General features: G+C 39.6%; 2 protein-coding genes across 2 annotated transcripts; one reads left to right on the top strand and one right to left on the bottom strand.

Moving 5' to 3' along the window:
• Positions 1-9,615: 9,615 nt before the first annotated feature.
• On the bottom strand, positions 9,616-26,626 carry LOC134540249 (E3 ubiquitin-protein ligase RNF185-like). Its single transcript, XM_063382870.1, has 6 exons — positions 26,481-26,626; positions 21,711-21,890; positions 17,911-18,042; positions 16,267-16,321; positions 15,456-15,564; positions 9,616-11,699 (listed from the first exon to the last, which is right to left on the bottom strand). The coding sequence occupies exons 2-6, from the start codon at positions 21,857-21,859 to the stop codon at positions 11,602-11,604; spliced, it is 543 nt and encodes a 180-aa protein (XP_063238940.1). The 5' UTR covers positions 21,860-21,890; positions 26,481-26,626; the 3' UTR covers positions 9,616-11,601.
• Positions 26,627-34,237: 7,611 nt separating this feature from the next.
• On the top strand, positions 34,238-51,817 carry LOC134540318 (dynein axonemal intermediate chain 4). The gene is made up of 9 exons (XM_063382980.1): positions 34,238-34,322; positions 39,209-39,421; positions 40,469-40,537; positions 42,719-43,005; positions 44,805-45,001; positions 45,696-45,917; positions 48,257-48,317; positions 48,483-48,557; positions 51,470-51,817. The coding sequence occupies exons 1-9, from the start codon at positions 34,238-34,240 to the stop codon at positions 51,815-51,817; spliced, it is 1,557 nt and encodes a 518-aa protein (XP_063239050.1).
• The last annotated feature ends 13,448 nt before the right edge of the window (positions 51,818-65,265 follow it).

Below are 65,265 nucleotides of genomic sequence, written 5' to 3'. Positions count from 1 at the left end.
TGTTTTCAACTACATTTCTTGACTCGAATTAGGCTACACGCAATTTCCGCATCCGCCAGTAGAATTCGCTGCCGATATAACTACGCCGACTATAATAACTCGTTTTGCAGAGCGAAATTTGAAACCATCTAATGAAACGGCTCCGATAAAAGCGAAAACGATTTGTTCAAATACTAAACCCCGGCTTTGAACCTGATTTTTGACAACAAATTTTATAAAGAAAAAATACCCATCTTGTTAAAATTCACTAAACAGTTATTACTGTAAAGTTTTCCCTTTGGCTTTGTGAACTTTGTTTCGCACCATTCGCCACAGATGGCAGCACCGTGGTGAAGCATTTCCGTTACACAAGACTTCCGTCGCATTCACATAATTTCTCTTGCCAATAGCCGTATACCGAAAGCTAAGATGTTACACATCAAAATTGAACCGACTTCATAGGTCAGGTTTGAAGTCCGCAAATTTACGAAGATAGCCGTTAATTTACGAAGATTCCAGAATAATATGTAACCAGCATTCTTCGTAAATATTGAAGGTGAAAAATTTTAACAGTGTATGGCACTGCATGTCGTTAAGAAACCACAAAAAATATGAATACACAAGTGAGAAAAACAAGCCAATAATAAGCTGATGTCAAATGTTGAATGAATAGACAATACAGCGAATTTAGTGGAAATTATTTAATATTTTTTATTCGCACATTAAAACCAAATTTACCCCAACTTCATTTTCATATGGGTATTTCGTAATTATATATATATAATATTTTACATACATAGCCTAAGTGTTAATTCAGTAACAAACCGTGCCGAATACCATTGGCGTAGCTGTGTTCATAAAATTGGGGGGGGGGGGGGGAGGGGGGACAAATAATGATTTTGATGTCATGTAAACCCATTCCCCTTTTACTAAGACGGGGGGTCCGGGGGTCCTCCACCGGAAAATTTTGATTTTAAAAGTGCAAAATAGCGCTTTTGAAGCAATTTTTGTATCTAACCATTGGATTATTATTGTTTCCTTAAGATAAAATTTGATGAGTGAAGAAATTACAAATAAAGTTGGGCAGAATAAAATTATAAAGTAAAAATATCACGATCTAGAAAGTTGGGGGGGACAGCCCCTCCACCCAAAAAGTTCAGGTGGACACGTCCCCCCTGTCCCCCCTGGTTCCTTGCCGAATACATATGTTGCGAAGCTACGTCTATCTTTAAACTAAATTGATCCCCGCCCCTTAGCAGCAGGCAACCAACTTCACTTGCCGAGCCGCTCACGAGCGCGCGGAGTCGTTTTGTATCCGGCGCTCATAACGTGGCGGGAGGTGTCGGGACAGGTTAAACCTCCTTCAAGCTTATGGTATCCTGATACTTTCGCTGTGGTCGAACGAAAACCTTGCCCGACCGAGCTGAGCGCCGGCCGCCACGCCTATAAAGAAAGTTTTTTTATTATTTATTATTATTTATTTATTGTAAAAAAAAACATTGTTTTTCATACATCTACTACACAAAACAAATCGTGACATACACCCGTATAAAACAAGAACTTACTTACACTCGACCTCAGAATACCATCTCACTCCACCAGCCAATATGTCAAAAACTGCAATTATGTGGGCATCTATCTGCTTGTATAATAAATAGTCTACCTCAGCATGTTAAAAATATCAATAATAAAAAAAATTGCAATAGAGTTTTAAAAAAAGCAGAAAAACTGTTTTTTTCTATTCCTGCAAAGATTTTGAAGACTTCATAAAAATTAAAAATAATAGTAAAGATTTTATAGGATAATTTCAAACCCACTTGTAATTTATGCTATTACTATCTTTATTGCATACTAATTATGTGGTATATGTTCTGTTTCACTTTTAATTATACTTTCAGTAGTTTCATATGCTGTAAATTAATAACTTATAAGTAAAATGTATTTGTATGTTTTTTTTTGTGAAATTGTATATTTTGTGTTTTTGTTTTTTGTGAAATTGTATATTTTGTGTTTTGTTTTTGTGAAACTATATATATATATATATATATATATATATATATATATATATATATATATATATATATGTACTTGACATGTATCAAACCCCAGAAATGGGGGTCAAGGATATATGAAATAAATAAATAAATTTCCGCAATGTTTTGGAGCTATGGCGAGGTAAAAAAAAAAGTGACTTCCACTACGTCGCAGTATTCCGTTTCATTGGCAATTAATTCCACATTACGACTTCCTTCCTCCGATGACCGGGTGGACTTTCACCAGCCAATCAAAAAACACTAGAATCGGATTTCCTTATCTATGAACAACATGCCGGAAAACGCCCGTTTCTAGCCAGTAACACACTCGGGACATGCCAACTTTCGGCAGACCAAAGAAACTGACCCACATGCTGGCTGATTACGTGTAACATTTTCTTAGGCCGTGACCGAATTCAAGCAGCATACAGTTGCGCACTCGCGACCTCGCATATTTACTTAACTTGCCCCCCCCCCCCCCCCCCCCTAATCACACAAGCACAAATTTCAAACTCTTGACAATAAAAACAAACATGCTAGCGAGTCTTTCAGTACTAGCCAGAGACGTGTAACATCTAACCTCGGTAACAAGCAAATACCTGTGTTCTCATTTAGCAAATACACTTATAATTAGAGACCGGAAAAATTCGCAGAATCATTCGGCGATAGGCTAGAATTCAAACACATATACCTTTTAGATAATTTTGCTATTGGCTTACTGTTCATTTGGACGAATCTCAACCAGTTATAAACCCTCAACCAAAGAAGGATCGAATCACAGACAAATCAGCTGAGACGACTTACAAGACGGCAGCCAATGAACTTGCGTTATTTTCCCGTGTACAGGAGGTATGTGTGGTCTATCCCTGAAGGCCATCGAAACCGCGAATTTTTCCGGTCCCTACTTATAATACGAGACTCGGAGACGAAATTTAACGTAGAATTCTTTAAATAATTGCCGAGCGTGATAAATATATACGCGAATTGAGTTTTAAATTACACTTCTCGACGCGAATCACACGTAGTTTCCGAACCCACCGCTAGAATGCGATGCCTGAGCAGCTGCGTCGACCATTCAATCAATCGATTTGCATAGCTAAACTTTAAACTGTATACTTTATAATAATACTGCTCCGATAAAAGCGGAAAATATTTGAATAAATACTTAACTAAACCCAGGATTGGGCCCGATTTTCGACAATGAATTTTGCAGAAAGCGCCCGTATAATATCGTTATTTGTTAAAAAGATAAATATATCTGTTTGTTATATTACTGTAAGAATAATTAACAATGTGATGCCAAATATATTATTAGCACAGAAAAGCGACTACCACATGATAACTTGTACATTTATCCACAATTATAACACAATGCCAGCAGTAGCAGTAAGTATCTAATAATTAAAGTATTTACATTTTGCAGTACACAAAAATTTTTGTGTTAATAGACAGAGGATTATTCTTCAAGAAAAATAGTTTTACTTATGGTAAACTATGAGTAAAAAAATTAATCTATTGATATTCGTGTACATCTCGAGACATTTAAATCCTTAAAGGGCCCCCCTTGAAAACTCCTTAATTTTCATTAATGTAAAAAAGTACGGACAATGCTAGCCCATGTATGCTGATTCTCATAGAGCAAGGAACTGGTTGAATGAAGGTACCTTTTTAATTTTTTTTACAATGTAAACCAAAGTCGCGTGCAAAATGTACACGAACAATAAATACCTGTGGGCGGATTGGGGGAGAGGGGTTAACGAGGCAGGAAACATAACTTCCTGTCCTGGAGGTAAAATGTCACCGATTACAATATTGGCGTGCATGACAACCCGCGTTTTTTTTCCTTTCCTTTTTTCACAGTTGCTAGAGGACGTGAAGCAAAATCCGTTGCAGTAATTCTCGCCACAAGTTACGTGCGATCTATGTTGGGCATCCCTTTTAAACAAGCGTAAGTATTCGTGTCCTACAAACTTCTACTATTGCGTCATATTTTCTAGTCCCTACGTATACATAGGAATTGGAAAAATTCACTGTGTCAATGACCTGCAGGATAGACTCCACGATCCTCTATTTACTCGGGCAAATAACGCCTGCTCATTGGCTACCGACTCGTGACACACCTGTTGACTGGGATGCCTATAATTCGATACTTCTTTTGTTGGGGGTTATCCATTGGCTCAGATTCCTTTAGGTAAACTGTGGTCCAATATCTGAAGCGGTATGAAGGTAGATGAGTTTGGATTCTAGCCGATCGCGAAATGAATCGGCGAATTTTTCCTCTGTCTGACGGTTATTATGCGGATACATTGCACTACAAGCTAGACACAACTTGCCTGTTGAAAGTCAAGCATGTTTACATTGCTCGTTGGTCGATAACGAGGTCACGTCCTTCGGGGGGTTCCCCTTGTTTACAACTGACTCAGAGCCGTCAAGAGCACTGTATGTAGTCCAATGACCAGTGTGCTTCAAGTCTACTTTGCTACCAAATGTAATAGTGGCTATACCTATACGTACGATAGTAGCTGTTCGCCGTTAGTTTTAACTGTGCTCCATTCAGAGCATCATATGTTTAGAGACCCGTGAAATTCGCGGGTTCATTTCGTGTTATGCTAAAATTCAAATAATTATACCTTAGTGCTGCTTCTGCCATTCGTCCACTGTTAATCTGGAGTAATGAGGGCCAATTAGAGACCCTCACTCATTGAAGTGTCGAATCACAGGCCACCCAGTCGAGACGACTCACAAGTCAGCAGCCAATGAACAGTTGGCATTTGCCCGAGTGTGTAGAGGATATTGGAGTCTATCCTGGAGGTCATTGAACCCGCAAATTTCACGGGTCTCTACATAAGTTATCACGTAGAGACCTGCAAAATTCGCGGATTCAATGACCTCCAGGATAGACTCTACTATACTCTACACACTCGGGCAATTGCCACCTGTTCATTGGCTGCTGACTTGTGAGTCGTCTCGACCGAGTGTCTGTGATTCGACACTTCTTTGAGCGAGGGTCTCTAATTGGCCCTCATTACTCCAGATTAACAGTGAACCAATTGCAGAAGCAGCGCTAAGGTATAATTATTTGAATTGTAGCATATCACGAAATGAATCCGCGAATTTTGCACGTCTCTAGATCAGTAATAAGGGCGAAACGAAACACATTTTTTCTCTTTTAGCTTATTACTTGGTAGTGACAACGATCCACGCTGTATAGGAATTACTGTTGATCCTGTATAGAATTTGAATTTGTGTGTCTCGGTGGTTGACCTCTGGTGATTTCTGACCTACGGGTTTATTACAACCCGTCATGCCTTCCTCAATTTATTTAATTTCTGAGATGTTTATAACTACTGATCACAAACCACCGATAGTACACGGCCTCCCCCCTCCCTCTCCACGTAAGCCACTGTTTCCTTCTGCCCCCCCCCCCCCTCCTTTTTCTGTTTTGAGTTGTACACGTCCTTGCCGGAAGCCTAAGATGTCCATCAAGTTCTGTCCCTGCCCGAACACGCCCGAATATTCACCTTCTGCCAACTTCGGGATTTGTTTTATTTTTGCGCAGGAAAAATGAATTCAAGTACTAAAAGTGGTCGGTTAGGTTAGCTACATTAAAACAATTTTAAACACTATGGACGGTTAATTAGGTTAGTATAGCTACATTAAAATAAACAGAGACAATTAAATATATGTATAAATGAACTCGAGGTTGGCCGAAGGTGAATATTCGGGCGTGTTCGGGCAGGGACAGAACTTGGACATCTTAGGCTTCCCCGTCCTTGCACCTTACCTTCGTCTCGACAGCCACTTCTTCGTCGTCGCGTCGTCGCGAGGGTTGTGCTACCACTCCGCACTGCCGCCTTCTGCTGGCTGCTGGAGCTCTCCGGGGCTAATCGCGTGTTTACGGTGACGGCACGAACGGCGTTAACTGGCGTTTCCGCGCCGAGAGCTCGTCATTGCAATTACGCAACGATTTCGTGCCCGGGAATACATATATATATTTTTTATTTTTCGAAACGAGGCGAGATAGCAGGATCGTTCTGAAAGCGTTAAGTAGGCAAGGCACTGGTCGGTTCGCACGCACCACGAAAAAAGCTGTTTCGGAACAGCCTCCTGGCGAACAGTTGCAAAGAAGACGCTCTTGCTGAGATCACAGGCGACGCGACTGCAAAATATCGCGTCGTTGCGAACATTAAAAATATTCAACCGCACGACTGACACAAACAAGTATGGGGCGCAAATCTGTAGGATTCGCAAGAGATTTTTTTTTCTTTTGTTAAAAACAAAAATACGGAAACAGAATTACTCTTCCGTTTCAGCGTTATTCTTAAATGCTTTTCGTAAATAGACAACACCCGATATCTTGAGCAGTTTTAAACTCTGGTTGCTTTTTCTGAAGCTCGTAGGCAGTTTTTTAACAGCTGATGCTGCACGATTAATTTGGGAACTTCCAATCACCATATTAATTGCACGCAGTTAACTCACCTGATCAAGCGTAAGGTAGAGACTGCGACATTCTTGCGAAGTGATTCATAATCGTGAAGCAGCTCTTAAAAGCATCACATACGAAGGAGCCATTCTGAAGGCTCAAATACATTAATTAGCTAATGAAATTACCCTTGTCCTTGGTACAAAAACAATGAAGCACACAGTTATTCTATTTGTTTATTAGTGTGTTCATTTTTTAAAGTGTAATAAAGAGCCATTAAGTATTATCATTAAAGCACTAAAGTTGGTACAAACAATAATACTCTTTGAGAGACACAGAACACCATGGGGTCAAAAATTTGAATAATTTGTTTTGTCTACTTGCTCTTTGTCCCATTTCATTCAAAGACTGTACTATTGTTACCAACTTATCATACATGATTTTTTTTAAAGTAATACTTTATTTACTGCTAACAAGCACTATCAAAGCATCTCGGTACAGCCCTGACAATAGTAAAAGAGGGCCAAAGTAAGACTTCCAAAAATAAGTATTTCTCAACTGTACAGTTATGAACAGAATTCTGCTGTGCTGGTGCGAAGTTACCAAAGAACTGACTGGTAATTAACAAGGATGAAAAATTTTTAGCTCAGGGGGATTAGACCCAGCCATCTTTGTTTTATCAAATATCAGCTACAGCTTTAGTTTTATATCTTGTGGCTCGATATGGCACAGGCCCCATCATCTGACACTTGCTTATGGTGACACTTAAGTACTGGGATAGTTATTTTGAAAGCTGTAGTTACTCCAGTGATTTTAATGAGTTATTTTCTCCATGCCGTTCCACAACATAACCAGTTAGCAAATATCAGGGTCTAGCAGGGTACAAAAGCCTGGGGAAATGTTAATTATGCAGTCAAACACAAAATTTTAATTCACACTCAAAATTGGAATAGCAAAATACTGAAAAATTCAATATGGTAGGTCTTAGAGCCATTGAACTCAATTTAAAAATCACATTCATATACTATCGCAAATATGTGATTAACATTAGAGCTGTCATCCAGACATCACAATAGCATTTTTATCATATATAAAATATCAGTAGCGGATGGCACATAAACGAATGAATTAGTGTTTAGCCTCTCGTCAGCACATGGTTGCCAGAGACCTTGAGTGGTGGTAATGAGAATGGAGCAGTAATGGAATTAATGGGACAGGAAAACAAATATGTAGTACCCAGAACAAACCCACCAACTTGCAGCAATGCCCGCAATGTTTAAGACTTTTTATAAATAAATAAATTTAAAAAAAAGTTTGATCCCACTGGAAATCTAACATGATAGCCTCGGCAGAACTGTACCAGAAATATGATTAGACAATCATTAAAGTGTTTAGGGACGGAGGGTGCATGTTTTCCACAAAAAAAGTGGGTTGTCTGTAAAGTCGGTTAAGAATGATAATTTTACACAATGTCAGAAGAAAACATTGATGAAATAATGCATTAATTTTAATTTTCAAATATTATTTACAGTTTTTGCAAATTTAATTTAAATATAATCACGAACAATTAGTTAAAAAGCCCACCTTAACCCGTTTGATATTTAGAAGATTTTCTCGCATGGTGGTTGGCCGGTTCTTGCACGCTCGGCTCAGGCGGAACGTGACAATGAGTCATGCTTTTTTGTGCGTGCAGCCGGCGTTCATTGATTTATAAGACGTTATGTCAAAAAAAAACATTAAGGTATTTTATGTTTTTAAATATTTGTAATATTTTACTTTAAATTTATTAAATACAATTACTGCTCATTCCCAAATTTGTACAAGTATTTCATTATAACCTGTACAAGGAACTAAAAAGAAAGTAAAGGAGTAATTTTTTTTAAACACAAATCTTTGTATTTAATCTTTTAAAGTATATAATTTATTAACATATGTAACCACTACATTCTTGTTGAGCCTTCTAAAAACAATACACTATAAGATATAAAATGATGTAAAATATTGTACACAGTATTAGGTATCACATCAACATCAGACACGTTAGTAATCATGAAACAGATATATTTTTAAAATATGCTTGCTCTTAATAAGTGACAGTACTTACCAATCAGACTGAATTGTTTGGAGTAGAAAAACCATTCATTATTCCCATTACAACTTACGTTACAAAAATATTTTACTAGAATCCGACGTCCCATAAAAATGCAATACATATTTGGAAACTCTTGTACAAAGAGCACTAACACAGATACCTGACTACCAACGTCTAATGTCTTAAATGTAATGACACTGACGAATCTTGTTAACTGTCAATTTTTTCCCCTTGTACCACAGAAATTTACATCCACCATGTAACTAACATTACAGTCTATACAAACACTACACAACCCGCAAAAAAAAAAATTAGAGCTTCAAAACTCATTGTCAAATTAAATATTCAAACATAGCCTTAATATTATATACAATAGAGAAAAAAAACATGAAATTTCAGTATGCGGACTACTCTACAGAACACATCAACTGGACGTAGTTATGCAAAAAGGAACCAACCCACATGAAACCTATTCTGAGTATTTTGAAGTTAAAGTTAATTATAAATTGTAATTCTCGTATTGATAACATAATGTAGGTATAATTTTAATGGTCTAGTATAAATACTGATATAATAATAGCAACGACGGTACGATCAACCTTGTACTATTTTAATTTATTTTCAAATAAAATATATCAAAATTGTGGGTTGGTTTCTTTTTGCATAACTACGTCCAACTATACTGTTGCGCAAAAAATGCACATGCAGGCCTTATTTATACATTAAAATTTTTATGAATATTTACAATTAAATCATACATTACATATTCTATCAACTTGTAACTACAAAGATAAAACATTTTCATCCTCACACTAGATCACATTGTAATCACACATCATGGCATAAACTGGAGTAGGAAAAAAAAAAAAAAAAACTTTGCAATGTCTATCACATGTGTACTTTGCTAATCTCTCAATTTCATACATATCATCAAGGTCTCTCATGTTTAGGAACAATCCACTACTTGAATATCTACTCCACCAGCTCAGCACAAATGCACTTTTGAACTTCATAACAGGTGTGTAGTATGCAAAAGGCAATGATGATGCAATACAACTTGGCATCAGGGACATTACACATAAGAAATGTTTTATTTTTTAAAATTTTTTTGTTTTAGTAGTAGGACGGGACTATCATGTGAAGAACAAAATCAGGCCAACACATTTGAGAGTTCTCATCTACTGATCACAAAAAGAAAATTACCTATTTAACATGGTTTGTTCTTCATGACACTATTAGCCAACATGCAGATACGTATCATTGCTCCTTGTTCATATTCCGACTCGTTAAGGTCCCATCTCGCACACAGAGGTCGTCAATTCATTTTGTCAGTACAATTAATTAATGTTTTCTCCTGTAAGTATATTCCAAAAGGCTCTCTTGCAATTGTTATTGAGTCACAAATTTTTCTCACATTTTCAAAGCGGCAAAAGGCCTTGCAAGTGATCATAAACATTTGCGTGAATTTTTACAGCTATTGGATCATATTATTATATTCGGTAAATATCTGTTGAGAAAATTTGACACTAAACATAAAAAAGAGAGCTGTATGAATAAATAAATTTACAGAAAAGATCTAGAAGTAAGTAATAACAACATGATTAGTTTTGCACACAATTATTGAGGACTTTGGGGAAGAAGGGCCTATGGTTCCAGTGGTCCTTTCTAACAATAATAATTATTAATCACTTTAGAGATATCACAACATGCATCATGATCAAAAGTATACTATTTATTTCTCTTTACTGTTAAATATATAAATAAAAATTTAGAACATAAATATAAAACTGTATGGTAATTACTTCATAATACATATTTTGAGAAAAAAAGGTCCAGTCTTACAAGTCAGCAGAAACTCTGAATGGAAAGGCGAACATCAGATATTTTCAAACAAAATATTAACTGTTGCATGTGATGCAAGGATTACATAATCATTTTAAATAAGCTTTTTTTCGTATTAAAGAAAATGCAAAATTTACTTAATCTAATTATCAATCAAAGAGTAGCTCAATGTTTAGAATCTGTAACTTATTTCTTAAGATATGTGTGTTTGCATTCAACTAAATGTTAGTATGAATGTGTGTGTGTGTGTGTGTGTGTATGTGTGTATATATATATTACAGTAATTCAGCCCATACTCTTGACATATATTAAATTAATTTTTTACCAAAAACATTTTTACTACCACAAACCATAATTATACTAACTAAAAACAAATTTATTAAAAAACCCTCCAAAAAACTTTGACTCAACTCATAATTTTTTAACATACATGTAATGCAAACATCATCTAACACTAAAAATTAAAAGAGTCCATTGTAATATACATATATTAATATCATTACAAAGTACATACATGTGAATAATCTTAATTGAAAAACCAACTCTAAAAGACCAACCTCTTCACACAGAGTCTATTGCACTCGCAGAATGAGAACTGTTTCATTGCAGCTGTGTTGCAATCACTTCTTAACAAACCGTTTATTTGAGCAAAACCAAAACACGGCTTGATATTCTCGGCATTCAACGCAGTCTTGTTAAAAATAAAAAGTATAACTGACCCCAAAAAATGTGTTTCACATAATTGCCACAGTAAAGTCGTCCAAATTTTGAATAACCTGCACCAATCCTTACTTCCAACACCCCAAAATCATCACAAATGTCACATTAAGTATACACGTTATCAACCATCCCAAAGCAGACCACACTCCACAGCTGTGATAGCGAGTGCAGTACACTATATAAAAAGGATTTTGTTTTACAGAAAGTTAATTGTAAAATAACTGTAATTATACACTTCATTGGCAGTCATTATGCGGTAATCAAAAAAGAACATACTAGCAGGAAAACCTACAATAGGCAGGGGAAAAAAAAAAATCAATACAAATCAATGAGCAAAAAAGTAGTACGAAACAAGTACTTACAAAAATACATAAATATATTTTAAAATTTACGGAATGGAAAACAAACTCGGATGCAAGCTGAATGATAGACGTGACGGGGGGGAAAAAGAAACAGAAGAATCTTTTATTGCCAGAGTTGAAGAGGGGGGCTAACTGCGTCGGAGAGCGTCGCTAGGCCATGAGCAGCCAGAAGATGAACAGCACCGCGACCCACAGGAACACCTTGGACAGGAACTGCTCCTCTTCGAACTGCGGGGTCCCCCGGGGCGCTGCGGCAACACACCGACCCCTCGAATACAAGCTGGTTCACTTACTTTGCAGTACAGTTGCCAGATCGATACTACCCGGCTTGTTCTTCGTTCAACGAATTTCTTCCGGAGGACCGTAAATATATCAAGAGTCTGATTTAGTGAATACAACTACGACAACGAAACGATAGCCAAATACAAATCAAACGACCCGACTGCACGCGGCCCGCCATCTTGCCAAAACCGTTTATACGACACGCCAAAAGGGGCACAAGTAACACTTCACACAAGGACACAAGTCACAAAGTCGGAACACGGCTTGTTATCAATAAAAATTCTATTCTGTATATCATCGTTAGTCATAATACGTTATTAATATTTTTTTAAATTTTACAATTTTTTGTTGATCTTTCTTAGACATTAGAATAGGATCAATATGGCAGTATTATTACAGTTGTAATTAGTCTGGCAGACAATGCTTTAACACCAATTATTCCGCAGGAGAAACTATTCGTAGCAGTCTGTCACTATAAATAACAAGGCATTCCATTAGATTATATACTACATGCTCAACCTGAACCAAGAATTTTTAATGTTAAATTATAATTTTTTTTTTTGACAAAAATGTTGAAACCAAGATGGCATCCTTCAGTTAGGTCTCCTAAGAAGTAAAAAATTGAATATTCTCTTGTTGAAATTCAAAAAGAAAATGCATTTCCAAAATTCTCAGTACAAATTTTCCATTACAAAATTTAAAGTATTAGCTATATATAAAAAAAAAAAAAATTTTTCATTACAAAATGAATTTGTGACAAACTTTTGAAATCTATGGCGAATATACGGCAACAGAGTAAAACGAAACAAGGATAGCGCTAATGGCAGAAATCATGCTTCGGAAAGATAAGAGTAAATGCATATTAAAACCAAACTGAAAACTAAGGATGAGACTGAGACATGCTAAAGAGATACAAAGTTATTTTTTAAGTTATACGTCTTTGGGCACATCGAGGCTGAAATTTCAGCCTAGATGTCTGTGCACCATGCAACGGAAATTTTAGTGATGTGCGAGTCTCGGCATCATCGAGAACGAGTCGAGACAGAAATTTTCTCGATCTCGTCTCGAGATAATTTTTTTGGCTCGGAATTTTCGAGAATTTTGTAAACAAGAAATAGGTTAGGTAATATAATATATTGAGGCAGCATTTTGCGTTGCGTGTTGAAATAATTCCATATCTTCAACGTAACGTAGATCGAATAAAATAAAATATACTTGTTACGACAGTATACACAATAAATTATTAAAAAGTTAAAAACGAACAACTTCCGTTCACAAGTCACTACATGAAACGGTAAACGTAAACAATGAATTGTACTGTGGTTATCACATTAAATTACAGAAGAAAATGATTATTTTCCGTTAATAAAACCAACATTAAAGTTAAAAATAAATCATTTTCGGTATCAATATCAAGTATCAACGTAAAACGGTACGGTAAAAAATAAAAATATAAACATGACTGCAGAATTCTTCCGCGATTGCATTTTGTTTTATGGCCTTAGGTTATACACACGGCCAGCAGTATATAACAAGCAACATGATGTTTAAATTGCGGTCCGTATCGATAGTGACATATCGATAGTGGTGAATGTTCAGACTTTCATGATCAAGAACCGTCCATGGCTCAAGGAAACTGTATAGACTATGGAGTCAATAACGTATGTTTACATACGACAGTAGGCAAATAAAGCTAGTGATGTGCGAGTCTCGGCATCATCGAGAACGAGTCGAGACAGAAATTTTCTCGATCTCGTCTCGAGATAATTTTTTTGGCTCGGAATTTTCGAGAATTTTGTAAACAAGAAATAGGTTAGGTAATATAATATATTGAGGCAGCATTTTGCGTTGCGTGTTGAAATAATTAACATATCTTCAACGTAACGTAGATCGAATAATATAAAATATACTTGTTACGATAGTATACACGATAAATTATTAAAAAGTTAAAAACGAACAACTTCCGTTCACAAGTCACTACATGAAACGGTAAACGTAAACAATGAATTGTGCTGTGGTTATCACATTAAATTACAGAAGAAAATGATTATTTTCCGTTAATAAAACCAACATTAAAGTTAAAAATAAATCATTTTCGGTATCAATATCAAGTATCAACGTAAAACGGTACGGTAAAAAATAAAAATATAAACATGACTGCAGAATTCTTCCGCGATTGCATTTTGTTTTATGGCCTTAGGTTATACATACGGCCAGCAGTATATAACAAGCAACATGATGTTTAAATCGCGGTCCGTATCGATAGTGACATATCGATAGTGGTGAATGTTCAGACTTTCATGATCAAGTACCGTCCATGGCTCAAGGAAACTGTATAGACTATGGAGTCAATAACGTATGTTTACATACGACAGTAGGCAAATAAACTGTTGAGTGTTAAGGTAAAGTTGTAATTGCAATTGCAATTGTGGATACGTGATAAAATTATTGAATAATTATGTATGTTTGTCAGATTATTGAGTTTTACTTTTTTGGATCATATTATCCTGTTAACTAAAGTACAGATTTCTCGATCTCGACTCGATTCTCGAGAATTTTTAAATTGCTTTCTCGATCTCGTCTCGAATTCAAAAAAGTCTTTCTCGCACATGCCTAAAATAAACTGTTGAGTGTAAAGGTAAAGTTGCAATTGCAATTGTGGATACTTGATAAAATTATTGAATAATTATCAGATTATTGAGTTTTACTTTTCTGGCTCATATTATCCTGTTAACTAAAGTACAGATTTCTCGATCTCGACTCGATTCTCGAGAATTTTTAAATTGCTTTCTCGATCTCGTCTCGAATTCAAAAAAGTCTTTCTCGCACATGCCTAGGAAATTTAAAAGGATGAAGTCAGATGCACATGCCCAATTTATCCACAAGGTAGCATGTGCGGTTTGTATTTGCAAGAATAAGAAAACAGTTCATGTAACAAAAAATATTAAACATAATACGCTCAAATATATCTTTAATATTGCACTAATAGCTACAACTACTGATACCTATGTTTTTTTAATGCTGAAACCAGCAAACACAGATTCTGCAATTCAATTTTCTTCAAGTTTATTACTAAGATTAATTGAGAAAATTGTGTTACAGCATATATACCATCTATGATGTAACACTTTGTTGTTTCTCTTTAATATGACAAATGCTGGACTAAATAATATTTTTTTTAAATTTAAATACTATATCCTTTCTTTAACATGTACCAAAGTAACACACATTTTGATGTTTAAACAGTGTAGCTCTCGGTATATGACATTTGGTAGGAGTGATTTCGTGAATGCGATGGAAGTCTCATGGAAAGAAAATGTGTAACGACAGTGCTGCCATCTGTGGCAGATGGTAAGAACCAAGTCCACAAAGCCAAATGGAAACTTTATAGTATTAACTTTTTAATGAATTTTAACAAGATGGGCAGTAGTTTAATGAAATCCTTGTAGAAAATCAGGTCCAAAGTCAGGTTTTAGTTTTTTTTATGACTCATTACGTGCTAACCATTTCATTTTGTTATAATATATGACCTATGTTAAAAAATTCAAATCATACATTACATTATGAAACCTGATAATATTTATAATTCCTGCCAACCCAAAAACATCTGCACCTTTCACACCACCTTCCTTTGCACATGAGCAGAACAATTTGGTTGTCTTCAAATATAAAAGAAAAGAGCAGACCACAGTACTTTATTCACGAAGGAGCAAAACTCTCACCTGCGCTCGGTCTGGGCTCTCCGAAATTAAACGTGGATGTAAAGAATCCGAACGGAAATGCACCAATGCCGAAAGACATGTGGAAACCTCCGTCGCCGAAGCCAAATCCCTGTGGAAACAACCAGTGTTATAAAAGTTAAAATGTAACAGGTAATAAATACAAAATACACAGCATAAGCTTTACTCACAAACCTAGCCTAATTTGTATTTTTAGTTTAAAGTTATGGCTTTATCCACCACATTTTTTTTTTTTAAATTCAGATTTATATGGATAATTTTTTTTTTAAAAACCTAGCCTAAATAACTGATAAATGCACTGAAATAAATTTTTCCTAACTGGACAGTTAACCAAATTAAAATGTACCCAAGCAATACAGGATACCCACAGATGCTTAAACCAATAACAGTAGAACCCCGATTTTACATTACCGCTTTTTACCTTTTTTCTGTTACTTGCACCATTTTATTTTGGTCCCATTTTAATCTACTATGAAACAATGCAATGAATTCCAGTTGATTACAACACACCTACAATTTGCTTCCCGCAATTTACGCACTGTTTATGTTATACCTACAAAAATTTGTTATTCCTGTGTTTGTCATGTACATCATACATATGAAGATAACACCGTGTGAAATACCAAAACCAAAATGCTTTTGGGAACACTAGCGCAGTAGCTCCTGGATATTTCCATGTGCTCTTCCATTAAAAAATGTATTTACGGGGCTATGGCTACCAACACTGGCATAATAGAAAACCACAATTCCATACTGCTGGGTTGAAAATTTAAGGTACATTCTGTTGACTCACCATGTTCGTTTCTGGCTCCGATCGTTGACCTGACGGCCTTGGTGGAACCTTGTTCCTGAAAATAAAAAAAATTGTAAACAACTAAAATCCAAGATCATCAAATGCAATAGAAATAGTTTGTCTCTAGTAAGGTTCCCGGGAAATCAGAACATTATTATTAACACTTAAAAACTCTACAGATAGGATTTCCCACAGCATCAATTTGAATTTGGTGGATAGGATTTAAGCTCGTCAAAATATACCTACAACCTATATGAATTACATTCCACAAACCTTTTTGGGAAAAATTTTCCTGCTAGTAAGGTTCTAAATGTGAACTAAAAGTGAAATTTTACTTCTCACCGTTTAAATTTTCAAAGTAAAAGAATTACTGACAAAATTTTTATATTAAGCATGGGTACATTATTTAAACCATAAGTTAAGAATGATGTATAATATCTGTAGCTAAAATATTCCTTACTTCAAGAGAGAAAATTGGAACTAATGCTTGTGAACACCAATGTATAATTTCCTTCACAATAAATTGTTCAAAAATTCTACATTTATTCCAGCATATTACCATAATTCATATTTCAGCTGTATTACCATCTATCTGTCACCTGGAATTTCACCTAGAAATAATTTTCCACTGAGCCCTCACCACACGCAGTGTGCTATTGGCAAAGCTGGGTAAGTTCTGTAACCAGAACTTAGTACTACTAAGCAACTACAGCATTACAAGTAAATCAAGATAGCATAATGTGAGAGTATTTCAGACAAGCAAAAAAATGTACAATACAAATTATTTTCCAACATTTTCCAACCATGAATTATAGCAGTAAACAGCATAAGGATTTATGAAATTATACATGTATCCTGTTACTAGAAAAAAATAAGATTTACTGTTGGTCCCACTGCCGATTTCATGGCCTCATCACAGGAAGAATAAAACAAAAACTTGAATTCAGGGGACCTGATCCTTCCCTTCATGTCACAGGGTTTAGGACAGGGAGAGGCTTAAGGGGCCCACCTAGTCAGTGGTAAAATAATTTATGTAATTAAGGCGGGAAGACTCGTGTGATGCTCGCTGGTGCTTCTAGTACGGAATCACCTCTGCATTTTAGCAATTTTCAATATTCTAAGAATACAGTTTCAAAACTAAATAGGGGAACAGAACCACTCATGCAATGCTAAATGATTTTCGTGAACAGACAGCACTCAGATCTCTTGAGCCGTTTTTGGTTTTTTTTTCCCGTACGTGACCAGGTAGGCAGGGGTCAGGTGACGGAACCTCAAATATTAAGTCTTAACCAATTGGTAGAGACCTGCAAAATTCGCGGATTCATTCGGTGATAGGAGGCTAGAATTCAAACACATTCATATACCTCTTAGATAATTTTGCTATTGGTATTACTGTTCATCTGGACGAATCTCCACCAGTTATAAACCCTCAACCAAAGAAGGATCGAATCACAGACAAACCAGCAGTCGGCAGCCAATGAACTTGCGTTATTTGCCCTTGTGTACAGGGGTGTGTGCAGTCTGTCCTGACGGCCGTTGAAACCGCGAATTTTGCGGATCTCTACCAAGTGGGCATTTAATCTGTCAGTAAAATTAGTCCTGCCGCCGAGATGGCGGGATGAAGCAGCACGAGCGTCAGCTTGCCTGGGATCCTCCTGGTTGGTGCTGCCTCGCCCGTACAGGGGCACCACCTTGTCCTTGCCGATGGCCGCCTTGCAGACGGGGCACACCTGGCGCAGGGGCCGTGTCTCCAGCCACTGGTGCAGGCACGGCCAGCTGCGAGCAACCCACAGCACGCTCGCCCCGTCTCGACAGAGCACGCCCTCGCGCGACGAGCGACACACGGCGGCACGCGTGGCTCTCTCGGTTCGCACCAACACTTCCAAATCGTTGCCAAGTTTTTTGATACTATTTGCTGTATGTTTAATTACTTTCCTTTTTATGTATGTCTATGCTTAGGTTTTAATTGCTTAAAATTAGTTATAGTTGAATCTTTTGTAATAGTTAATATTATAATATTTGAACTTCAAGATAAAATTTTTATTTGTTCTTTTAATATTTAGTCAACATCTTCTTATATCATGCTTAATTTTTAATATTCGACTCTTTGATGTAATTGCAGAAAAGTGGTTAAGTGCAAGAAAAGGTGTACGGCCTTAACTTCGCCACCAATAAAGACGATAAATAAATAAATAAATAAATAAATAAATAAATAAGAGCCCAGCTAGCCAGGGGTGTATCTGTGTCGGCGGAGCGGGATGATAAGTGCGACGCTCGCTGGTGCTTCTAACACGGCATCGTCTTCAAGAGCTGATATTCTATGTGTGCACAAAGACTAAAACTTTGCGTTACAAACTGACCTCTCTTGGGTGACTGGTATACCAGAATTCCTGACCATATAATCATTATATCCACGTTAACAATACTTATTACCTACAAGTGCTGCTTCTCGCTTACGACCTAATTATGACTGTTACAAACGTGACTACACCAAGACTTACTTATTTAGGTATATACACACACAACAGTCCACAAGCAGTAAATGGAAAGACATGCAAAGGCTACATGTAATATATGCATATGAACAGAACATTAATACTGAATTGGGTGCAGTCTCCTCATCAGGCATAGGGTCACAATGAAATTTGAGCAGTAACTATAACACTAGATGGCGGAGAATTTGAAGAGGCCCTAGAGTGCTTTAAAGATACTCTACCAGGCGTTTCATGTCTAAAAATTATGCTGAAAACACGCATTTTAACAATTTTCACTCTATTTAAAAGTACAATTTTAAAACAAACTACAGGAACAGGACTACACATCCACCCTCAGCACATTCTTAAACATACACGTGGACGTAAAAACATTTGGTCCTTTAACACCCAATAGCCTCAACTGAACTTGCCATAGCTGATGTTTGTAAAACAGCCGATAGCATAGTCAGACCTGCGCGTGCATCTTTTCCCTCCTCGTATAGCTAACTGTATGTCATGGCACATATGTTAGTATTTATCAAGTTGAATCAGACTTCGTAGCATCACACCAGACTTTATTTTTTGCCTGTGGCGATTTCGTGCTGACTGAAATTTACACATGTGCTATTCAAGAGTGGGGCAGTAAAATTAACATTGCTCTAAATGAATTTGCACAATTTGAAGACGTGCTACGTCAGGGATTGGTGTATCGAGACAAGATATATAATTATATTTTTAGGGCAACTTCAATTTCTAAAAACGGAAGATATAGCTATTTTTTTTATGAAATCTGTTTAATAGCATTATACTTAACAAATATGATACTTCAATATTCCATGATACTAATTTCTCCTAAACAATCATTTTGACTAATACATGATGCAATTTTTCAAAATAATTTACATTAAGTACCTATGTCAAACTTTTCAGAACGAATAAAATAAATCTGTTTAGTATTTATGCATTTGAAAAATGTTTTAGTGTATTATGTAAAAATGAATAACTAATTACAGTTGGACGATTAAAAAAAAGTTAAACTTTTTCCAATCTTTTCTTTATTAAACCATGATACAAACAACATGCTAACTAATTTATTTTCATTGAATTAAATATTTAAAACATTAGGTTTTTGTCAGTATAGTTCAGCTTTGATTGAAAATGCTCATTAGTTTCACGATTTTAATTGCATTTCGTTGCTTTGTGGTGTATTAACTGGAATTTCGGTGTTACATGGAACATGGTACTATATTGACATGTTTTTCAGTGCTATTTCGGTTTTACCACAATTCACCAAAAAACCTGTGCCTTTTTTTTTATATAATGTGAGACTATAAACTGAAGTGAAGGGTCAAAAAACATAATGTGTGTTAGCAATAGGCTGCAGGAAATTGAAGTTTCCTGACTTAAGGCCCTGTCACACCGTCAAATATTTGCCACCAATACATTTGACAATAGAGTTGGAGGAAGTATCGAATGGGAAATGTCTTTCAACTTTCTCCATCAAATATAATAATTAAACATATAACCTCTAATATGTTTTAAATCATGTCACAAAATCAAAGCTTATTTTTGGTCTGAGCTATCTCAAACTTTCCAATTTGTTTCTCAATTTTGAAATTAAATCATGTATCACAGTGCTGGATGGAATTTGTTCACTATTATGTTTGTACAATGTTAAAATTTTTGAACATGAATAAATTAAAATATTTGCTGTACAATGAAATTAATTTTCAAAGATTTTTTTTTTTTTAAGTTACAAAAACATAATTGCATTTTAGCATACAACATTGATATTCACCTTATTATAGTTATTTAAATTTTTTAACCTCTTTAATACTGTAGGTTATGTGCTTTTCACCATTTTAAAGAATCATCGAGATGGAAACCGATGTAATCCCAGTTTTCGTTACGCACAATTTTGATTTGCCGATCGCATCCCACAAACCGCTTATTTTGTTTTGGAACCTGTCGTATATCCGAAATATTTGACGGAAACTCAATTCATCCAACTTGTCGAACAAACATGGCTGTGCTAGTGACGTTTTCAGTGACGTCACAACCCTCCAACTTTATTTGACACAACATATCGGAAGATGTTAGAGAGGAAAAGTTTGACAGTGTGACAGGGCCTTTTACAGCGACTCTGGCGACTGCAGCCAACCTGCTTGCTGGGGGGGGGGGGGGGGATACACACGTCCCCCCCCAATAATAAAAGTCTTCAATTTTATCCCCTTCAATAATATATTTAGTTTCGTAGTTTCTCTTGATGTTTAAATTAATGATTTTTGTGTGGATATAGCACCAGCAGATATGTTAACTGTGTTTTTAAAAATTTTGTTCTCCAAAAATATTTTTTTATAAAAAATAAAATTATATAGTGCAACCAACTATAATTAGAATATCTAGGTAAGAAAAATGCCTAAAAACCCACCTTTTTTGCACCTTCAAACCCCAAATTTTTCCCGGGAGAGGACCCCCCGGACCCCCCCGCTTTCTTTTCCAGGGGATGGATATTCCCAAGGGCGTATGAACCGGGGGGGGGGGGGGGGGGACGTGTCCCCCTGAACTCTTTGGGTGGAGGGGACTGTACCCCCCAACTTTCTAGACAGTGATATTTTTATTTTATAATATTATTCTGCCTAACTTTATTTGTAATTTCTTCACTCATCAAATTTTATCTTAAGGAAACAATAATAATTTTAACATTGCTGTATCCAATGGTTAGATACAAAAACTGCTTAAAAAGTGCTATTTTGCACTTTTAAAATCATATTTTCCGGTGGAGGACCCCTGGAAGAGTAAGAGGGGAATGGGTTTACATGACATCAAAATCATTATTTGTCCCCCCCAACTTTATGAACACAGCAACGCCAATGGATATTCCTCAAACAACTAAATCAAATGAAGGGCGCCCCCCCCCCCCCCCCCCAAATACATCCTTGCCGGCTCCCGGGGCGACGGCGGACGCACCAGAACAGGTGACCGCACATGCTGACGACGGCGTCCCTCGCCGTGTCCAGGCAGATGTTGCACTCGAACATGGCGTCGTCCCGCTCCTTCTCCCGCTCCTTCTCCTCCCCGTTGTTCCTGGAGGGGCCGGGCTCGCTGGCGGCCGCCATCGCGCGCTCCACTCCCCCGGATCCGGTTTTCCTGTGAAAAAAAAAAACCAGAACTTTCGTTTTTTAAAACGCGCAATATGACGTCGTTTCTACGTCAATCGTACGTAAGAAAATTATTCTGGCGTTAAATCAGTACGATGTCAACACAATATCATTTATCCTTACATCATTTTTTGTACTCACGACAGATGTCAGTGGTGGTATGTCAAAATTATGTAAAATTTCTATTACCTAGCTAAGAATTACCAGTGATGTCAGACCTACGTAGGTCATGTATTCACAGCGTGTGGTTGCTACAACAGACTGCACTCGCACATCTACAATAAACTTCCCTACTACAGAAGAGTCCCAGCCGTCTGTATATCCGTCAATCCCGACAGGACTTCATAAACAAAAGCATGATTATTTTTTTAGTCCTACATTTGTGTGTGTTGTCTTTATGAAGAGAAAAAAAACATTTAATTTTATAAATTTACCCATCCAACATATATATTACGTGCAATTTGGGGCAAATCCTGTTCAATCCAGACATTCAGTGATTCGGACAGAGTCCGGTCCCATCTAGTCCCCGGATGTCTGGACTCTTACTGTATTACCTGACCAAAAATTACTCTTACCATGACAAAAAAAAAGGAACATTATTTATAAATCCCTTGCATATTCCATTTTATAGAGTTGAGTGACTAGGCACTTGAACACTAATAAAAAAAAAAAAATGCTTTCGCAGTATAGATGGCAGACAGGAGCATAACATTTCCCCCCTTAAAATTACTTTCACTAGGGAATTTCCGTAACTTTCCAGTAAATTCTCAGACCTTCCCTGCCCGATTCTAACTTCCCTGATTTTCCAGAATGTGGACATATTGAACAAACTTAGAAATCCAAAATTCCATTAACTCTTCCAGGTTTTCCAGACCTGATCCACAAGTTCCCCTGACCTTCCAGGCAAGAATGGTCGCTGGACACCACATGAAGTTGGCACTTTTTTCTACAGGGAAGGAAGGGGAGGGGTTCGTGGTTGCTATAATTCGCTAAACTACTGACAGAAAAACATAACTAAAAACCGGTGACGTAACCCTGCTCATAATCTACAGCACTTTCCATTCACTGTGAACATTTTGGAACAGACTTCTTAAAGGCATTCTAGCCAATACATGCACACAAATTAATTCAAACCTGTTACAACATATGTCATATTTTTTTTACCGCCAACTGGTTTGAACGACACTGCTAAGCAAGAATTCTAAGTGTTCAGCTTAGCTAGAATTAGCTATGATTTAACATAGCTCCTATTGATTCACATCTCTCAGAAATTGTCACAAACACAAATAGGACGTCATTTTTTTGCTGAATCTTACTCTAATATTCATACACAGAGGAGAAAAAAAAAACCTGTCTGCGGCCAGACACATTAAATGTATGTAGCATAAAAAATTAAGTCATGAAAGCATTTTTTCATGATCTGTTGCCTACATCAAAGAACATAAGCTTTGCTGGGTTTCTGTTGAATTGTGTGTAATTGTGGACAGCGACTTTATACAAAAGTCTTTGGACAAGCCTGAATGACTGTAGTTAAGTTCACTGCATCCCGGAGATCTTACTGGACAGCATGTTACAGGCTATAAAAAATACCACTATACAATAGGCACAGGCCTAAATAAAGTAAAAAATTTCTAAGCTTCTAGTTGGATATTATGCACTGATTTTGTAATGAAAACAGCTGCATCAACTTGTGCTTGCTTATAGGAAACAGATAACCAAAATAAGACTTTGTTTTGATAGCCTCGAAGAAAAATATATCTTCTAAAATACTAAAGTGAAATTTTACAAAAAATCAAGATGCCAATTACTTTCTTAATACCTTTGAATTTATGTTGTCTTCTTCTGTAAGGGATCACTGTTTTCGTGGCGTAAAGCCGCAAGCAAAAATAAAATTTATTTGTTTAGACTGCAGTTAACAGCTTCAAAAATAACATATTAATCTCTGCATCATTTGGTAAGAGTTTGGCTCCAGAACACTGCGAGATCGACAAGGCCCTCTGCAATTTTAAGAATGAACATGACATCCACACCCAACCCGACTTGAGTTGTAGCCTGTTCTTTGTCGGAACACGTGATGCAGTACAAACACCAGAGAGCGAGTAGAAGGATTAACACCTGGCTTTCTTCAAGATGTTAGGTAACAACTCCACTCACTCAACTGCAGAGGTAGAAAAGTATCAACTTATCATGTAGCTTATCCAGTTTCAAAAACAAAACACTTGAAAAGCAAAAGTTGAAACTGTTATAAACAAATTCCACAGTGAAATAAATAAAAATTATAATTTATTGTTAAATGCTAAAGGTACGAAAAAAACACAGCAAAAAAACAAAATAAAATATTATGGTGATGATCATAATTTTGTCTACAATAATCACATAGCACAAATAATTTTAAAATATTACTTCACCAGTTTCATTAGTTAGGATAATCTATCTAGTTAATTAATGCTAGTCTTTGTTAAGAACAATAATTATTGACTAGGTATCGATAATTAATAAACTATATTTATATATATTTCCACCCTTCCAATTATTTTATACAAGTTAAATGTTGAATATCATTCATGAAATATAACAGACATGATAAAAGCGAATTGTTTCCACATTTTCTTAGGCGTAGGAATTAAATAAAGCCATTTCGTAAAACTTACTCAGCAGATGTAATTACGCAGCTTACGAGAGCTTCTAGAACATTATTATAAATTGGGGGTTTTGGGTGCTGTAAGGGCACTTTCTAAAATTATACATTAACACCCCCCCCCCCCCCCCCAGGTTCTTTTTATTCAGTTGTATATTGCTCTTTATATTCCTTATTATAGTACACCACTGTACCGTTCATACAGGGGTCTCTCACATTAATGGTAGGGCCTACACATCAACAAGTGTGCCAATTATCTATGCACAAATATACCACAAAATGTAAATCTGCACAACCTTGCTTCCTGGATCACGAGCAGTGTGATTGGTAAGCGCATACCCAATCACCTACTCTGTTTGTTGATAAGTTAATATTTAAAATAAAAGTTTTCCTAACACTGCTCTGTCAATTTTTGACAATTTTATGCAAAGGATCTGTTCTATTAGTGTGGTTTATTTTGCGTGCCCAGGTGATAGTAATTTAAGTGAAAGGATGATACTTAGATTGGATCATCAAAATAATATTAAATCCTTTATTATTATGAGTATGGCTTCTAGCAAATTTACATTTTCTCATTTCTAAACACATATTTTAATCCCACAATTTCCCTGTACTTTATAACCCTCATCACTTTCAAGGTTTATGGGAATCTAGTGGGGATCAATAGACATTAGTAATGCTCAAAAAACCCCATTACCATAGTTTGTTTTTAAATTTTCCCCCATTTTAATATTTACCTCTGCTTGAATATTTTTTATTTTTAAATCTGCTAGCTAGTTCATGGTGTTATATAAATTTATGTTTTTCAGACTACATAGAGTGACAGGGAATTTGATAAAGCAAATGATTTAAAGGTAGGTTTATTTCAAGTCAAGGGGTAGACAATTTTTAAAATGTCTTACATGGAATGTTTGTTTCAATGGGAGAAGAGTCAAGTGGAAACCTAGGTAATTATTCCTTATCACATATCCAAGTTTATTCCTTGATCCTAATTGCATGATCCTGTACATATTGACCCTGTGGTACAAGATGCTTGCTGATTTAACGTCAAGAGATCATGCAGGTAACAAAAACTTGTGATATAACAATAAATTAAGTGTGTAGGATCTTTCAACATACTAAATTAAAATAGGATCAATATTTACAGGATCATGCCATCAGGATCAAGGAAGAAACCTATTGACATATGTCATAGCAAATCATTTTTCTGTTGTAGAAAACTAAGACTGATAAATCCAATGTTATTACATGATACAAAAACACCGGAAAAAAAAACCAAGGTTTAGTTAATGTCAAAAGTAAGAAAATTGCACACAAAATACTTAAAAAATAATACTGAGCCAACCGTTCACAGAATTAAGTAGTACTTTAAAATGTCGCTAACCTAACCATCAACACTATTGTAAATAATTTTTATATAGCTAACCTTACTTTTTTTTTCAAGATTTTACACTTCTTAACATACATACGAAATTTAACATACCTAATTATTTTTTAAAGTAGACAATTGCGACTAAACTACTTAAAGCATCACAAAACCCTTTAAGATAATGATTGAAAAACCTGTCCAAAAAGTAATATAAATAATTTTGGAAATTTTATTACAATTTTTAAGGAAACGTGGCTCTCCCTCAAAATTACCTTTAACTCTTAAATCAGTACCAAAATATCTCTGCAAATTTATAAAGCAAACGAAAAACAAAACAACTGATAACCACAAAACAAGTTTGTACGTATTCAAGGTCTTTGTAGATGGCAAATCGCACACGTCATTGTATGTTAAGTTTTACCACTCAAATTAATACACGTTAACTTTATTTCCGTAATATTTAGTTTTTACGAAGAGAAGATTTAATTTCAAATGGGTCAGTTGACGTATTGAAACAATTCGTATTAAACCATGTAAATATGTTTTTAAATGAAAGTAATATTTATAATTACCTGTTAGAATTTAAACGGCTTGTCCAAAGAATTATACAGAAACATAACCTTCTCTACAAATAAAACGCACACCCGTAAATTTCAATTTTACCACGTATGCTCATAATTTCATCACACAACACACCCAACTAGGGATGCAAACGATACATCGATGTTTTGAAAACATCGATGTATCGTTCATGAAACATCGATGTTAGCATCGATGTTTTGAAGAGCGATACATCGCCGATGCATCGACGAAAAAGTCCAAAAACATCAACATCGTTCATCATTAAAATTGCCTTAGTTTTTTATAATATTTTGGCTATAATTTCATGAATATTTATTGAATATATAAAAAAAACATTACGATACGACATTTAGTTTTTAAGATACAATTTTTTTAACTGTCTATACTTTCTATACATTTTTAAGTAGGTAGGTATCATAAATGTTGTAAAAACTGAACTATTTAGTTGATTTCAGTATAAATTTTTCCCAGTACTTTAAGATGTGTAAAATCATTTGGAAAAAATGAATACCGTTAAAAAAATTTGTTTACATAAGAATTTTCTTTAAAATTTTGAAAAATATAAGGAAAAAGCAGCGAGACTTTATGGACAATTTCATAGCTTGTTGTAAATACAAGCTAATGATTGGTACTCATCAGGGGCGTAGCCAGGGGGGGGGGGGGGGTAGGGGTTCAACCCCCCCCCCCCCCCTTAGCACCAAATCTTTAATTTATTTATTATTCATCACTCAAACAAATTTCATATTAAAATTAATAAAAATTTTACCCTTACAATATTTAAATTTAAGAACCGAAAACTGCTAAAATAGCACTATTTTACACCTTAAAATCCTAATTTTCCCAAGGGAGGACCCCCGGACCAACCGCTTTAATACGGTGGGGGGGGGGGGGGGCATGCTTCTTAACACCCCCCATACACAAATCCTGGCTACGCCACTGGTACTGATACGGTCTCGCTAGCTCTATCGATAAAATTAATGTTATATTTTAAACCTGCACATACACTACATGCTTTTTCCCTATTTTTTTAATTAAAAATAAATTGTGTAGAAAAACAGTTATTTTTTAAATGATTTTGGACTTCTTAAAATACTGGGAAAAAATGATATGGATACCAACAAAAATGGTTTAGCATTTACCTACATTTATTTATACTTAAAAATGTAAGTTTTATAAGTATCGAAAATTAAAGAGAAAGTTTCTTGAAAACTAAATGTCGTATTGCAATGGTTTTTGGATAAATAGATCTCTCATGATGTGTACTATTTACAATATATTCATGAAATGATAACTAAAAACATAAAAAACTAGGGTAATTTTATTTTAAGTAAGCCTGTGTCTTAAGGCTGCAGTCTGCCCGGGGGCACACATGGTGAGCAGAGCTTCAGGAAAACCAACGTGATTTGAAAACTACTCAAGATATCGGAGTGGGGTCTGTTTACAAAAAGCATTTAAGTGTTCGCTGAATGCCGAAAGGTACTTTTGAATTCGGATTAAGTTTTTAAAATGTGTTTTTAGTAGAGTGAAAATGGCTAAAAGGCGTGTTTTCGGAGTAATTATTAGGGATAAAACAACCGATACAGAATCTTGAAACCACTTAAGGGCAGTGCAGTACACATTTATCTTCATTTCTCGGCCATATAATGTCACGGTCACCGCTCAGTTCTCTCAGTTATCCTGTGCACGACGAGAAGACTGCGCGCCAGTCCAGAGGAGACACTGCGCTAGAAGCACCAGCGAGCGTCGCGCTTATCATCCCGCCTCACTGACACACATAAACCCCGAACAGACGGCCAGCTTTACATACATTTACATTATGGACATGCCCTTTAATGTTTACCTTCACTTCTGCTAATGTTGTGAAGTTGTAGTCATTTAAATTTGTCCACAACTCTTTGAAGTTTACTGAGAGCTGGTCAAGTAGTTCATGCGGATTTTTAAGTTTTTGGTAGCAGAATTTGCTTTTAATACATGTTTTTGTTCTGCACGAGACTCGATTGTAATTAGGTTGTGGATATTGTGGTCAGGAATCTGTAGTAGTTATGGTTTTTGGCTACATACTATAGTTTAATTCATTTTGGCATGTTTTTCCTGATATTTAAAAACATCGGTTAAAACATCGATGTATCGGTTGTCAGAACGATGTTTTTTGACATCGATGCTTTTTTCGTTTGAACATCGATGTTCGTGATATCGATGTTTTTAAGAGCGATGTTGCATCCCTACACCCAACACAACTTGAATAAGTATATATTTACGTAGGCCATTCCTTCTCGCTGAACATTCATTGGCTACAAGCGTATGACGTACCAAGGAGGTCTAGGCGCAGGTAGGGATAAGAAACTTTGAATTTAGATATTAGTGGCCGCCATTTTTTGTCTTGTGCGAGAAGGAACCCAAACTCCCGCCAGCGCAGCTGTCCGCCGCGGTAAAATAAACTCGTCACTTAAAAGTAATCAACAAACTATACTCCTCAAAACATTAAGGGGTCAAGGTTCAAAACTATGTTTACTAAACATTTGACGCCGTCCCCGCTGCCTGTCCTGAAATTTGGTTAATTAAATTGATATAAAGTGAATTTGGTCTCAAGGGCGGGGTTCCTGGCCTCGTGGCTGCAGGCAGGGACGCGTCGACAAAGGGCCCCCCGGGCTGTTATGGCCTCCCAGGACACCATATTAGTGAAATACACGCGTAACTTTAAGTGTTTTATTCCAGTAGCACACATTACAGAACGTTACACAAGGCACTGGCACGTGACTGGCCGTATCGTCGTCAACCTTCACTCCACCTACACGGCCCTCGAATGGCGGCACTGATTACGTCTCACGGTGTTCCGAGGACTACTCCACCGAGGGTTGCAGGCTACCCTGAGCTACGGTGATAACGGTTCGTGTCGTGGCAAGTCTGGTGCCTAACACGTGGTAGTTCGTAATGCACTTACTACGTGAATCTGTTACTGTCTATGCGAGTTAACAATTAATACTGACTTATACATGGACATGATGATGACGACATACACTAATCTGAAACACGGCAATTAACACTGGATAATTATTAGTACGTCCCGGACTCGAGGTGGGAACGGTCTCCCGACTTCTAATGATCACGTGATGCGAGACTGGTTCTCGCAGTGGCGTGAGCCACGTTTAAACTGGGAACGGGCGCGACGGGACCCAACGTGGTCTCTCGTCCACGTCCGCTGCACGTCCCAGGGGTTGAGGCGTTCGTAAGTTCGGTTACTCGTTTGGCGCAATGCCGCCCTGCGTGGGCAAAGTTCTAATTCTCCGTGGGGAGGTTTTATAGCGTGAGGCACAGGCGCCTCGGCCCGCCTGAAAACACAGAATTACGTATTACGCTGAAAAACCCGTGGTCGGGTTGCACACTTTATCTAAGGACCGCACGACATGTCGTACGGCCGGTTAGGGCCGACCGAGGAGCTGTAGAAAGTGGTTTCGGAGATAATTACCTATTGATGCTAAACGTGGAAACTAGTGCGAAAACTGGATGCTCCCCGTGCGCGGGGCTGCCGGCCCTGGTGAGTGCTGGATGGCGACTCACTACTCTCCCTGGCAATCGGGCCAGGGAGGGGAGGAAACGCGCGGGAAAACGACGGAGCGCGGGAAGGCGATGCCGGCCAGTTTTGTGAGCAGAAATATTTGACACTGCTATTACTTAATTAGAGACAATTTTTATACATATTAAAAGTTTTAGTTTCTGTCTGTTGCGCATTGCCACACCCGGCCGGGCGCTTTGAGCGTTTAGATGGCCGTGACTGATGTCACGCCGTTCGAGGCGCTGCACTAAGACACACGCGCGGGCGTGTTCGTAGCACTGGCACTGGCTCAGGTGTTGAGGACACATAGCGGCCTGTGCTCTCAGAGGGAGCACCGACGGCGGCGTCTCATTGATATGAATAGCCATTTCCTCACAATCCCCTTGTATGGTTTTATGTTTTCGGGTTCCCGCACGCCTTCGCACATGGCACAATTAGACGTCGATACCCAGCCAGCACAAATGTACATAGTGGTGGAATACACTTGTCATTGTGAGGAAATTAAGCCTTCTTTTATTTAAACAACTGCCATGTATTTAGTTTTCACCATTAACATATTTTCTTTTTACATTTTTTTTAAATGGTGTTAATGTGTGAGTGACTAAACAATAATGCACACTGAACCCTAATGGCAATATAGCTCATGCAGCAGCTTGGGGTGGATGCATCGTTCTGTGGGGATAAGCTGTCGGTTCCAACCTTCTAACAACCCTCCATGGCCCAGGCCATTTCGGGGCTAAACCGCACAAAATTACAGTCACCCACTGACTGAGGGGGCTGCTGTACATACACCATGTGCCAGATGTCGAGAGTTTCCGGTACACTTTTAGACTTAAGAGTTATTGTTCTCAGGTACACATTCTGTTGTTTACATGCGACTTCTGGCATGTCCTCAATATACTGGAGGTATTGTGGTGGTCCTTTATCCCGGTAGAGCCCCACCTGCTCAACACTATTTACCCTAAGTTATCCTGGAATCTGCAAGTTTCTGCCCTCGAGCAGTTCTGCCGGGATGTACCCAGTGTCAAAATTTGCCCTTACATGGAGGCAGTACAACAACTATGGAATATGTTGGTTCCATTTAGTGTAGGGTTACCAACTATTTCACCCTGACCATAAGGGACACTGAACCCCACCTAATAGAGCGAGGGTCCCGGGGCCCTCCCCCGGAAAAATTTGAATTTATAGATGCAAATTGGTGCTATTTTAGCAGTTTTTGTATCTGAAAATAAATAATGCACCTGGTTGAAATATTAAATTTTTTTGTATTGGCCTAATAATTTTTTGAGTGATGAATTTAATACTTAAAGATATGATAAAGATAACTTTATCCGTTTTCAACTCAACACAATATCAACATAAACATAACAGACTAAGCGCGGACGAGTGATGCCGGTTGCCACCTGTCGGCGTCAACTGTGACAACGGCCAGTGAACTGCGGAGTAAACGGAGCCTCGCAATGTCGCAATACATATAACAAGTGGTGCGGCGCAGGCGGGAAAATACTTTTTCAATTTTATGCAGGTGTGTGAATTGAACTTTAAACAAGATATGGGAAATATCACGTCCCGTCCTGCCTATGTACGGGATAATTCTTTTAGTCACAGAAGACGGGAAATCCCGTACAATACGGGATGGTTGGTAACCCTAATTTAGTGTGATCATCTCCAATCTTTAATCTAACCTCCTGGATGCATAACTCGGTAGGGTTGGCTCTGTAGTGATACACCAGAGTGGTATAGTGCTCCACCTGTCACTTGCTACACTCCATGCGTCCACATCGACAGATGAATTGGGACACGTTATTTGTAAGTAAAACCTTCGGGTATTCGAACCTTGGGGAAACCTCCATAATGAGCAGCTGAGCAATGGTCCATGCTCGCATGTTGAAAACCGTGAAGCCCTCCACCCATTGGGTGAACAAGTTAGTGATCACCACCAAACACCAGTTTCCCTTTGATGATCTAGGATATGGATCCATGATGTCCAGAGCCACTGTGTGAAATGACTGCTCTGGAAGCCTTGAGTGTTGTTACCAATCGCTGCCAGCCCAGTGTGCCTTTTGCTGCTGATATAGCTGGTAGTTACGAACAAAATAGCAGATTTCATGCACCATACCTGGCCAGTGGCCAAGGTCTGTTTCCCTCCTGAATGACATACCAAGTACAAAGCATGAAAATATTCAGAACTTGCACCATGAAGACCTGGAACATGGCTGGAGTGTATGCTGTTTTTGTCTGATGTACTGGTTGTACTGGCACTGGCCAGTACTCTGCTTTCAGATCGAGGGATGAAAAAACCTGGGCATCTCTCAGCCTGGCCAAAGGGTCTGGAAAGCTGATAAGTAAGGGGGTGGGGAGATGGTGAGATGGTGACATCATTTATCAAATTAAAGTTAACATAAAACCGAGACAAGCCATACTTTTTTCCCTTCGATGACAATCCATAAATTCTACAGACTCTCGCTCGATCTATGATGCCACCCTCAAATATTTCCATCACTTCCTCCCAGATTTCATGTCATCCTTGGTGTCCGAATCCAAACATTTTCTCATACATGTGTGTGTGGTTAACAGTAGGGATAGCATGTGCTGTGCAACATGTCTGTGGCTACAAACACAGAAGGCTTTTGCTGTAGCACTGTCTCTATTCACACCTGCTGAGCCTGTGGAGCATCAAGTTTGAACGGGAACAATGATACCATGACATCTGGAACTTGAGGTCGAGGGGATCCTGTCCATACACCATGCACCACCCATTGGATACCGAAGTGCATCTTTCCTCCTCGTTCTTCGATCGTCGCATCTTCCTGAGTCAGCCATGGAATTTCAAGGATCCGGTCGCCTTGTAATTGGGAAACTGCTAGGGCATTCATGGTACTCACCATATCCCTAATATGGATTGTGAGGTCCGCCGACTTCGTCAACCGTGGCCAGCTGCAAAGGCTCCTCCTCGCCCGCCAAGTCACCAGATGGTGCTCCGCGACGAAGGAGTGGCTGGCTGCTGCGTAGAGATGGACAAGCTTCCGAGCAGCGGTGGGATGGGAATGAGATTCTCCACCTCAAGACCAAGGTGAATGAAGCTCACCGCTCGTGGACAAATGACTGCCCCCCCTTTTATTTCCCAATCACATTAGTGCTCAATATGATATTGTTACGATTTTAATAATCGTTGAGTGGAAAGAACTGGGTTCGTATAGGGATAGCCCAATTATTTTTTTTGCACAGTTTTATTGATTGTTAATATTTCCAACATTAATACACAATCTTACTTAAAAAGCTTACTAATCAATTACTCGCACTCAGTATCTCAAGTACTTACACACCGCACACCTCGCTGGGCCGCACCCCTCGAGCAACTCTCGCCGCAGCACCCCTCGTGAACCTCCATCGCCGGACTCTCGTCGCACTCGTCCGCCGGCACTCTTCCAGGACGTCCTCGCTCGCCTCTGCGGCACACCCGGGCGTCCGCCTTCAGGCGCTCGCGCTGCCGACTCGCTCCACAATCTCCAGGACGGCGAGTAGAACTCGCAGCTGCACAGCCTCCGATAAATTCGCGTGAATTCACCTCGCTCACGTCGCCTCGTGTCCGTATACCAGCGAACACAACTCCTCCTTTGGACACAATGGACAAGGCTTTCACGGGAATTTTCTGAAGTAGCTTGGCTTCTGGGTTGTAGTCGCATCCTTGGCGAATAATTCACCGTCGTTTCGATCGAAATTGCAGTCGCCATTCATCAGGGAGCAGTTACCTACTACGTCTCCTACTACGTCGGTGATTTATTCGCCAAGGACGTGGTTACAACCCAGAAGCCAAGCTACTTCCTCCTTTGGACATTCAGTCCTTTTGTTACTAGTAATTTATATAGTCTCAGTTATATCAGCCGTCCACACCTCATGCCTGCCGACATTACGTTAAACACCTGCCTTAAAGTTCGAAGTTTTTAAGTTCACGTAAACGAGACTTTAACTCATCTCCGTTTGCTTACAAACTCAGTTTCAGTTTCCTTGGCTTCTTGGTTACGCAGTTTCTCAAAGTCTTAGTCGTACTGCACTATTGTCTTGTACACATCACTCGTATGACTCGTAAAACTGCATTCCGGCGTGCACGGTCCCGCTGGTGCTGTGTTCATCCTCGGCGAAGATGATGGGTTAAGTCCTCGTGGTTTTAGATAAAAAACGGAGTCTTACCAGATGACGACGACTAAGTCCAATATAGTCTTCGACACCTCTCCGTCGGGCAGCATGACGTTGCAGGTCCTCGATCGAGCGTCGGCCGGTACGGTGTGAAGGCAGCTTGTTGCAGTCTGGTGCTGTGTGCGGTGGTCTGCTCGTCGAGTTCTGTGTCTCGACTTACGCTGTGTGCCGCCGCCACTTGATCATCATTGGGAAATCCCTCAGCGCGGGGAGGTACAAGCCATTTTAGGGGCTCTTGTCCTCCCATTTTGTAGTCATTAAGAGTTTGAGGGGTAGAGGGAGAAAAGCCCCCCCCCCCCTCTTGCCTTTTATTTGTTTAATGGTATGCCAGCAGTGGCGTAGCCAGGGGGGGGGGTTAGGGGTTATAAACCCCCCCCTTCTTAGTCCTTTTTTTCTTATCTGAAAGCAGGTTAGCTAAAAGCCTGGGTGTCTTACTGCTATCACCGGCCACTGCACTGGAGGGGAAGAGTAAGCGAGCCCTACCGATTCTCCTTCCCTTCCCCTACCCTTGTCATGAGCAGAAGCTATAAGGTTGTGACGCCGTGACGGGTCCCAAGTTTTCAAATATCTTACACCTATTGTATTTAACCAGCGCGGTAATTATAAGCAGGTGGTGACTGGGTAACTCTTCAGGCTAAAGCTAATTGTTTCCAGGAATAGGCCAATTCTGCCTAAACCCAACCATTTTTATTCCTCTTCTTTTGTATTGTCGAGCTTCGAGCATGATTTATGATTTTGAGTGGACGTGGACAAGGCACTTGGATTAATTAAAAAATCTTTAATTAATTTCTTACTTCAATCATTCAAACAATTATTTTATTAAAAAATTAATAATATTTTTGCCATTACAATATTTAAAGTTAAGTACCGAAAACTGCTCAAATAGCACTATTTTACACCTTAAAATCCAAATTTTTACGGGGGAGAACCCCCGGACCCCAAGCTTTAATAGGGGGGAGGGGAATCATGCTTCTTAACCCCCCCTATACACAAATCCTGGCTACGCTACTGCATGCCAGGGTACCCTATTTATACCCGCTGACTTCGTAACGATATTTTCTCTCCAGAATGGTCTCTACTGTAGTTGCCACTTGGACACGTGACGATGACGTCATGGGGGAGGCGCAGGGAGCCAACTTCATCAAGTGGCGACGGGCCTGCGCGGGAGATTGCGGAATTGGAGGGGGGGGGGGGGGGGGTGGCCCACCACCAGGGGGCAACTGCAGGCGGGTAGCCTGCCCTGGAGGGCAATAATCGGTGCACACAAATTTTACATAATATGTTACATACATAACAATTTGACAAGGAATTCTATACAAATATTGCCGGAGTAGCAACGTCGATTGTCGGATTATTATATTTACAAAGCGAAAATTTTAAACTATATAATGAAACGGCCCCGGTAAAAGCGATAAAGACTTGAAAAAATACTATACCCCGGCTTTGGACCTGATTTTCGCCCAACTTGTTAAAATTCACTAAACAGTTAATATGCCAAGTTTTCCTTTGGCTTTGAGAAATTTTTTTCGCTCCATCCGTCACATGACAGCACCGTGGTTACACATTTCCGTTCCATGCACGAAATTACTCCTACCAATTGGTGTATAACGAGAGCTAAGATGTTACACATCAATTACTCTTTTTTTATTATTCTGTACCTTCTCAAAAAAAATGCAAGTTACTAAATACCTAACCGATTGGAATACGGCCTAATACTCTGAGCGACGTAGATTCCCTGCCTTTGCGTTTGGTCTGATTACGTGGCGACGGTTGAAGACAGCCCGACGGCGCTATATTGGTGGGAAAGAAGGGGGTGGGGGAAGGTGGACTGAATCGATAATCCCACCCCGCGACCCATCGCGCGGGAAAGGGTTGCCGAAGAGGGAAGGGAGGGGGTAAATGGAAAAATAGGGCTGAACCAGTTAAGACCGTCATTTTCAACCCACGGGGGCGACCCGCAACATCAGTGAGGCCGTGGTACGCACGACGTGGTTTTGTGGTTAAAGAGTAATCGATTGATGACTGTGCTCAGTATCGATATATCGATCATGCGCCCATAACACTACACGAGAGAGGTAAGTGAATGATCTTTTTTTTTGGAACTTTATCGTTAGGGGATTTTTTTGGGCCACAAAAATTGTGTTGCAATTATCATGTCCAGTTTTTTTCCTTGCCGTCGATCTTTGCTAACATGGTAAATTTATAAATAACAAACTGATTACACTAATGATTAAAGAGTTTTATTTCAGAAATAAACGTTTCCTTAAATATCAACTCAAGTGTAAATATAGTCTTTGTCATGTAACGTGTCTCAAAATTGACAGTTCTCGAAAGTGATTCCAAGATTATTTCACGGATTCATTTCACTTCAGGATGGACGTAGGTATACGGACATGACTCTCAAACACGAAAGCGCAGGAATTTTGATTTTCTATTAGTCTATATTTAATTCCGGTTTTCACGCGAGTTTTTGTGAGAATTTCTTCCATACAAACTTGACATATGTTTTCCTTGTATTTAATAATATACTTATGACTTGTTTTAAATAATTATTTAATTAATTAATTGGCTCAATAACAAAGTATTAAAACAAAATAAACCAAAATACTAAATGTTCAGTTTTCCTTTTTTCAAGCCAATTCATTGCTTACATTTCTGTGTGTACACGTTGGAGTTCTAAAAGTCCGCGGGATTTTAATGTGACAATCAGCCTTCTTTTAAAATTCAATTATAAAGAAAACTTTCTGATAAAAAAACGATATAATGGTTAGAAGGACCCCTTACTTCATAAATCCTGGCTACGGCCCATGACTTCAGGATGGATTCAAGTTGTCCTTTTTTTTTTATTTTTAGATTGCTCATTGGTCGATACAAGGTCACGTGCTTCGACGGGTCACACGAGACTTTGCGGAGAGGGGCGGGGGGAGAATTCCTTCTCCTTGTTTCCAACTGGCTCAGGGTCGTCCAACCATCACTGTGAAGCAGATTTATACGTGCTTCAAGTCTACTTTGCTAACCAGTGGATCCGAGGAGTAATAGCTAGAGACCTGCATAATTCGCGGGTTCATTTCGTGATATGCTACAATTCAAATAATCATACCTTAGAGCTGCTTCTGCCATTGGTTCACTGTTAATCTGGAGGACTGAGGGCCAATTAGAGACCCTCACTCATAGAAGTGTCGAATCACAGACACTCAGTCGAGACGACTCACAAGTCAGCAGCCAATGAACAGGTGGCAATTGCCCGAGTGTGTAGAGTGCAGTAGAGTCTATCCTGGAGGTCATTGAACCCGCGAATTTTGCAGGTTTCTTAACCGCATCATTATTGGAAACCGGGAGAAGTCACGGATAAACATTCGTGATGGACTATAAATCATACAGTTTTACCTCTGCGATTTTTCTGAAATGAGTTCTCAGTTCACGATGAGGACTCTTGGCCAATGAGAGACCCTCAACCGAGGAAGTAACAAATCAGAGTGTACCAAGTTGAGACGTCAGAAAAAATAATTCTGTACTTTTACGAAAGATTCCTTTGGAAACCAGTTGCCAAGAATTTGTTTTATTATAGTACAAGAAATATACCGTATCTTTGTACAATACATGGCTACGGTTTTTTTTTGCATATATGAAATATGGTTTTAGAGAAAATTGACGATCAATTATTATTTTTTTATTAAATTGACGTTCCATTCAAGCATAGTTTTTTTCCAGCCATGGAATAGATAATCGTATATTCAATAAATTGACTTTAATTGGTTTTATTATGCTTGTCAACGAGCGCAGTTAAGCTATTTTCAAGGAGTGGTTTACTAACAACTTTAACTATTGGAGGTAAAGTTTTATTTATTTATTTTTTATTTAATTATATCTCTCTGTTGACCCCTATAAATGTATGTAATACAATTGGGGTATAGAGAACGTCAATAATTGCACATATAAATAACAAAGATTACAAATTTGATAAAAACAAATACGACATATTAACAAATCATAATCACGATACAAACATGATACAAAAAAAAAGACAACATACCACACCATATTGAATAAAAACTACCTATATAAATTATAAATGATTTCTAAAAGAACTACATGAGTTAAAATATCCATTCATATTATAAAAACAATTCTTGTATAATAATTTCTTTACATTAACCTTACAACACAAAGCAAAAAAAAAAAAAAAAAATGCCTGGGTAAGAATCCGAACTTAGCATTGGCTGCGAACACTATTTTTCGTAATGGGAAAGTTGTTCGCGTGTAATTCACAAACGTCTGTAATCAACTCCGCGGCGTCTGAACTTGAATGCACGCTACCTCGCGCCGGGTCGTTACCACAACGCCGAAATACCATAACGCAGAACGTCAAAATTGACCACAACGCCGACAGCTAGAAAACTGCTGGGTACCACAACGCTGAAATAACAACTGGATGAATTTGTGTGTGTTTCTTAAATGTACCTTAACGCCGAAAATACCACAATCAAACCTAACCTTACCTAACCTAACCTAACCCAGCGTAATATAACCTAACCTAACTTAACCTAGTCTAACCTAACCTAGTCTAACCTAACCTAGTCTAACCTAACCTAGTCTAACCTAACCTAGTCCAACCTAACCTAGCCTAACCTAACCTAGTCTAACCTAACCTAGTCTAACCTAACCTAGTCTAACCTAACCTAGTCTAACCTAACCTAGTCTAACCTAACCTAGTCTAACCTAACCTAACCTTTGTGGCAGTCCTGTAATGACATTTTTCGCCGTTAGTGTATTTCGGCGTTGTGGCAATTCGGCGTTGTGGTAATTCGGCGTTGTGGTACACAGCAGTTTTCTAGCTGTCGGCGTGTTGTGGTCAATTTTGACATTCGGCGTTATGGTATTTCTGCGTTGTGGTAACGACCCCTCCGCGGTGTCTGAACTTGAACGCACGCCACCTCGCGCCGACCCGACGCTTGTTTCCCCCGGCAGAGCTCCCGGCCTGGGCGATGACGGACCCAGGGTCGTCGACGGGCGCTTCGGCGTCTTCGTCGTCGTCGACGGACGCCTCGCCCGAGTCGCAGCTCCGGCGCCTGGCGTCCTCGCGCGCCTTCAAGGTCGCCGCCGCGACGCTGGAGCGCCTGCTCGCCTGCAACGCCTACCGCCGGCAGCTGGAGATCTTCCGAGGCCTGTCCGGCGCCCCAGGTGTTGTTCCGTGCGCAACTTTTAAAAACCCCACGATTTGAAAATAAAAAATCTTAATTGTACCACCTGGTCAGGAGTGTATTTATGTAATTGAGGCAGGACATCTCCAAGTCTACCACTCCTTTTCACGCTTTAAGAGACGGAATTTCAAGATATCTCTCTTGAGTGCACCTGTAGGGACTCAGGAAATATTTCCTCCAAAATTTCAAGTCTCTAAGTCAACCAGGTTTAGGCTGTGCGTCATCTGTCAGTAAGTCAGTGTTAGAGTCTCGTTAAGTAAATAATAAGACCAAAAAAAATTGTCATAAGATATCTAATAATAGTTCATTTGTATCTGGCCCTCAGAGGCATGGGGGGGGGGCAGGGGTCCTTGCCCCACCCAAGACCAACTTTTATTTTTAATTTAACTTTGTAGCGTAAATTTATGTTAGTAACTTTAATTCACGTGTTAAACTTTTTTCATCAAAATTTGTTTAGAACTATTGAATTACGTGTTTGAGACCATACGTTTGTAAATATTCCAAGGCTATCTCTGAATTATTTAGAAGGGGAGTCCTAAATGTCTTGTTATCAGGGCCGGCGCGTCCATATAGGCCTAAGCGAACTAGGCAACCGCCTAGGGCGCCAAGTAGCTGGGGGCGGCGCAGCACGACACATAACAGCTGATATAATATGTTCAACGATTATTGAAACTAGATGAAAATGGATTTTTGTAACAGTTTGGAATGTTTATATCGATATAAGTAATTATTTAAAGTCCACGATGACCTGTTTATGATTTGTAATAAGTAAAAAAGTAAAAACAAAACACAAGCCTGCTTACGTGATGTATTTTGAGGCAAGGAAATTTTTTTTTGGGGTGTCCGCCCCGGTGGGGGGGGGGGGAGATTAAGGTTTTTCGCCTAGGGCGCCAATTTACCTTGCACCGGCCCTGCGTGTTATTGCAACTGAGCATTTCTTTACACGATAGCCCCTCCCGAGAAGTGTTCCTGAAGCCAATTAAGGCCCTCGTTCAACTGTCAATAACGGTTTGTGGTCCCCGGGAAGAGTATGGAGTTGGCCGTCGCTGGTCCATAGAGAAGCGGTTCCAAAAAGGTGTTCCGTGGCAGGATCACCGTGAGTCAGGCACAATTATCATCTTATAACTTTCTCTGGAGGAGTAGGTGTTCCTCCCGAAAAAAAAAAAAAGTAGATCATAGGGTTGCGCGCAGGTTTTCACGGTCATCGTCTGAAGTAGCTAGGCTTCTGGGTCGAAGGCCTTGTCCTTGGCCTCAGTAGGTAACTGCTCCCTGATGATGGCGACTGCAATGTCGACCCGAAACGTCGGTGAAATTATCCGCCAAGGACACGGCTGCAACCCAGATGCCAAGCTACTTTTAGATCAGGGGTTTTCCCTGGCCGGAGAAAACGAAAATTGGGAAACCGCTGGTCCGGAGTGCCTGCACCGAGAAAAAGAATTTTTTTGCCTCAACAAAATATTTGTTTGTATACGGCGAAATAAATATAATTCGTAAATTCAAGCAAATATTTTGTAGTAGGAAAGATTCTGTCGACCCAACAAAAATGTTGTTTTCAACTCAACTGTATATTTGGTTAGGTGTAAAAAATCATTTTTGTTACTTACCAAGTTTGGTGTTAAGCTAACAAAGTATTTTGTTACAGCAAGTAAATATTTGTTTCGCCATATATAAATAGATAGGTGATAGGCTAGAATCCAAACACATATACCTCTTAGATAATTTTGCTGTTGGCTTACTGTTCATCTGGACGAATCGGAACCAGTTATAAACCCTCAAACCAAAGAAGGATCGAATCACAGACAAACCAGCTGAGACGACTTACAAGTCGGCAGCCAAATGAACTGACGTTATTTTTGCCCGAGTTTACAGGGGTAAGTATGTGCAGTCTATCCCGAAGGGCCATCGATACCGCGAATTTTTGCAGGTCTCTGTATGAAAACAAATATTTGTTTGATTCAAACTGTACTGTTACACTCACACAGAGTATTTTACGTTAATTGTTTTGGTTAATGAGCATCAAAATTGTAATTATGTTTATGGTATAAAATTAGTACTGTGATATGTAGAAACAAATTTTGCTCTATGGCACCTGATATATCTTTGGTAGGGACCAGAAAAATTCGCGGGTTCAATGACCTGTAGGATGGACTCCATAGTTCTACGTACACTCGGTCAAATGCCACCCACTCATTGGCTGTTGTCTTGTGAGGCGTCCCAACGTAGCAGCCTGTGATTCGATAAAGCTTTAGTTGGGTGTTTCTCATTGGCTCAGAGTGATCCAGGCGAGTTGTTAGCTAATAGCAGAGGCAGCACTGAGGTATAACAATTTGTATTTTAGCCTATCGCGAAATGAATTCGCGAATTTTTCCGGTCTCTATCTTTGGTAGAAAGAAAATTAAAAAAACGGTTGTTATTACATTTAATGGAGAGGAGGATAAACAGAAGAAAATAAAACGTGTGTGTTAATTTGAAATTGTGATGATTATTTTAAAAAAAAATTATAAATTGATATAAACTTGGTGTTCCAGACTATATCAATAAGGACCTTTATTATACTCACTCAGTGGTCTGAAAGTAAGTAGTCTTACGCTCGTTACATAAGTAGCTAAGCCGGCGCAGAAAATTTTTCATATTCATCAAATCAATGTAATAAATTTAAATAGTTACTGCTCAAACCAGTACAAAACGAACCTTTTTTTTTGACGTGGCAACGTCTAGTAAATCGATGAACACCGGCTGCACGCACGAAAAAAGTGTCCCGTTACGCACATTGTCCCCGTTACGCGGTGTCCCGTTACGCTCATTGTACGCTTGCGCCGCATCTATCTCTCTTCCACTCGATTGGAACAACCATCGATTTGACTTTTTCGAGGCACATTAAACTTGAAACACTCCCATTCGTTTCCTACTTTTCCTATCATCGTCCTATCCTTAACAGAATAACACAGATTGGAAGAAGTTCAATAGCAAACGTGTATAAAAGTTAAAGTTAAAATAAATCTCTTCGTTAAAGTAATAAACATATTCGAATTGATGAGTGCAAATAAAAGTAAATTTATCAATTAAATTGTAGATTTCATTTCACTCCCTCTTTGCATCCATACAAAATAGTGATATTTCAATAAAAAATTATTAAATTTTATTCATAAAAGTATGCAATCATTTCATCAATGTTTTGTTATTACGTTGTCACGTTAAACTATCGTCCGTAAACCGACTTTACAGACAACCAATTTTTTTTTTCTCTCCGTGTGGGTGTTCCGGCGCGGGTCTCCAGGGGCGGAGGCGGAGGAAGTACACGACCACAGCCTCCAGCACCTGTGGAGCTGGAGCCCCTCGGAGGAGGGGGGGGAGGGGCAGGAGGAGGCGGGCGTCACGGCGCTCTGCTGGAACCCCGCAGACGGCGACGTGCTGGCGGCCGGCTACGGGCGGCGGCTGGCCCCTGGGGGAGGCGGCGGCGCTGGGAGCGGCGGCGCCGTGCGCTGCTGGAACGTGAAGAACCCGGTGCACGCGGAGCGCCGCTTCGACCTGGACAGCGCCGTCACGGCGCTCGACTTCTCCAAGGTACCGCGAGGAACTGCGTCTCGTGGACGAGCCTCAGGTTCACTAAAGCTGGACTCCCAATCATCCGTTTCGTCCGTCCGTCACCCGTCCGTCCGTCAATCACGTGACCTGCAGCCGATCAGATGGCCCGAAAAATTCCATCCGTCCGTCCGTCAAAACCTTGCCAAGCTGTAGCTTTTGACGGGACGGATGGCGGATGGTTGAGTGTCGGTAATAATTGCCGAGAGAAATAACGGACCGAAATTGACGGACGGACTGGTGACGGACGGATGAAACGGATGATTGGGAGTCCAGCTTAAGGCCCCCGGCCTACCCGGACACACACGCGGTGCGCAGAGCTCCAGGAGAAACAACGCGATTTCAAAACTACTCAAGATATCCGAGTTGGGGTCTGCTCACGAAAAGCATTTTAAGAGTTCACCGAAGGGCCGAAAAGTGCTTTTGATTCCGAATTAAGTTTTTAAACCGTATTTTTTAGAAGAGTTAAAAATGGCTAAAAACGCATGTTTTCGGAGTAATTTTTTAGGCGTAAAACACCCGGTGCAGATTCTTGAAAGCACTTTAAGGGACTTTCATTACACCTTTATCTTCATTTCTCGGCCATATAACTTTATGGTCCCAGCTAAAATTAACTCTGAAATTTGAGCGGTGACCGTACGACACTAGTATACATTTAAATAACTATCACAATATATATATTTTTTATTTCACAGACAAAAAAAACAGGCATACCTATGTACGCCATACAGCTAACCATCAGCTGTTGCAGTAATACAGCCGTAGCGTTATGCAACAAGCATCACTATTATACATTCGGGTTGCTTAGTCCAAGGAGTTAACAGTTTTATCTGACTAGAAGATAAGCCCCAGCAATCCTTACTTTCACTTAGTCGTCAGTTTTTTTGACGTGACAACGTCTAATAAATCGATGAACGCCGGATGCATTAACGAAAAAGTGTCTCGTTACGCGCATTGACCCGTTACGCTGTGTCCCGTTACGCTCATTGTACGCTTGCGCCGCATCTATCTCTCTTCCACTCGATTGGAACAAACATCGATTTGACTTTTTCGAGGCACATTAAACTTGAAACACTCCCATCCGTTTCCTACTTTTCCTATCATCGTCCTATCCTTAACAGAATAACACAGATTGTAAGAAGTTAAATAGCAAACATGTATAAAAGTTATAGTTAAAGTAATAAACATATTTGAATTAATGAGTGCTGATAAAAGTAAATTTTATCTATTAAATTGCAGATTTCATTTCACTCCTTCTTTGTATCCATACAAAATAGTGATAATTCAATAAATAAAAATGATTAAATTTTATTCATAAAAGTATGCAATCATTTCATCAATGTCTTGTTATGACGTCGCGTTAAACTATCGTCCGTAAACCAACTTTACAGACAACCAATTTTTTTTAAATGTTTTCTTTGTGTTTGAAGTTTAATTTTTTGGTGTTGGCATCTCTCAACCTAGTGGTCACACCCAGTGGCGTAGCCAGGATGATTTGTGTATGGGAGGGGGATATTAAGAAGCATGCCCCCCCCCCCACACCCTTCCCCCCCGTATTAAAGTTTTCGGTTCTTAAATTTAAATATTGTAATAATAATTTTTTTTATTAATTTTAATATGAAATTTGTTTGAGTGATGAATAAGAAAATTAATTAAAGATTTGGTGCTAAGGGGGTGGGGGGTTGAACCCCTAAAACCGTCCCCCCCCCCCCATGGATACGCCCCTGGCCACACCCTGCCTAGTTGGTTGAGTCGCTCTAGCAGCCGTGTTGTGCCGCCAGGCGCGCCCCAACCTGGCGGTCGTCTGTCTGCTGGACGGCTCCTTGCTGCTGGTGGACGTCTCGCGCGAGAAGCAGGCGGTCCGTCAGGCAGTCCGTGTCTCCCCGGAGCCGCTGTGGGGCGCCTGCTGGTTCTCCCCGGACCCCGCCCGGCCCTGCGACGAGCAGGTGTGGGCGTCCGAGCTCGTCAACCTACCATCGTACCTGCATGCATTCTGTGGCGCAACAACAAGGGAGAGGGGGGGCAAGGGTATTTTGCCCCCCTCCCCTCCCCCCTCCTTCTGTAACCTTGAAGTGGGGGCAAACGGGGGCAAAGAAAGTGCTGCGTAATCAATTTTTAGATAATAAAACTGCTTAAATAGCACCATTTTCCACCTTGAAATACAAATTTTCCCGCTTCAATAGGGGGGGGGGGGATCGATGATTCTTTATAAAAAAGGTATATTGCCCCCCCCCACCCCTTTTAGAAAATTTAGTTGTTGCGCCCCTGCATACATTCATAGATTATCTGATGATTCATCCGTTAAAAAATATTCTTGTAATCGCGCCTCATGACAACTGGGTTATTTTTTCCCCACTCTCGCTTGAGTTTTCAGCGTAGGACTGTCCGGTGTTATCGTAGAGCTGTCCGGTGTTGGCGTAGAGCTGTCCGGTGTTGGCGTATGGCTGTACGGTGTTGGCGTAGAGCTGTCCGGAGTTAGCGCAGAGCTGTCCGGTGTTAGCGTAGAGCCGTCCGGTGTTGTAGTGCTGCCCTGTGTTAGCGCAGAGCTATCCGGTGTTGGCGTAGAGTTGTACGGTGTTGGCGTAGACCTGTACGGTGTTATCGTAGAGCGGTCCGGTGTTGTTGTAGAGCTGTCCGGAGTTAGCGCAGAGCTGTCCGGTGTTGGCGTATAGCTGTCCGGTGTTGGCGCAGCGTGGCCCGGTGCGGCAGGTGCTGGCGTGCGGGCAGGACGGCGGCGTGCTCTTGTGCGCGCGGCTGTCACGGCTGGAGCCCTGGCGGCTGGCGAGGCTGCCCCGCGCCCAGGGCCCCGTCAGGGGGCTGCGGCGAGGCAGGAGGCGGCGCGCCCCTCCGGACATCCCCGCGTCGCGCCACGCGGCGGCCCTCGTGCTCGCCAGGTGCGAGCAGAGCAGGCCAGCTGCGGGCGGGGAAGACAACACCCCGGCTGTACCTATTTTCAGACATCAATGATTCCGAAACGCGTTACCACCACCCATGGGCGTCGCAACTGGGGGGGACGGGGGGGACGGGGGACACGCCCCCCCCCCCAATAATAAAAGTCTTCAATTTCGTCCCCTCCAATAATATATTTAGTTTCGTAGTTATATTAAAAATATGATTTCTGGGATACAACCCATATGTTGCGCATGGTGCATTTAGTCCAATCGTGGTAATGTGAGCACTTTCTAATTCGATCTTCGTGCAAAATCAAAATCAGGTCCGATACCGAGGAGAGATACTATAATAATAGTGAATATAATCACTTTATTACTTATGTTTGTGTACGTGTGCGAAATATTCTTAATACTGCTGCGGCATTTAAGTGTAACGTTCAAGTTTCTCCTGATGTTTAAATTAATGATTTTGTGTGGATATAGCACCAGCAGATATGTTAACTGTGGTTTTACAAATATGTTCTATGAAAATATTTTTTATAAAAAATAAATTGTATATTTCAACCAACATTAATTAGAATATTTAGGAAAGAAAAATGCCTAAAAAACACCTTTTTGCACCTTCAAACCCCAAATTTTCCCGGGGGAAGACCCCCGGGCCCCCCGCTTTTTTTATTTTTTTTTTCCCAGAGGATGGATATTCCTCAACAACTAAATCAATTGAAGTCCCCCCCCCCCCCCCGCAAAAAAAAATATCTTTGCGACGCCCATGCCACCACCCAGTGGCGTAGCAAGCGGGTGGCAGGGATAGTCCCCGCCAGGGGTGCCGGAGCAGTGAAAAAGGAGGGAGGGGGCGCCGCGACAGTTTCGCGTTACGGAACCCCCCCCCCCCCAACTATCTTTTAATCCAAGAAGGGGCGCCAATTTCAGTTCTGGCCAGGGGCGCTAGTCACCTTAGCTACGCCACTGCGGCACCACCTTAAAGAACATTAAACAGCATTCTCGTAACGGGAATATCGCATGGCCCCCACGTTAACTGGATGTCTAAGCTTGTGACATTTTCCTGTGGGGCTGTTTGAAAAGCAAGGTGTCTCAAGATTACTGAGTTATGAAGTGGCTCGCTTCACATCGGCAATGCTGCGAAATGTAATGGGGCATTTCAGGGCCCGGCTATAAGAATGTGTACCGTTAAACGGACGTTATTTTTCGGACATAATCAATGCAAAGTTGCGTTTCGTAAAAGCTTTTTTTTTTTAAATGAACTTTATGGTGGAGTAAATCAATTTTGGGAAATATGATTACGTTTTATTTTACAGCCCTTTCATAATCACCCATTTTTCTGCTGCACCTGATACTTAATTTTTTTTTACCCCAGTCAAACTGTATCTGTGCACTGAATGGGCAGTAAAAAATTAGATATCGCAATAAAACAATGGCATTTGTTGTCCCAAAAAAAAATACTTTCTGAAATGTAATATGTGTTAAATAATAATTTTGCAGCTGATGATGTGAAAATAATTTAAAAAAAAAATAGCCAGTCATGGGGACTGTCAACAGAAGTGAAAACTTAAAACTTTGTTTTTAAATGTGTAATATGAAATCATTTCTACGTCAAATGTACGTAAGAAAAGAATTTTGGTATTACATCAGTACGATGTCAGAGTGATATCATTTATCCTTACATCATTTTTTAGTCACAACAGATGTTAGTGGCATGTCAAATTACGTAAAACTTCATTACCTAGCTATGATTTACCAGTAATGTCATATATTCACGTGGTCAATTTAACTTCACTTACTGCTACTACTGCCATGTCGGGTAACGCGAACTCACAAGATTTTACCCATCCAAAAAGAGTCCAACACGCACATGATACACTCGAGTATATATGCGTACACATGTGCACAGGCCGCTGCGATTCGCCAGTCTGTGCGCAACACATCACTAGCATGTCGGTGGCGCGAACCCATAAGTTTTTGCCCCCTAACCGAAAAATCGCCCAACGCGGCTAAAGAAGTTTTCACTCTGGTTAATACGTTTTTTTTTTGTTATTTTAAATTATCTCCTTGGCAGGGAATCGATGTGAAATTACTTAATGCTGTTTTGTAATAAACCGTCATGTAATAAAAAAAAAAGGAGAAGGAGGTGCAAAACCTCATCGTATTACACAGGCTACCTAAACAGAGTGAATTTTCCACTGGTTTGTTTGCCTGATAATAGCTTATACATTACTTCTTCTAATAAATCAATGTAGTTATGTCAGCAACGTATTATGATTATGAGAACTGCCATCTAGCGGACGGGCCCGTAACTACTTCAACGCCGTGCTCCCTCGGCGCAGGCACCCGGAGCGGCCTCAGGTCTGCTACGTCGGCACGGACGAGGGGCTGGTGCACCGGCTGGCGACCTCTCGTCGGCGAAGCGGTGGCGGCGGCGGTGGCGGCGGGGGCGGCGGGGGCGGCGGGGGCGGCGGCGACTGCTTCCTGGCGCACGACGGGCCCGTGCTCGCGCTGCGCTTCTCGCCCTTCGACGCGGCGGTGCTGCTGTCCGGCGGCGCCGACGGCAAGCTGCGCCTGTGGCTGGAGGCGGCCGCCTGCTGGGAGCCGCTGCTGACTCTGTCCTGCGGCGCGGACCCCGTGCAGGTGAATACCATCACACGGCCTCCTTCGTCCGCCGCCATCACTCGACACCGTCTTAACCACAACGTAGAGACCGGAAAAATTCGCGGATTCACATTTCGTGATGGACTAGAATCCTAAAACGTTTGCCTTTTTACTGCATCACGTAGAGACCTGCAAAATTCGCGGATTCATTTCGTAATATGCTACAATTCGAATAATTATACCTTAGCGCTGCTTCTGCCATTGGTTCACTGTTAATCTGGAGTAATGAGGGCCAATTAGAGACCCTCACTCATAGAAGTGTCGAATCACAGACACTCGGTCGAGACGACTCACAAGTCAGCAGCCAATGAACAGTTGGCATTTGCCCGAGTGTGTAGAGTGTAGTAGAGTCTATCCTGGAGGTCATTGAACCTGCGAATTTTGCAGGTCTCTATGCATCAGTGATTGGGCCACAGTTTATCTGAATGACACTTGGCCAAATTAAGAACCTTAAACAAAAAGAAGTATCGAATCACTAGCGTCCCAGTTAACAGGTGTCACGAGTCAGTAGCCAATGAGCAAATGTAATTTTCCCGCGTGCTTAGAGGATCATGGAGTATATCCTACATGTCATTGAACTCGCGAATTTTTCCGGTCTCTAAGTCCATAAGGGCACACGGGGCCCGTGCCCAGGGTCTCTCCCCCCCCCCCCCCCAACCCTTCCTCATGGGGGCCTACGAAGGACCGAAAATTTCTCTCACACTTATTCTCAAAACATTTTCGTCGAAGAACCAGTACCTAACATCGCCACCGTCAAAATTTTTTTGTTTGGTCGGATAGGCACTAATTAATGATACGTATTTCAGAAACGCATCCTAATTTACTAAAGTACCTACACCATCTAGCGAATCAAACATGTAAACCACTCCGATTCCAAAGTCAAGCTGCACTGTCTAAACGAGGACTAAAATAGATTTTGACATTGTCTATAGAAGATTTTGCTCAACAGAAAACCCGAAAAAAAAAAAAAAAAAAAAAAAAAACATTATGTTAATCGTAACCTAAAAAAAACCAGCAGCATACTAAGTAATATCATTATTGCATAATATATTGTTTATTTGATTACCCATAATAAATAGAAGATCATAATAGAAAAAAAATGTTAGTATAATTCGCTATATTTACTTTCCAAAAGGGCCTCAAATTCTTGTGTGCCAAAAGGGCCCCAGCATTGTAGTTTAAGACGGCCTTGCCCACACTGACCCCTCGTGTACACGCAGACGGACCCGGATACGTCGCTTCTGCACTGCACTTAACCGCGCAGAAACTGCAACCAGTGAGATGGTTACGAAAATATTAATTCGTCGAGAAACCAAAATTTTTGATTCAATGCAGTTTTTTTGTACATATTCCATTTTTTTTTGTTTTACACTGTTTATCGTGAAAAAAAAAATTCCTAAAAAGGAGAATTTTTTTTCCATGACAAACAGTGCAAAACTGCATTGGCGTATGTCCAAAAAAAAAAAAAAAACTCCATTAAATCAAAATTCAACAATTGCATGAATCGTTTGAAGAAAAAAAAATCTGATCAAATAGCAAAACACGGCTTCTACTGGTCCCTACCTGGTAACGTAGATGGAATAGCTGAGCATTGCCGAGGTAATCCATGTCCGAGCGTGTGGCTTTGTAGATAGGTACGTGGTATGGCGATGTCCGTGTGATATTATCTTTGAAAGATTTGTGCAATGGGAGTGCATGACTTGAAGAAAGTTTTTGGACATACGTATTTTTGTGCTGTCTTCATTTGTGAGGGTTTTTATCGTTCCATTCTGTTTTGAAAAAAAAACTATTGTGTTTGTTTTTTTTTGTTTTGTCGTGTTTTTGTCTCGTTTCAAGCGTTGTGCTGAATTTTTTTTTGGTTTAGATATTTTTTGTGTCGTCATCATTTGTGGTTTTTTTTTTTCGTTCTCTTAGTACATTTTTCTTTGTTTTTCTTTGTTTGTTGACCATATTCCTGTTACGGAATATTTTGTGGTGTTTATATCCTGTTGACAACAGCAATTGTTTTTGCTTAATTTGTGTTTTTTGTCTTTTGGGTATTTTTATTTTTTAGTTTTTAGTTTTCTTCTACAGAAAAAGTGCTTAGCAATGGCTAGAGATCCCGGAAAATTCGCGCGTTCATTTCCGTGTCACGCTAAAATTCCAATAATAATTATACCTTAGCTCTGCTTTTGCCATTGGTTCACTGTTAATCTGGAGGACTGAAAGGCCAATTAGAGAGACCCCATCACTCATAGAAGTGTCGAATCACATGGCCCACCCAGTCGAGACGACTCACAAGTCAGCAGCCAATGAACAGTTGGCATTTGCCACGAGTGTGTAGAGGATATTGGAGTCCGTCCTGGAGGTCGTTGAAATCTGCGAAAAATTTTTCCGGGTCTCTAGCAATGGCCTATGTCTAGAGACCGGAAAAATTCGCGGGTTCAGTGACCTCCAGGATATATACTCCAAATATCCTCTACACACTCGTGGCAAATGCCAAAAACTGTTCATTGGCTGCTGACTTGTGAGTCGTCTCGACTGGGTGGGCCATGTGATTCGACACTTCTATGAGTGATGGGGTCTCTAATTGGGCCCTTCAGTCCTCCAGAATTAACAGTGGACCAATGGCAGAAGCAGCACTAAGGTATAATTATTTGAATTTTAGCATAACACGAAAATGAATCCGCGAATTTTTCAGGTCTCTAATTATTAGTATATGAATGGGGCTCCTGGCCCTTGTTCAGGTTTGAGGATTAGGGTTCTCAGACCGCCATCTTTGATTGTGACGTCTCGGCGGTCATCTTGGATGGCATTTACCTTGACTTTTGAATTTTTCAGGTCTCTACCTATGTCCGAAAAACTTTCATGAAGTGATGTGGGTGTGGTTGTGGTTGTGGTCGCGGGGGCAGGACGCGGCGTGGAGCCCCAGCTGCTCGACTGTGCTGGCGGCGGCGGCCGGGGGCGGGCTGCTGGTGTGGGAGCTGCGGCGGCGGACCTGCTCCCCTGTGCGCCGCTGCCCGCCGCGACCCCTGGACCCGGAGGAGGACCCCCGGGTCTCCCCGGACTGCGCCGCCCTGCTCTTCACGGGAGACGGCCGCAACCTGGCGGCGGGCGACTCGCGCGGCCGCGTGCACGTGCTGGCCCTGCGGGGGGCGGCCCCCGCCCCCCTCCTGCCCCGCGAGGCGCTGGCCCGCGTGCTGAGGGCCGCCCTGCGCTCCGCCCCCGAGCGGCTGGCCCGCCTCGGCCACCTGCTGTGACCTGTCTGACACACACCCTCGCCTTAGACTTACACTTACCTGGTCTACCGTATCTTAACCCACCCTGACGTAAACAAACCTACCCGAACCTAACCTAAAATACTCTTATCTCTCCTAACTTACCAAAACCTTATCTGGTCTACCCAGGGGCGCAAAAACTAAATTTCCAAGGGGGGGGGGGGGGGCAATATATCTTTTTATAAAGAATCATCTATCCCCCCTATTGAAGAGGTGGGGGGTGGGGTGGGGGGGGGGTCCTCCCCCGGGAAATTTTGCATTTCAAGGTAGAAAATGGTGCTATTTAAGCAGTTTTATTATCTAAAAATTGATTACAAAGCACTTTCTTTGCCCCCGTTTGCCCCCACTTCAAGGTTACAGAGGGGGGTGGGCAAAATACCCTTGCCCCCCCTGTTGTTGCGCCCCTGGGTCTACCGTATCTTAACCTACCCTGACATAAACAAACCTACCCCAACCTAAGCCACCTTAGCTTTCCTAACCTAAACTACTCTTTTCTCTCCTAACTTACCAAAACCTTATCTGGTCTTCCGTATGTTAACCTACCCTGACATAAACAAACATACCCCAACCTAAGCCACCTTAGTCCTTCCTAACCTAAACTACTCTTATCTCTCCTAACTTACCAAAACCTTATCTGGTCTGCCGTATCTTAACCTACCCTGACATAAACAAACCTACCCCAACCTAAGTCACCTTTTTCCTTCCTAACCTAAACTACTCTTATCTCTCCTAACTTACCAAAACCTTATCTGGTCTACCGTATCTTAACCTACCCTGACATAAACAAACATACCCGAACCTAACTTACATGTGTCTCTCAGAGCTTACCCAAACCTTTTATACCCTACCCTAACATAAACTAACTTTTTTGTATCCACCATAACATACAATAGACTTTCTAAACCAATTTCTACTTATCTCTCCTAACATACCTACCAAAACCTATTCTATTCTAACCTAACATAAACGAACAAAACCCGAACTAGCTTTTCTAACTTAAGTTACATTTATCCCTCCTAACTCACCCCAAACATATTCTGCTCTAGCCTACCATAACCTAACATACCCTAACTTAAACCTACAATAACTTAATTAAAATACCCTAGCTACCTGAGTATACCTTACCTCGCCTTGTTACAACACACCTTAACATAATTTACCTACTTAACCTACCTTATTACCAACTTGACGATATTTTTAATAAAGTTATAATGAAAAAAAATGAAATAAAGTTTTACTATTAATTACAAGTTATATATATACATGTGTATATATATATTTGCACATTTGTGGTATATAATAACTAGAGACCTGCAAAATTCGCGGATTAATTCGGTGATAGGCTAGAATTCAAACACATATACCTCTTAGATAATTTTGCTATTGGCTTACTGTTCATCTGGACGAATCTCAACCAGTTATAAACCCTCAACCAAAGAAGGATCGAATCACAGACAAACCAGCTGAGACGACTTACATGTCGGCAGCCAATGAACTTGCGTTATTTGCCCGAGTGTACAGGGGTATGTGCAGTCTATCCTGAAGACCATCGAAACCGCGAATTATGCAGGTCTCTAATAATAACATATTGGCTGAGGTGGCCCGCCTACGGCACTTACTGTGACCTTAGACCAATCTCGTGGCCCTCTCCCTTCCCTCTCCTCCTGAGGCGCGGCCAATCAGAGCGCACTTCAGGTATGCGTCGGTGAGTCAATCTAGGGTTTGGAAATACGTCGCCCGGTCAGGCTCATTGCTCACACTTGGTTTATTTCTATAATTCTTTTTACAAAGAATAGTACGAGCAAGAATTTTGAAGAATTTCATGATGGCACTTAAATGCACTGATATATAAAGTACAAGATAAAACACTGAAGATATGAAAAATGTTTGGAAACACACATTTGGCAATTAAAAAATTAATTTAAATTAAATATTACCTTTTTTTATGAATTAGGAATAGGATCGACAAACCTAGTTTTGGTTTCCGCAATTTCATAATCCCACAGGAAGTTGGTTCGTAGTTTTTAAACAACGTAAGAAACGCAAAAAAAAACAAAAAAAAAACCGCAATATTAAAAAAAAATTAATTACCAAATTTTAGAATTTCCGTTTATAAATTAAGCAACACGAAATATCGCAACGCAAACACTGCTCAAATTTCAACTTCTAGCGTTTCCGCCTTTTATATACTTGAATAAATATGTTCCAAAACCTTGAAATACGGGGACGTTATGCGTACAGAATGCTAAAATGTCTGTTTTTTATTATACGCATAAACTTTCTCTCATTGGCGGTGAATAAATCATTTCAAATGAAATTATTGTGGATTTCATTCGTTTTACCGATAAACTTGAATTGTAGAAATAAACTCGAGAACAAATTTACATGATGTAACTTGTTAATGATGGTGAAGTCTTGCAGCTTTCGTGCTTGCGTTTGGTTGCGTTTTGCGTCCTTGTGTGTTCTCGCGTTTCTTGCGCAGATTGCAAACCAGGCCTAAGCCTCCTTTCGTTCACGTTCACGAACAGGGACGATTTTTGACGTGATAACGTCTTATAAATCGATGAACGCCAGCTGCACGCACGAAAAAGCATGACTCATTGTCACGTTCCGCCTGAGCCGAGCGTGCAAGAACCGGCCAACCACCGTGCGAGAAAAACTTCTATAATATCAAACAGGTTAAGGCGGCGGGCTTTTTAAAAGCAGCAATTAAAAAAATTGATTTGTCCAATTTCGTCATTTCAAATTAACAACTTGACATTGATTTGATATCAGTTTGTTTCTATAACTAATTGTTCGTTATTATATTTAAACAAATTATTTAAATTAAATTTGAAAAAACTATAAATAAAATATAAAAAATTAAAAAGTATGCAATTTTTCATCAATGATTTTTTATGACGTTATCACGTAAAATTATCGTCCGTAAACCGACTTAACAGACCAACACCCCCCCCCCTTTTTTTCCTAACCTAGTTTAATCTAAGTGGATTGGGTTGGGGAGCCGTCTGGGTTAGGGAAAACTAAGTGCAGCAGGAGAGGTTGCATTCTTCATGTGCTTAGAGGGAATCAGCCAGCCATGAACTTTAGACTATAACTAGTCAAGTTGGGCCTCAGGTAAAAACCTGCACAGACTCGGGGAAAACCCTGGGCTCAGTCATGCAGCGAGCAATGGGTCATGCAGGTAAGAGTGCAGGTTAGGTACGGGATGGTCCAGTAGAAGAGTTGGGCTGGGCAGAAAAGTCTCTGCAATGTGTTGTTTGGACATGAGGTCCACATTAGATTTTTATCCGCATATGAATTTGGTATAACCATTTATTGAGGGAGGGGAGGGCATGCTCTCCTTGTGGTAGGCATTTCAGGTTCAAAATATAAATATTTTGGTATCGATATTCGAATTTTAAAAAAATATATATTTTAAAAATAAAATATATATTTTTTAAAATTAAAATGTAGCTATCCTATTTTCTTAATTTTTGAATATATATGTATATATATAGTTATTTATATATATATATAAGTATGCATTACTTTACTCTGGTTTGAGTTACATTTTTAATGTGGTATGTCAGGAAAAAACGATGTATCGTAAAAATTGATTTTTTTCAAACCGATATTATATTTGGCATCGATTTAATTCAAACGGTATATCGAAACACCGATACATCGATAGTGGAAACGTTTGCCATACCTACCTGGCGGCGGGCGATTGTACTTTCGTCACAGGAAGCCTACAGTTCAGGTGGATGAGGGCCACAACTGAACAGTTCCGACGTTTTCCGAATTTTGCCGATCGCTTTTTTTTTTAAAAAAAAAAACACCATATTGCATTGATTTATATATTTTATGGTTATAATAATATTTTAAATAACGCTAATCCAATCAACCTTTCTTTTTAGTTACAATAATGTAACCGAACCTAAACCTACCATCCCCAAAAAAAATATAAATAACTATTATTTTTTATTACACTGACCTAACCTAAACTTCGGAACTGTTCGGGTTGTGGTTGTGGCTTTAATTCCTGTGAACTCTAGGCATTATTTTCGTTGCCCATCCGGCAGTGGAGTTAGGGAATTGAAGACGGCATGCAGTGACATAAATGAAGTCACTATTTAACCTCGCCATCGCCATATAGTTCCTCCCGAAACATTGTGGAAATGTTTCTTGACCACGTGTGATGGTGGTTAGTAAATATAAATTAGAATCTCCATCGTTAAAAATAGTCACTTTCATTAAAAAAAAAAAGTGTGTGTTTGGAGTCCTTGCGCGACAGAAGTGAAACTTCTTTCTTAGGGGCAGGCATTTTTCGCGAAAAGATCTGCTCACCCATTAGACTGCAACAAGGTATACTCGCACCAGTGGTTTCTTTCTTGTGACTGGCGGCCTGACTGCGAGAGAAGTCGTTGCCTTGTTTGGCCGAGCCATTCAAGACGCGTTTGCTTCCGCACTGGATCGCTGTGATTGGTGTTGTTACAATCGATATTTATCTGGGAGAAACTCACCCAATCACGAAGCACAGACGATGCTACAGTGTTTTAACTTTCAGCTAGTCTCAAAATCTTTTCGCGAAATCTGCATGGCCCTACTTATTAGGTATATATAGAGAAAAACTAGAATTTTTTTAAATTTATCAAGAGATAATAATTGACAATAGTACGGATGCGGGTATGATCTCAGACGAAAAATATGCACTATTTTTTTCCGCGCACTGTACTATCGTATCCATTCACCGGCACTTTTTGGCGTCTCTTTTGGCGGTTTATTCCCACGTTGCCTTTGATAATACCTCTTTTTTTAATTACGCATGATGTTAAATCACGATCTCTAGTTGAATAAAATGAAAGAACAAAAAAACAATCAAACATAAAATACATTTATAAAGTCTCTCTCAAAAGTCTTTTTGACATTTCAAATCACAGTGTTCTCACACCAAAAATAAGAATTGCACTTATAAAGATAAACTCTCAAGACTATGTGTCTTTTTTTTACATTGTCAGTCACACTATTCACATAAAAATTATTGATACTTATAAAGTTAATTTCACAAATCAATAACTATTTTCCACGCAAGTAAAAACATTGAAAATACTTTAAAATAAAATAAATACGGTAGCGTCAACCGTTAGCCGAACTAATTTATACCTTACTCCTGCCGTATCACCTTCCGGCCGTCACAACTAGCATACAGCATGCTACGATACGTACCTAAAGCCCCCCTCCCCTTTTTTTTTGTCATCTTCCCATTCGACCGCTGGCGCATGCGTTGGAGTGGCGTCGCCGCTGACGCACTCTCCTCCTCTACCGGTTCCCCCACCACCTACCTAACTAACTAGTCCACTCATGCGATCTTAATTTTCGTAACGCTCGAAAATTGTACCCCCATCCCCCTCAACAAAAAAAAAAAATATTTGAACTGCTTCCAAAATTCACACACTACACTTCGGCCAATGTTTTGGGCGTCAAATCAAAATGGCGCGACAGTTAGCTTAAGTAAAAAAAAAAAAAAACTTCTTCTCTCACTAAACGTGTGACAACCATGAAGACGTAGCCACGCGCTGCACCCGGCTGCCGGTCTGGACAGGAACGCTAGAGCAGGGGAAGAGGGTAGGCCGGGGGTTGGGAGGGAACAGTGGGGGAGGGCAGTAATGCAGCGGCCGGCCGACCTCATCCGTGATGGCCTGCGGCAGGGCACTTGGCGGCCAGGCGGTTTTCCCGCGACAGGCTGGGCGTGGCCGATGGAAATAGTCCAGGTGCAACGGCGAGTAAAGCCTGGATCACAATAGCCCGTCGCGTCCGTCCGTCGGCCGCAGAGCGATTCGCAACACTCCGTCCGTTCGCCCGTCACGATATTTTCCCTTGCACACGCTGCCCTTTTTCCACTTCTGGCACCTAATTTGTTTTCTCGCTTTCTCTTCATCAATCCTTCTTTTGATTTTATACGTGTGTTTGGTAACTGATAGGTGCACTGCGAAGCAATGTCAAAAGTTATTTGGTCATCGCTACCACCTGAAATTTTTTGCAAAACATTTTCATGGTCAAATTAATGGGGTCACGGAAGACTACCATACTGGAAGACTACCATAAAGTCAGTATTCCGCCTGGCCTCTTCGAAAAAGGCGGAAAAGTACCATAACGGAAAACTGCCATAATTTCAAAAGGACGAGACGGAATTCTGCCATACTTTCTTATAAACACTCCATGGAAAGATACAGCGGCATTGCTCTCGAAGTAGTGTATAGAATACTCGGTAGATAGCGCTGTCAACACTCTAGCTGTTTCTCAGGTTTCTGACGGAGATAGTTGCAATAACAAATCATTTCCAGATCGCGGACGAGAAGAAAGAAATGTTTCCAAATTTGTATTATAGTTAGCAGCACTGTATTCTTATTACGACGACTATTATAGTACTTTTCCTCCTGTTTTGACGAAGGCGACGGAAAAGTACCGTAATGGAAGACTGCCATAACAAAAATGACCAAGGGGAATTCTGCCGACATTTATTATTACCTACATTCCACGGAATGAGGAAAACAGCCTTTCTCATAAAATCGTAATGAAACTAGCTTCATAGAATTTACATTTTTTCACACTGGAATAATTGAAGTAATTGTATATCATTATTTAATGAGTGCAAATCAATTTGAAGAACAAAGTATACAATCAGGTATTGATGTTGGTGAAAAATAAAAACTTGGCATTCAATATAACTCGAAGGTATTAAAAGTGGACACCACGTTTAATGTCATTTCTTACTATGTGATAATTCTAATTGATTGAATTTGTTTTTTTACTAAATGTTATACAATAAATGCTATCGTAATTCAAGAGACGTTTGTTAAGTTAACTTGAAAACCAGATCTGGACAGCTGAAATATCTAGCTGAATAGTTTCACAAACATATTTCCTTTCTTTTTCATCAACATCTTTTCTTGATCAATTCTGAATATTAAAGGTTAGTTGAGATAAACTACTACTTTGCGGAACACCTAATACCATTAAATTGCATTTGCAAATTTGACTGTAAAGCGTCTATTTGTAAGATAATTAAAACCAATATATACCACGCTTTGCTTGACGAGGCATAAAATTGATAATTTTTTAATAATGAGATTGGGTTGGAAATAAATAGAATATTTTATTTATATATGGATGTTATACTGTCGCGCACGCGCGCACACACACATATACATACTTTACATAATACTGTATGTGTTAAAGACGATCTTCCTGTTTGAAAACTACGTGGTTTTTCAGAAATATTATTTTTAAAAATAAAATTCATGTGCAGACATAATTCAAATATTTTTGTACAGAAGCAAATATTTTTTTAAAATGTTTTAAATGTTTGTTTGAGTATTATTTATGACATGGTGGAATGATAATGCTACATTTACTAAAAACTAGAAAAAAAATATTTTTGCAAAACTCCGTTCCCCCGGAGAAACCCCCGGAATGGCCACCGCATGGGGAGCCCAAGAAAAGAAACGAAACGGGCTCCCCATTTGGAAGCCACCTGGAAGGTTTTTTTCTGTTCCACCCACCGTTTCTTTGGTAGCCTGACTTGTTACAAGGGATTGTATTCCTACCAGAGAAAATGCCACCATTTTATCTGGGCAATCCGCCTTGGAGGAGCCGGGGTGCGAACCCGGGTCCTACAAGTCACAAGGCAGGCGCTCTACCCCAGAACCAGAGTGGTAGAGCGGATACTTGCAGTCTTCTTAACACTGACATGATGTTATTCCACGAGTGTGTCCTTAACACGTGCAGTAACATCTAACCTCGGTAACGAACAAATTTATGTGTTCTTATGTTGTTCGTTCAGCATGAATTATATAATTTCATAACAGTGAAATATTATTTTTATAACTTGACTGGCAATTTTTTAGTTGATTTCATGCAAACAAACTTACAGTCCCGCTGTACAATAATTATAAATAAATATAGACTAGATGGTAAAGTTATTTTGAAATAACTGTTACATATTAAAATAGTGTGTTCATTTAAAATATGTGTGTGCTTACAAGCATGAAGTTAATGCATACAATTTTATTTATTTGGTTTTAAAACCACAGATAAGTTAACCTTGTTATATTACTTTTGGCTTTTATTGTTTGTTTTACCGTACTTAATATGCGCAGCTAATACTGGGAAGCGATACAAACAACTGTTTGCAAATATGCATTTTCAAAATATTAAATTAAGTACTAAATCAATGATAGTGTTGGATAGGCCTATATAAAATTAAAATATACATTTCACAGTGACTTCGTTGGAATTTTAGATAATGATAGTACTAACCTTAAAACGATCAGTTTTTTAAGACTAAGAATTTAGATGACACTAGTTTTGTGAGATTTGCTTACTTATTTTTCAAAATATTCACATTATTTGAATACAAATATATTTTATTGGAACTTACAGAACTCCTGAGTACATAATTCTTGGTAATAGCTTACCTCAGGGCTAAGCAGGAGCATAAATGTTTTATTTATACAATGAAACCCTCAGAAACTTAATTAAATCATCGGGATTATTAAACACGAACTACTTTGAGTACAAAAATACAGAAAGTTTTTATTTAATATTTGTGCACATCGCAGTGACTTTGCTTTTTAATTATTTGTAATTTTAATTGAAACAAAAATTGGAATTCGGTGTTTTTATTTTGGATGTGTAATATTTCTACGTGTAATAATATAAAACATGTATTATGTTTTAACTGTTACAGTATAAAATGTTGATTTAATGTCTGTGTATGTTTATTTTCGTCAAAAAAAATATGTTGTACAAAAAAATATCCTACAACAAGAGATTTCACTTTTCTTATAATTTTGTTGTTTTAAATTATTATGTTCGAACCTTTCCTTCAGTTCAACTACTTAAGTAGATATAATAATTCCGTTATGAAATTAAATTCTCTATACATGCTTCACTTGGTATTTTGAAATTATTACAAAATAATATATAATTTTATTTTAAATACTTTTTTTTGCAAACGTACCTACGGGTTTCAAATACCAAATAAATACTTTTATTTTTTTTAATTGTTCTTGCAATTGGGGAGATTAATTATATATATATAATTTCGGACATACACCATTGCTGATTATAATGTAGGTCATAAGAAACCTCAATAACAGACAAGAAATATAAATGTGCAAACATACAGAAAACAAGCGAAATTCAGGGAACATCAAAACATTGGTAAAAAAACGGACACAGTGGGCTAACAACGAAGAAAAATACTTCGGACAACTCACAGAATTGATTTTTCAGTACTTTTACAAAAGATTCTATTGGAAAACAGTTGACAAGGAATAGTTTGCAATACTAAAAGAAAGCTTTGGTTATTTTTGCACATCTGAAATACGGTTTATCGAGGTATAACTGAGTATTTCTTACAAAAATTGGCTAATTATTTTATACTTCAATTGATGTGTACATGCGATCAAATATTCAACAATTTGGCTTTCTTTTGTTTTACCGCGCTTAATATGAGCAGTTAATACTGGAAAGCTATTCAAACAAGGGTTTACAATTAACTTTTAAATATTGGAGGTACTGGGGCAACACAATATGAAAAGTTTACATGAATGTTTCTGTTCCATTTACCAAGAAAATTTACGGTGCACAACGGCAAACAGAATAACCCAACGATGAATCTTAACAGATAAAAATTGGAAAAAAAAAAAAAAAAAACAACGAAAATACAGTTGAGCGACAAAACAGATATTTTGAAAACCACAACGATGGTAGCAGAATAACACATTATGTTTTTCCCAAGATAACAGTTGCGAAGTTTCGGGAGAGAGATCTATTCTCTTCTTAAGGCACAAACAAACTGAGATTTCTCATGAAATACAGTTTAATGTATGTCCGAAACTACATCCTGAATTAATTTACCTATTATTTAAAATGTTGTTTGTCGGTTGACATTTTATTAAATGAACTACACTGTTTTTGAAATTCACTTAGAAACTGACTTTCTTTAAGCAGATTTGTATTTTGTTTTGTTTTATGTGTATATTTGTTTGCACTTCTATTAACAAGGCACAGGTATAAGTGCAGAGAAGCTTACTCTAAAGAGGAACCTGTTTCTTTAACAATAAGTGTCAAGAACGTAGTAAAAATAGAGGTGGCAGAAGTTTCAAAAGCATTTAAGGGATCGTCAAATAGCCTAAAAATGTATTTTCAAGCATTATCTTTGTAAAAGAGTTTCCGGAGGAGTGACTGGCTTCTGCCCTCCTCTTCCACAAATACTGTGTTCACCCATGGTAAATGTGTAAACAAAATCACATATAGGCCTACATAGTTACACGCACTACTACACGATATACTCAAAAGACGTGAATTAAAATTTTCGTGACTGTCATTTTTGATATTTGTACTTATAATATTATATGTCAATAATTTTTCAAGACATGTGATGATAACCTACATGGAAACTTATTCGTTAATATAATGCCGAGGGTGATAAATATACGCAAATTGTGTTTTCAACTACATTTCTTGACGTGAATCACACGTAATTTCCGCACCCATCGTTAGAATTCGCTGCCGGACAGATACTTCACCTATTGGATAGTTTGATTAGTAGACCGAAATTTTAAACTATACAATAATAAAAAATTGCTCCGATAAAAGCGAAAAAGGCTTGTAAAAAAATATCCACCTCTGGTTTTGGACCCGCTTTCAACAAGGAACTTCATCAAGATACGGCCCTTCTTGTTAAATTTTATTAAACAGTTAATACTATAAAAAAATTCCCTTTGGCTTTGCGAACTTTTGGTTCGCGCCATCCGCCACAGATGGCAGCACAGTGGTTATGAATCTCCGTTCCATGCGACTTCCATTTACATTCATGAGATCACTCCTACCAAACGCCGCATACAGAGAGCTGAGATGTTACGCCGGGCCCACGGAAAAGTCAGGAAAAGTCCGGAAAAGTCCGGAAAAGACCAGGTTCGCCCCCTGTCGCAAGTCCAGTCCGGACCGCTCCCTGTTGTGGGACGCGATTGGTCTGACCACACTCAGGGACCTGCCCCTAGACAGGGCCTACGATGCTTTTATTGTACACTAATGATTCCGTCCGTACCAACATCAGAATGTCATTCACATTCAGAGCTGAATTATATACAATTTTTAATAACGTGACTAGTGAACAATCTGTGATTTTACTTACTTGATATAATTATTTTGACTCGTACATTTTAATGTTGAGAAAACCACTTAACGAAAGGTTTTTTTTTTTTTTTTTTTTTTATTAAATAAAAGTGTGACTCAACGAATGTTACACCGTCAGGTTGGAGTCCTTGTTTTTTTTTTTTTTTAATCGCGCTCGTTAAAATACCGATGTGTTTTTGCATGTGCCTTTATAATTAGTATATTAAAAATAATAAATAGTTTGGATAACTGTTAAATAATTTGTTGTGCATAAATGTGAAGGGATTGGGAGGATTCTGTAAAAGTTAATGTTTACATACCAAAAATTAATGTTTTATTTTGGTGTGACCATGTGTGTTTGAATGTTTCTGTTGATTCTTGAAGCCACTGAATTCCTTTTTGCGTATTTGCGGTGTTTGTAGCTACCACTTCAAATAAAGTCAGTTTGTGTGTATTGCATTAGATGGGCATTTATGTAAACTAACATTGGGATTTTACGAGCCAAAGATGATTATGTATTTTTTAAAATACTTGGTTGTTTTAGACCACCAACGAATACCAACTTCCATCTGTAATATAATCTTATGAAAATCCTTAATTTTATGTCATGAAATAAAAATAGATAATATTATGTTGGATCCTGCACCCGTAGAATCCTGAAAATATCCTAAATCCTGATAATTCGGGATAAAACTATATTTCTTTAGTTTTATGCTGCGTGGTTGGTAAAGAGAATAATTAGTTTATGTTTAATTCATTTCGCGGTAGGTTCTAAAAATCCAACCCGCTTTTGCGATCGGCCCACGTTCATCTGGGGTACCGCGAGCCAATGGGTGACCCTAGACCAAGAAATTGCCGAATTACGGACAAACCCAGGTGAGACGTCTCACAAGTCACAAGGCCAATATTAAAGAACAGGCGACATTTGACCGAGCATGCATATGGGGCGTGAAGAAGTCTATCCGAAACGTCAATGATTTTGCGAAATTTTCCCGGGCAATTTCCTTAAAATATTGAAACTTATGACTGGTCAATTTACTTATTTTAATGGTGGTGGGGAAAACAGTTTTTTTAAAATAAAAAAACACGTATCCCCTCATTTCCACTTATACAAAAATTTCGGGACACGTCATCATAACGTGGGTGCAAAGTTGCTGCGGAGGGTAAGAAGGAATTACTTGCAGTTTCGCCCCCGAGGTTAAATCAAGTCGGCTGCATGTAGCATCAGGTGGGAATTGCCATTGGACGTTGAAGGAGAGAGACGGAAAGGTAAAGATGAAGGGTTTGTGGAGGGGGGAGGAGGGGGAAAAGTGACCTGCCGGTAAAAGGAAGGCGAACCAGTCCGAGAAAGAAGGAGAGACCGGTTTTGGCGCCCAGGGAAGGAGAAGGGAAGAGAGGTGACAAAACGTCAAAACGGCTGCTGCAGCCAGGCCGCACGCCGCAACCTCCCCCCCCGCCCAAACCAAGGGTAGGAGTGTCTGCGAGGGAGGGGGTTGGAAAGGGGGGAAGGAAGTGACAGAAAGAGAGACGGAGAGATGGGCAGAGAAGGAGGAGGTGTGTGTCTCTCTCACTCGGGGCAGTGTTTGCGTTGCGCGCAGCTCAGGGAGCGCGGTAGTTCGGTCGCGTCGAGCGATGCGGCCGGGAGCGTTGTGTCTAGACTTCGTCCTCCACTCCGCGCCGCCCGCCGCCGCCTCCGCCGGTGCAACAGCCGCCGCCGCCGCTCTCGACAAGATGGCCCCCGGCGTCGCGGCACGGCCCCGCGACGCCCAGTGAAAAAAACAAAATAAAAAAAAATCTACGCCTTTGAAAAAACAAAGAGGCGGGGATGCGACACAACAAGAAATAAACAAGATTGCATCTGCATCTGCTGCTGCTGCTGCTGCTGCTTCTTCTTCCGTCTGTCTTCCTCCCCCTCTTCTCTTTACGGGTGAGTGTGACGGTGATTTTTTTTCTTTTTATTTATTTTTTTCCCCCTCTTTCTCCTGCTTACCGCCCCTCCTCTTCGCGCCCTTTTTATTTTTTCTCTCTCGTAGGGTTGCCGAAATAAGGCTAAAAAAAAAAAAAAGAAGAAACTTCCACGCATCAGACTGGTCGTCTGTCTGCTCGTGCGTCAGTGTGTGCGTGCACGCATATGTGAGTGTGTGTGCACGCGCGCGTGTGTCCGGTGGACAATTTCCTGTCTTCGTCGCCGAGGGGGGAAGGGGGGAAGAGTTCGAGTACGTTGGCCCGCCGGCAGCCGCAGGGCCTGCCAACTTCGGCCGCGT

The sequence above is a fragment of the Bacillus rossius genome, chromosome 16, assembly GCF_032445375.1.
Source record: "Bacillus rossius redtenbacheri isolate Brsri chromosome 16, Brsri_v3, whole genome shotgun sequence".
NCBI lineage: Eukaryota > Metazoa > Arthropoda > Insecta > Phasmatodea > Bacillidae > Bacillus > Bacillus rossius.
This window is presented reverse-complemented; position numbering and strand designations above follow the sequence as displayed.

What these genes read in the sequence shown, in the direction of transcription:
- LOC134540249 (XM_063382870.1), bottom strand. Translation starts at nt 21,859, where the DNA reads ATGGCGGCCGCCAGCGAGCCCGGCCCCTCCAGGAACAACGGGGAGGAG. An exon ending in ATGTGCGGTCACCTGTTCTG is followed by an intron (nt 18,043 to 21,710) that starts GTGCGTCCGCCG and finishes GGTTGCTCGCAG; the next exon opens with CTGGCCGTGCCTGCACCAGT. An exon ending in CGGAGCCAGAAACGAACATG is followed by an intron (nt 15,565 to 16,266) that starts GTGAGTCAACAG and finishes TTGTTTCCACAG; the next exon opens with GGATTTGGCTTCGGCGACGG.
- LOC134540318 (XM_063382980.1), top strand. Translation starts at nt 34,238, where the DNA reads ATGACGACGACTAAGTCCAATATAGTCTTCGACACCTCTCCGTCGGGC. An exon ending in CCTCGATCGAGCGTCGGCCG is followed by an intron (nt 34,323 to 39,208) that starts GTACGGTGTGAA and finishes TTCCCCCGGCAG; the next exon opens with AGCTCCCGGCCTGGGCGATG. An exon ending in TGTTCCGTGGCAGGATCACC is followed by an intron (nt 40,538 to 42,718) that starts GTGAGTCAGGCA and finishes GCGGGTCTCCAG; the next exon opens with GGGCGGAGGCGGAGGAAGTA.